The sequence below is a fragment of the Corythoichthys intestinalis genome, chromosome 3 (genome assembly GCF_030265065.1).
Source record: "Corythoichthys intestinalis isolate RoL2023-P3 chromosome 3, ASM3026506v1, whole genome shotgun sequence".
Lineage (NCBI taxonomy): Eukaryota > Metazoa > Chordata > Actinopteri > Syngnathiformes > Syngnathidae > Corythoichthys > Corythoichthys intestinalis.
The window spans coordinates 15176111-15239920 of NC_080397.1; the positions used below are offsets into that span (position 1 = coordinate 15176111).

General features: G+C 39.6%; 3 protein-coding genes across 5 annotated transcripts; 2 read left to right on the top strand and 1 right to left on the bottom strand.

The window, feature by feature from the left end:
* Nucleotides 1-8814: 8814 nt before the first annotated feature.
* Nucleotides 8815-24319, top strand: si:dkey-172m14.1 (uncharacterized protein LOC567451 homolog). Its single transcript, XM_057832932.1, has 6 exons — nucleotides 8815-9189; nucleotides 11316-11373; nucleotides 11462-11609; nucleotides 15055-15151; nucleotides 15427-15683; nucleotides 17337-24319. Exons 1-6 carry the CDS (start codon nucleotides 8934-8936, stop codon nucleotides 17874-17876), a joined length of 1356 nt encoding a protein of 451 aa, XP_057688915.1. The 5' UTR covers nucleotides 8815-8933; the 3' UTR covers nucleotides 17877-24319.
* Nucleotides 24320-29302: 4983 nt separating this feature from the next.
* si:dkey-245n4.2 (uncharacterized) lies at nucleotides 29303-40418 on the top strand. Of its 2 annotated transcripts, none has more exons than XM_057832255.1 (6): nucleotides 29303-29448; nucleotides 32201-32589; nucleotides 32659-32827; nucleotides 35487-35609; nucleotides 37613-37703; nucleotides 37808-40418. In XM_057832255.1, exons 1-6 carry the CDS (start codon nucleotides 29397-29399, stop codon nucleotides 38004-38006), a joined length of 1023 nt encoding a protein of 340 aa, XP_057688238.1. In that variant the 5' UTR covers nucleotides 29303-29396; the 3' UTR covers nucleotides 38007-40418. The 2 variants fall into 2 exon arrangements, with proteins under 2 accessions (XP_057688238.1, XP_057688240.1); XM_057832257.1 differs by having other exon boundaries at nucleotides 32662-32827; nucleotides 37808-40417.
* Nucleotides 40419-44993: 4575 nt separating this feature from the next.
* aqp3a (aquaporin 3a) lies at nucleotides 44994-52644 on the bottom strand. 2 transcript variants are annotated; one of them, XM_057833008.1, is made up of 6 exons: nucleotides 52355-52644; nucleotides 47409-47535; nucleotides 47191-47328; nucleotides 46162-46277; nucleotides 45862-46079; nucleotides 44994-45778 (listed from the first exon to the last, which is right to left on the bottom strand). In XM_057833008.1, exons 1-6 carry the CDS (start codon nucleotides 52460-52462, stop codon nucleotides 45574-45576), a joined length of 912 nt encoding a protein of 303 aa, XP_057688991.1. In that variant the 5' UTR covers nucleotides 52463-52644; the 3' UTR covers nucleotides 44994-45573. The 2 variants fall into 2 exon arrangements, with proteins under 2 accessions (XP_057688991.1, XP_057688992.1); XM_057833009.1 differs by lacking the exon at nucleotides 52355-52644 and adding an exon at nucleotides 49075-49247.
* Between the last annotated feature and the right edge of the window lie 11166 nt (nucleotides 52645-63810).

Consider the following 63810-nt stretch of genomic DNA (forward strand, 5'->3'; position numbering starts at 1 on the left):
GAGATCAATAGCTAATTTCTTGGCATTGATTACCCCTTGGACATTTAACATTCACTCTGCGGCCAGGATGTGTGTTCCACGTGCTAAGATCCCAATTGGCTCTGGCAAGTATTAAAATTATCGATTCTGACAGAGGACTAAAAATGTCAGATGTTCATTAATCTTAATAAAGACTACACTTGACCACAACGCCAGCTTTTCCCCTATTACGGGGATACAACAAGGAGCACATACACATACACTACCTTTACTCAGACTAATAAGCTTCAGCCGTGAACTGTGATTTAAGTCTTCACCATAATGGGAGTCATGGAAGAAGAACAAGTCTCTTTATTGCACCTTGTGCAACGCTAAATGGGCTTCACACTATATATCGACTGTCCTATAGTATAGTTTACAATGAATAACAAATCGTTGATTAGTCTGTGTTAAATATGTCGTCGATAGTCAAAGCCACTACCGGGAGTATAGGAATGCAAGGCAGGTCCTTAAGACTAAGCATGTGCAGGAATCTTTCGTTTCTGTCTTTTAAATGCTCTAAGTATTCAGAAATCATTTTCCCGTGCCTTATTGTTACTATTTTGAGGCACATGACTACTACCTGGGTTAAATATTCCCAAATAGCTTCATTCTAATGTTGCTGGTATGCTTACCTGGTTGCCATGGCTCCTTTCATTACTTCTCTTGCAGTAGTGCTGACCACATTGGCAGGGTTTCATCCTCCATGACAACTTCTGTTGGTGGTGCACCATGGCAAATAAACATCAAGTTGAGGTTTTCTGAGTTGTGGTTAAGAAAGAAGAATGAAGGGAAAGAGCTCCATGCCTCTGCAAACAAATAGTATAATGATGACTACTGCTTTGTACTGCACTCAACCAGCAAGCCGGCCAGAACACACAAGGGGAATCTTGGCTTTTGTTTTTTGGGCTATCGTTATTATTACATTGATAGATTCTAGATGTATTCAATTTAAGAAAGTAAACAAACATGTACAGTAAGCTTGCAGCAGTGGCGGAACAAATGGACCCCCCAAGTGGACTGTCCAATGGGGGAGGGTGGGTTGCTAATGGGCAATTCTTCATGGGCCCCTCCACACTTTAGCAGGCCCCTCAAGACGATCATTCGGAGTGTGTTTGTATGTGGGAAGGGGTCCCATTTTTTTGCGGGCCACTCTAGACAAACGGTCAAGCGGCTGACAGAGATAATTTAACACTTAAACACTGTATTACAGCTCCGCACATCATCTTACCTTTCTGTTTGAACCTGCCCTCACCCAACCACGCCCACTTTACGCCCACAAACCGCGTCCCTTAGAGCAGGGGTCCCCAACCTTTTTTGCACCAAGGACCAGTGTTATTTGGGTCTTTTTTTTCACTGACCGGTGTTCTGACAAATTTTGCAACCCATCAAAAATTGCAACGATGCGGTTCTGCGCATGCACATAGCCGCAAAATGCGCATATGCAGCGATTCCAAAGTAAACACAACAAACTTTCTTGAGAGAAAGGAATATTAACTTACGTTTGATCATGGAAGGACTTTAGAAAAGTTCTCCTCAGATACATCCTGCCATGTAAGCTGCACACAACAACTGCACACCGCGCTCACCATTAACGACTTCGCCTTGTCGTTAAACATTAATTAAGAAGCCCGCTTCACAAAGATACGATGTTGGAAATTGTAGCAAGGTTTTCAATGCTCTTGTCGCGATGTCAGGATATACCAGAATGACTTTAATCCAGAACCTCGGTAGAGTTGTTGTCTCAAATGTACGGTCGCCGTCATTTGCGATCTCTCTGTATATTCACAAACGGGTCACGAATCCACTCCTTCGCAGTTCGTGGGTCTTCGAGGTTGTAGGCTCGTCAGGTGCCCTTTTCGCCGCAAAAATATCCTTTTCGCCGTAAAAATATCTCCAAAGACGTCTGTTTTCCAGTTATCTTCGCTCGTGTAGGGGCTAATTATTTCCGGGAACAAATGTGCTGCGCCCGCGGCCTAGTAATACGCTATTATCGAGGACATGCGCACATAGATATATTATATACACAAACAAGATGTACTTCTAGCAGTCCAATCAATGTACTTCTATGACAACATTGTAATCTATCCCGTAGTATTATATCTAGAGTAGACAGTGGTGTGTTAAGCAGGGGCACAGGGTTAATTCGGCCAGAATGCGGTCGTTATTATGCGGCCTGGTAGCAAATGTGCCACGGACCGGTACCGGTCCGCGGCCCGGCAGATGGGGACCCCTGCCCTAAAGGCCCGGGTGTGGTCGCACCCTATCACCCCCCTAAGTTCAGCCCCTGATTATATGAATACAAGGTGGTCATAGTGAGCCCACCAAAGTCTTCCCATATAGAGCTATTCCAGTCATGTGGTGAAAAGTACATTTAGTTTTAATATCGTAAAAAGGTCGCAATGCACAATTTTTTCCAATATCGTTCAGCCCAAATATACAGTAGAATCAGTATACATACAGGGGGAAAATAAATAATGATTAATAATTTGGATGGTTGACTAGTGCTTACATCAAAAGAAAAAAAAATTCATCTAAAAAAATTGGAATTTTTGGGAAGTTATTTTTCAGAGAAGATAGAAACAAACGATATGTGACGTTTTAACAATACGTTGAAATGAGCTACTGAAATTGAAACTTTATAGGCCAAGTGACTAATTTTGATAATTAAATAAATAATTGGATGGGCTCCAGCACAAATAATTGGATGGGCTCCAGCACTTTCACGACCCTCGTGAAGACGAAGCGGCATGGAAAATGAATTAATAATAAACCTGGCCAAGCCCCAACAGTCACCACCAAAAAAACAAAAAAAAGTCAGTGGCATTTTTTCAATATGCTTCTGCAATGTTACAACATTTATTTCCAGCCAGGGTTGCATTCATTTTTCCATCAAGACTATGCATTGATGATGGTAGAGTCGGACCGCTGCGCAATTCTTTTTCCAGCACATCCCAAAGATTCTCAATGGGTTTAGAGATTTGACTCTGGAGCAATGAAAGAAGGTCTGATGAGTCCAGATTTACCCAGTTCCAGCGTGATCAGCACATCAGGGTAAGAAGAGAGGCGGATGAAATGATGCATTCATCGTGTCTAATTCCTACTGTACATGCCTGTGGGGGCAGTGTTATGATCTGGGGTTGCTGCAGTTGGTCAGGTCTAGGTTCAGCAACAGTATGTGCTCAAAGAACAAGGTCAGTGGATTTTTTTTTTCCTTCCCTCACAGTACTGGCATACGACAAGATGACAGCATACGACAAGATGACAATGTCAGGATTCATCGGGCATAAATAAGGAAAGACTGGTTGAGGGGAGCATGCAACATCATTTTCTCAAATGGACTGGCTAGACCTTAACCCCATTGAGAATCTTTGGGGTGTTCTGCAGAAGGCTTTGCATAGCGGTCCAAATCTACCATCATCAATGCAAGATCTTGATGAAAAATGAATGCAACACTGGATGGAATTAAATCCCGTGACATTGCAGAAGCTTATCGAAACAGCGAATGTGTGTCGTAATCAAAGCTAACGAGTGTATGACCTTTTTTTGTATACAGTGTATCTGTGTGCCATGTCTTAATTAGCTATAGGTTTTTTATGAATCATTTTATATACTTTTTAATGAATGCATACATTTTTAATTAACTGTTAATAAAAACGAAATTAATAATTAAAAATGAAAAAAAAACTGAAATACACTTTAGTTATGGCTCCCATTAACACTCTTAAATTGATATTTTTCCTCCCCCATATTTAACACATCACCTGTCATTGACAGCGATGGACGTCCAATTTTATAAAACTGGGAGGACTAGCTGTGAAAGCCCATCTTTCGATGTCATTGACAACTATGGACGTCCTGCCGATTTTGATAGGAAAAGAGAGCGATCATTCGCTGTTAGCCTCTCTCAGTCAAAATGGATTGGGCGTCTAGCGCCGTCCGTCAACGCCACCAGTGAGTTCAATGAGTGCCCTATAAAGGATTAAACTCGGTACTGTTATTTCAAATCTCTATATCAATCTACGAGTTGTAAATCAATGCAGCTCCATGAAAAAAAAAAACTAGAAAATGATGTGCTAGTTGTTGGTACTCAAAATCAAGGGCTCAATCATAAACTGGCCCACAAGCCATTTCAACTAAACAATAAATAGATTTTTGAAATAGTTTATCGTTTACTTACTGGCAACAACTCGGTTAGTGGTAATGAACTTTGACGGTCAAACATACTCCCGTCGTGCCAAAGCAAACAGTAGCAACAGCAACAGGTCGCTGGGACAAACATTTTTTACCTTGGTTAAAGCCGGTTGTGCCGAAAAATGTCCCCCCTGACGGAAACGCTTATTTATAACGCTTTATTGAGGTGAAAATCAAATGTTTTCATGGACGCATTACAGTAATGGATTTACGACTGTTAAATCAGTTTTAAATAAACAGATTACGGAAAATACTAGTACTGTATTTTAGTAATAAATCGTGGACTGGGTCACATAACCATCTTTGAACAGAAATGTATTAGTCTACAGGTTTTCCCGACCATATCCCAATGACAATCACACAGATATGACATTTTTTAGCTCAAGCAGAGTAAAATAATACATATTCACAGTTCAAGAAAATCGTTTCCATGTCCATCGATTGGTAAGAAAAATTGTTCGTACGAGTGACGTGTGGTTGCTCAATAATAGAATAAATAAATAAAATAAAATAAATAAAATAAGATAAATGCTCAATAAAGCGTTATATATAAGCGTTCCCGTCAGGGGGGGACCTTTCACGTGGGGCAGCTATTTTTCGGCGGGGGGGAAATTTTTCGGCACAACACCGGGTAGCAAGGTAGCAATTGTGCTTTACGGATGCATTGCCGCCATCTATTGACCGCAAATATAACTCCAGGTTTCAAAATGACGTGCACTGAGTTCAGTGTCCAGGGTGTCAAACTACTATATTTCCACCCAAAAAATTTAAAAGTCATCTTTTTCAGCATTATTTGCTTGAATTCTACAATTCTCACAGACACAAGATGTCTATTTTAATTTCATTTACGCCATTAACTATTGTGATCCAAATAAGGATGAGTGATAGTGGATTCTGAATGTTTTAAGCTATATCACAATCTTTTTTTTTTTTCAATTATATTTTCAGTACATATTTTTTTCTGTGTTAAATTTATATATTTGTGAAAAAAAAAAAACATACATGTAAATAGTATAAATACCCTTATTCTGTGGCCAGACCAATCAAAACTTACCGAAAAAAAAAAAAAATAACACTAATGCCGCGACCCTCGTGAGGAAAAGCGGCATGGAAAATGAATGAATGAATGTTATGAAAACTATTGTACAATTTTTAAGTACATTTTGAAAACAATGGCGCTGCAATGAAATCCATTTTGAAATCCAATGAGTATGCAATAACAGTGTCTATATGGGATTGAGTGGCGGGGACATGGACATTTTCTGCTTAAAAACATATATTAAGTTCCAAACATATGTAAATAATATCTAAATATGAAAGATAAATATGCAAAAACCATTTATATTATTTATAATTATACCAGTCAGTAGAATAGAACGGATTCCAAAATCATATCTACAGGCATATGCCTATAGTCAATATGGCTAGGCGAGGTACTATGAGGCATCATCATAGCCGCTTCATATTTCATATACTGTACAAGTAATATAAAATGTACACGATAACCTAGCACAGGGGTGGCCAGCCCTGGTCCTCGAGAGCCGCAATCCAGCTTGTTTTCCATGTCTCCCTCCTTTAACACACCTGACTCAAATGATAGCTCATCAGCAAGCTCTGCAGTTGCCTGATAACAATCCTGATCATTTGATTTAGGTGTGTTGGAGGAGGGAGACATGGAAAACAACCTGGATTGCGGCTCTCGGGGACCAGGGTTGGCCACCCCTGATCAAGCAGGTAAAAATGACATATATATGTCATTTTCAACATTCATTATGACTTTTGTCAAAAGTCCCCATTATTCAAATCATCCATAAGTGACCATAATTAACCTCAATGTCCTTGAAATTAGCATTGGTGGCTGTGTCGCCGAAATGGTGCCAAAATCCGAACAGAGAAAAAAAACGTAATGCACAAAAAACGTACAGATTTTGAACGTACGACTTACACATTTAAAAATCAGTGCTCACTTGTACAAGTTACGCTGAAACCGTACAACTTGACAGGTATGGTGTGTGTGTGTGTGGGGAGGGGGCTCAAGTCATCAGCCAATCAAACGTGCGTTGGGGGGTCGGGGGTGGACTGGCACGTTCAGCACATTGAAGTGAAAAGGGGTCAATGAAAGTCTGAACACAATGAAAGTACTGTACTCCCTCCACAGATTTTCTATGGGGTGGAGAACTGGAGACTGGCTAGGCCACTCCAGGACCTTGAAATACGAAGCCACTCCTTTGTTGCCCTGGCTGTGTGTTTGGGATCATTGTCATACTGAAAGACCCACCCACGTCTCATCTTCAATGCCCTTGCTGATGGAAGGAGATTTTCACTCAAAATCTCTCGATACATGGCCCCATTCATTCTTTCCTTTACACAGATCAGTCGTAATGGTCCCTTTGCAGAAAAACAGCCCCAAAGCATGATGTTTCCACCCCCATGCTTCACAGTGGGTATGGTGTTCTTCAGATGCAATTCAGTTTTCTTTCTCCTTCAAACACGAGAACCTGTGTTTCTACCAAAAAGTTCTACTTTGGTTTCATCTGACTATAACACATTCTCCCAGTTCTCTTCTGGATCATCCAAATGCTCTCTAGTGAACCGCAGACGGGCTTGGACTTGTACTTTCTTCAGCAGGGGGACACGTCTGGCAGTGCAGGATTTGAGTCCCTGGCGGCGCATTGTGTTACTGATAGTAGCCTTTGTTACTGTGGTCCCAGCTCTCTGTAGGTCATTCACTTGGTCCCCCCGTGTGGTTCTGGGATTTTTGCTCACCGTTCTTGTTACAATTTTGACGCCACGGGGTGAGATCTTGCATGGAGCCCCAGATCGAGGGAGATTATCAGTGGTCTTGTATGTCTTCCATTTTCTAATAATTGCTCCCACAGTTTATTTCTTTACACCAGGCGTTTTACCTATTGCAGATTCAGTCTTCTCAGCCTGGTGCAGGTCTACAATTTTGTCTCTGGTGTCCTTCGACAGCTCTTTGGTCTTGGCCATAGTGGAGTTTGGAGTGTGATTGACTGAGGTTGTGGACAGGTGTCTTTTATAACAAGTGGAGCCTCGTTAGACCTTGTTAGACCTTGTTAGAAGAAGTTAGACCTCCTTGACAGCCAGAAGTCTTGCTTGTTTGTAGGTGACCAAATACTTATTTTCCACTCTAATTTGGAAATAAATTCTTTAAAAATCAAACAATGTGATTTTCTGGGGTTTTTTTTCATTCTGACATTCTGTCTCTCATGGTTGAGGTTTAACCATGTTGACAATTACAGGCCTCTCTAATCTTTTCAAGTAGGAGAGCTTGCACAATTGGTGGTTGACTAAATACTTATTTGCCCCACTGTATATTTACAGGTCTTTATTTAAAAAAACAAAAAAAAAAACAGTCAGGAAGCTGCAGCTAGTACAAAATGCTGTAGCCAGAGTCCTCACAAAAACAAGGAAACTGGACCACATTACACCGGGGCTGAAATCGTTACACTGGCTTCCAGTGAGTTAAAGGATAGAAGGATACTACTGCTCGTCTACAAAACACTTAACGGCCTTGGACCAAAATACATGTTTGATTTGTTAGATTCCTATGAAACATCGAGACTCCTAAGGTCGTCTGGAACCGGTCTCCTGTATGTTCCAAGAACAAGAACCAAGCAGGGTGAGGCAGCATTTAGTTATTATGCTCCTCACCTCTGGAACAAGTTACCTGAAGGTCTGAAGTATGCTCAAACTGTTAGCTCCTTTAAATCAGGGATAAAAACACTTTTGTTTAACACCGCATATCCATAACTGTCTATATATGTCAATCTATTTGCTTACTATTGCTCTTGTGCTTATCTCCATTGCTGATTTCAGTTATTAGCAGTAGTAGTAGTATTTGTTTTATTTTTTATTTATAATTTTTTCTAAATTCTATTCGTGATTAAATGCGATTTTTATGTATAATTTTATTTCCTATTCCGACTGTCTTTGTTTTTACGTTCTATTGATTTTATTGTTATTTTTATGATCTTAATGTGATGTAAAGCACTTTGAATTGCCTTGTGTTGAATTGTGCTATATAAATAAATTTGCCTTGCCTTGCCTTGCCTTGCCTTGCCTGGCCTGTGTGTGTGTGCATGCGTGGGCACGCGTATGTGTTAGAAGTAAAAACAGATTTTTTTTTTCATACCTGAATGCTACATAACCGTGATGCGCAGTATCTTATTTTGTTTATTCAATTGTTTGATTCTTTAATGCACATTGTTTTATTTTAATACTTTTAAACAAGTGCAGATTGGTCTGTATAAGCTCACAGTACTTCTAATAAATGAGTGTACATTTAAGTACATGGTATTTATTGTTTTTGTCAGTCAGTCAGTCAGTCACAGTCAGTCAGTCAGTTTGTTTGTTTTACCGTGGTATTGAAATGGTATCGACAATCGTGAAATGTCAGTGGTTTCGGCATTGACTACTAAGTTTCTGGTATCGTGACATCCCTCCTTGGTCGAATCACCTGCTGCGTTCACGTTCCATGTCAATCTCCTCTCTCAACGTGCGATGGCAGCAGAGACCGCTGCATGTGAAGAAAGTGGACCGTTGAACACACAGGGAGTGGCCAGAGTGTACTAAATAGCAATCGCCATGAGTCATGAGTGGAGGATCTGGCAAGAAACATAACAAACCCCTGATCGATCAGTCAATAGAGTGACTTTTCGTCATTTCCCTGAACTCGCGGGTTTCCCGTGCCTCTAACCATGCCCGCTATTCAAAGCTTAACGATGGTATACGACGCGCTGAATGAGGACAGGACGTTCTCCGAGGGGGACCCGCTCACTGGGAAAGTAACGCTGGCCTTGGAAAAGCCCACGGCCATCCAGAGCTTCTTCGTCAAAGTGAAGGGGGACGCTCAAGTGCGCTGGACGACGAGGAGTGGAAACCACAATCACACGCACTCGGCACGCCGCAGATACTTCAAACTCAAGCACTTTTTCTCCGAGGAAAGCGCCACCGGTAGGCAGTGTTTCATGACTCGTTATTGGTGCAAACCCCGAGTGGATTTCACGCCCCACATCCTTTGGTATGCTTACAATTATATATTTATAAAATGATGTGTTTCCAATAGCAAGTTTATTAAAGCTATTGAAAGTCATGGCTCTGTGGCGTCATAGGCGACATTTCCCCCCAGTCCTTGCCCACCACCCCAACATTGATTGACTTGAGCACTTTATTTTGTTTTTCCATTTTCTTATCTTCTTTTAGTCTTTTTTTTTTAAAGTGCAAATTGTGCAAGCTCACACTGCAAATACAAGTAAAACACATCCACATTGACATCATACACAAAACTGTTACAGACAATATAATTGTTATTATTATTATTATTATTACCACTACTATCATTAATGTTTTCCTTCTCTTCTTGTATTTCTTTTGTAACTACTCGAAATAAAAATCAATCAACCAATTAATGTACAGGGTGACTCCAAAAAACGGGAACTTTTTAAAAATCCAACAAGTGTGATGGAAGAAAAATATTTCATTCACAGTAATTGAAACCTTAAAACATGCCATGTAAGAAACAATGATGGAATTTTCTTTTTAAAATGATACAAGGCTCACGATAACGATGATCTAATGATATGGCAATACAACAATTATCGATACATGGGTCAGGAAATAATTCTAGGATATCCTACAAAACAACTAATAAACAGAAAACCAAGTTATTTTCATCCTTCTGCTGTGAATTGGAATGAGTTTATCACTAGACGTCCAATTCATTTGAACTTGGGAGGACAGCATCGTTGCCATCCCTCCCGCAGTCAATGCCAGGCAATGAGTTCATTCCTGGTGCATTTCACGTCATTTCCTGTTGATTTTCGGTCACTTACTGTTCTTTTTGGGGCATTTACACGTCATTTCCTGGTGAGGTCATCGGCTATCCCCTTGTCCACCATCTACAACTCACGGTGCTTAGGAAGGATAATCATAAAAGACTATACACACCCAAGCTTCCATCTCTTCCACCTGTTGCCCTCTGGCAGGCGCTACAGGGCCATACCAGCCAAAACAAACAGAGTGAGAGACCATTTCTTTCCAAGAGCTGTCACTATACTCAATCCAAGTTTGTACATTAATGTCACTGTCATTGCACTGCTAATGCCACAACATTGTCACATTCATCTCACTAAGTAATCTGCTCTCAGACATCTGTCTCGATCTGGTTACTGCATAATCTGAGTAGCGTACAGTATATGCAACATTTACACAGACACATTGTAGCATTTTTGCACTGTTACATCAATATCCTACATCATATCAGGTTAGCCGTCTGCCTCCATATATAAGTACTGTAAATTGTCATATATGTACTGTTGTGCTCTGGTATATTACCACTACTTGCTAATAGTCAGTGGTCACTTATTGATTACTGCATTCCCAATTTGTGTACAATCTGTGTACCTGTGTTTTTTTCATTAGCCTTATTGTCCTACATTTGCTTTTGTTTTATGTTGTGCATGTTATGGCATAACTTTAAATCTCGTACACTGTACAATGACAATAAAGGCTTTCTATTCTATTCTATTCTATTCTATTCTATTCTATTCTATTCTATTCTATTCATTCGTAAATGTCTTGGGCAGGCACATGAGTGTAAATTACCAAACTCAGGAAAATGCAAAGTCAATTCTTTACAGAATGGTGCGATATTTGGCGATATTTCAAAGTCTGTGATGAGTTGATTCAAGCCCCTTAGATGGATTTAATTCAATATCGATATCATGAAAATATTGAACACAATCAGTTACATTATTTTACCAAAAGCAGTTAAAAAAAAATACATGGAAATTTTGACAATTATTGACACTTGTAACATAGAGAAACTTGAAGCAGCCTGACGCACACCATTCCCTTTTTCATGTTGCCACCGGTCATCTCCGTGGCTCTTTGTAACTGTGACAAATCCATAAAGTTGAATACATTCATTGTTGTATTTGTGAGGCCTGCTTCAATTATTGCCACTATTCAAAGAAATGGACAAAATTCTTGCTGCACACAAAAACCACTGGTTATGAAATGAAAGAATGGTGTTGCTCCCATTTTTCGAATTTGTAAAAAAATATTATTTTCCTTTGCAGAGACTGTACTTCCCCAAGGTGTCCATGTGTATAACTTCAGCTTTACCTTACCGTCAGTGTAAGTAACATCAATTAATTGTGCTGTTTGGAGGAGTCATTGAATGTATAGTAGCTTACTTTCTGTATCTGCTTGTTCTCCATTACAGGAGCATGCCTTCAAGCTTCAGGGGCACCTATGGAAAGATTGTCTACATGCTTGAAGCCAAGTTGTCTAGAAGTTGGAAAGTGGACAAGACTGTTGAAAGAGTGATCGTTTTTCACTCAAAGTCCTTCCCAAATCTGCAATCTCTGATGGTTTGTAAAATCTATCCATATATTTTGTCTGCTGCTGATATTGACTGGGTACAGAAGTGACCGGGTGCATGTTTGTAATATTTAGACATAATTAAAACTGAAATATCCAACCTATAGAACTCCACTGTGCAATAGACACAAGAAAACTATCATTTGACAGAGTGCGAGCACATTTTTAGGGTTTTGGCAATTCGCCAAATGTGTGGGGTGAAAAGAGGGGGGTCTTGCATATACAGTGGGGCAAATAAGTATTTAGTCAACCACCATTTGTGCAAGTTCTCCCACTTGAAAAGATTAGAGAGGCCTGTAATTGTCAACATGGGTAAACCTTAACCACGAGAGACAGAATGTAGAAAAAAAAAACAGAAAATCACATTGTTTGATTTTTAAAGAATTTATTTCCAACTTAGAGTAGAAAATAAGTATTTGGTCACCTACAAACAAGCAAGATTTCTGGCTGTCAAAGAGGTCTAACGTTTTCTAACGAGGCTCCACTCGTTACCTGTATTAATGGCACCTGTTTTAACTCATTATCGGTATAAAAGACACCTGTCCACAACCTAAGTCAGTCACACTCCAAACTCCACTATGGCCAAGACCAAAGAGCTGTCAAAGGACACCAGAGACAAAATTGTAGACATGCACCAGGCTGGGCAGACTGAATCTGCAATAGGTAAAACGCTTGGTGTAAAGAAATCCACTGTGGGAGCAATTATTACAAAATGGAAGACGTACAAGATCACTGATAATCTCCCTCAATCTGGGGCTCCATGCAAGATCTCACCCTGTGGCGTCAAAATTATAACAAGAACGGTGAGCAAAAATCCCAGAACCACACGGGGGACCTAGTGAATGACCTACAGAGAGCTGGGACCACAGTAACACAGTGCACCGCCAGGGACTCAAATCCTGCACTGCCAGACGTGTCCCCCTGCTGAAGTAAGTACATGTCCAGGCCCGTCTGTGGTTCGCTAGAGAGCATTTGGATGATCCAGTAAGAAGATTGGGAGAATGTGTTATGGTAAGATGAAACCAAAATAGAAGTTTTTGGTAGAAACACAGGTTGTCGTGTTTGGAGGAGAAAGAATACTGAATTGCATCCAAAGAACACCATACCCACTGTGAAGCATGGGGGTGGAAACACCATGCTTTGGGGCTGTTTTTCTGCAAAGGGACCAGGAAGACTGATCTGTGTAAAGGAATGAATGAATGGGGCCATGTATCGAGAAATTTTGAGTGAAAATCTCCTTTCATCAGCAAGGGCATTGAAGATGAGACGTGGCTGGGTCTTTCAGCATGACAATGATCCCAAACACACAGCCAGGGCAACAAAGGAGTGGCTTCGTCAGAAGCATTTCAAGGTCCTGGAGTGGCCTAGCCAGTCTCCAGATCTCAACCGTATAGAAAATCTGTGGAGGGAGTTGAAAGTCAGTGTTGCCCAAAATACCAGCAACAGTGTGTGAAAAGCTTGTGAAGAGTTACAGAAAAAGTTTGGCCTTCGTTATACTTATCATACTTATTATTGCTTATTTTCCACCATGATTTGCAAATATATATATTTTTTTCAATCAAACAATGTTTTCCACATTCTGTCTCTCATGGTTGAGGTTTACCCATGTTGACAATTACAGGCCTCTCTAATATTTTCAAGTAGGAGAACTTGCCCAATTAGTGGTTGACTAAATACTTATTTGTCCCACTGTATATCAATAGAAAGCAAAAGGTGGAGTCTGCGGCGAAAATAACTGCCATCTTTCATCAGGGGACTTCCTTGACAGGCTGTATTGTAGTGGACGTAATGTGAGTGGTTTTCTCCACTAAAATACTCCTTAACTCAAAAAATTATCAAGCCATTTACAAACTGTTTGGTTTATAATGAACTGCATGAACTGGCTATGATTCATGCTGGATGTTGAAGAAATGTAATTTACTGCATCTGTGATATTTATGAAAAACTAAGTCGTTTGAAAATTGTGTGGAAATTGAGCAATTTATATGTATATAAAATAAATAATAATAAATAAATAATTTTAAAAATGTCTACATTTCAAATTATTTTTAATTGAATATCTGATATCTCGTGATTTTAGCGCTTTATTTGGAAAAAGAATTACATTTGCCTGAAGTAAATTCTACTTAGCTAACATCCAGGCTAAAATCCACGCTTTCGAGTCATGTTGAGGGCGGCGCTCTATGTCAAATACTTCATTTTTTACGGTGTTTTAAAACGCCACGTGATTGAACAGGCTTGCCTGATCTTCGAACGGCAAGTTTGCATCTGATTGGTGTAATGGAGTATGTGATTATTATTGTGACGTCTCATCGGTGAAATTGGTAGAGCTACTCCTGGCATCGCTGGCAAAAAAAAAAAAAAAAATCTAATATGAAGTATAAAGAGGAAAAATGTAAAGACTCTTGTGTAGCCTAAAGTAAAGCGGAGTAAGACTAGTGTTTTTTCTTCACAAATCTACTCAAGTAAAAGTTAAAACTATGATTTAGAAAAAATACTCATAGAAGTACGTTTTTCTCAAAATGTTACTCAAGTAAATGTAACGGAGTACATGTAACGCGTTACTAACTTACGACCCACCTCTGGTTGTGTCTGGCAAACCGCTTTATTCACAGCTTTGATGACAAATGCGGTTCATTCTACCATAAGACATCATTGCTTATAAAGACGCTGAAGAAAAACAGCACGCTTACCTTAAAATATGGCTATCTTTAAATCAGGCGTCTCCAGAGGAGTTTGTTTGAGCTGATTCGCTGTCCTTCCGGTCAACCATGAACACAACTATTTTTTTTACTATAACTCCCAGTCATCCATCATTCGATGACTTTTCAATCATATTTCCCGGTCAATGTAAAAAACAATTAATAGTCAACATTAATTAATCAACTGTCAAACAGTGTTAACCCAACCATGCTTGACACGCCATAGAACAACGTTGTTTCAACGTCACTGTCAGGTGTCATCGGTATTTGCAATGTTGATTCAACATTGTTTATTGTCGAAAAATTCAACGTCAACCATACTGTTGACTGATTTTGATGGAAAAATCAACGTTTATTTAACGTCAGTCTGCTATCTGGGAGGTTACTTCCTGTTGATTTTGAGTCATTCCTATTCAATTGGGAACATTCTTGAGTTGCTTCCTTTTCAGTAACCCAAATCAACAGGAAGTGACTCGTGAATGCCCCAAAATCAACAGGAAGTGACCCGTAAATGCCACCCTCCCAGTCCTTTCCTTACCTCTGTTTACTAATAATTCATCTTGCTGTTGGATATTATATTAATTATTGGTTGCTGGGCTTCAGTACAAAACGACTTTCTGTCAAGCTAATCAAAACTTGTGTTTTAGTGTAAGTTGCATCTGAGCTTTTGTGATCGTGTCCTCATCAATCCATCTTCACATCTTTATAAAAGTTTTCTATACTTCTTTTCTAGTTACGGCAAGTTGCTGTAAAAGACAAAGAGTTGGGGATTTTCTCAAGTGGAAAAGTGCACATGGAAGTCACTGTTGATAGGACAGCGTACGCCCCAGGTTCGTAATGTATTCATTTTTATTTATTTACTTATTTATTGTTTCATTGATATACAGAGAGTCCTCAAGTTACAAACGAATTTCACGTAAGTCGGATTTCATCGTTAAAGTCCAATTTTACGTCAAAATACTTAGAGAAGTCTTAGTTCGAGAACATCGTACCCCAAGGACTCCCTGTATTTTATTACAAGCACAAAAAAGTACACATCACTACATTACACATTGCTATCTTTATTGACATAAATCACAATTCCACTTTTTTGTTGCTACATCAGGAGAAACCGCCATGGTTGTTGCCAAAATCAACAACAACTCATCCAGTGACATGATTCCCAAAGTGCGTTTATCCCAGGTGATTGTATACACTGCCAGCAGTAGTACCAAACATGAAAACGGCACTATCAGCAAACTCGTCGGACATAATATTAGACCCCACTCAGAGGAGGAGGTCAGGTGGGAAGTGAAAATTCCCACCAATATGCAGCCAGCCATCAAAAACTGCGAAATCATCTCAGTGGACTATTACTTAAAGGTATTGTGAACGTGTCTGCTTTACCTATGTTTTTTTTGTGTAATCCTACACTCAACTCAATCTAAGAAATACCGTATTGGCCCGAATATAAGACGGTCCTGATTATAAGACGATCCCCTCTTTTTCAAGACTCAAGTTTGAAAAAAGACTTTTTGAATACCAAATTAATTTTTATGCAGAAAATAATTACAGTACATCTGAAACAAATGATTATAACAATATATTTGATAGAAAAAGCATGTTATTTTGCCTCATTCAAATCTTAATATCTGAACATTTAGATATGGAAACTAAAGTGCAATCACATTTGAAATGAATGGCGTCTGGGTTTTGAAATGTAAATAAACCAATCTATTGTGATAAAACAACAAAATTGCAATAACTGCATTAACCATCAAAGTGAAGTCTAACTGTAACTGTAGTCTTGAAACAAATCTGAATAAGGAAAAACATTGCAATAAAATAATGCAAACTGGTTAAACTTGAGAGTAGCTGAGATCTGTCATGACCAGTGTTGTTAATAACGGCGTTACAATATAACGGCGTTACTAACGGCGTTATTTTTTTCAGTAGTGGGTAATCTAATTAATTACTTTTCTCATCTTGGCAACGCCGTTACCGTAACTGAGGCGGGAAAGGCGTGCGCTACTATGCGTTACTAAGTTGGTTGAATAAAAAAGTCAGAGAGACAGACTCGCGGAGACGAGAGAGCACAGCAGGAGTGGGGAAGACGCCGTTGCAAACGCGTTGCTAGGTGACTCCAATAATACCTGACTGTAGCCTACAAACTACGCCCACATGATACGGTAGATATCACATATTATAGAACTAGATGCAAATGATAGACACGGCTGCATTGGCAACATGTTTTAAGGACTACATGCATTAGTAAACAGCGGCCATCTTAAAGCAGTAGACCTCTCAGGAAGGCTCTGTTGTAGAGATCCTTCCTAGCGAACCTCCTTTTTTTTTCATCTAAAATGGTCCTAAATCGGCAAAATCTTGACTTCAATCTATCTTTAAATTATGAAACCGTTTTAAAACTTACACATGTTGAAAGTAGACAGAAGGGAACTAATGCAATAGCGGGAGCAATTTTAACAACTTTAACGGTTGATTCACAACTTTAAATGACTTCCACACATAGCAAAGGTTACTATCTAGTTATCGCAATACCCTTGTGTCTTGTTAAGTGGAGGGTAAAGAATTGGGCTAGGGCCAGTTGTCCCAAAAACCCTTTAAACTTCACATTGTGTGACCTTTTTTTTTTTTTTTTTTTTTTTTTTTTTTTTTTTTTGAGAAAAAAAAAATAAAACATGAAAATTATCACTAGTTACTTTGCCAAGTAACTAATTACTCTTAAATTCAGGTAACTGAGTTACTAACGCAATTACTTTTTGGGAGAAGTAATGTGTAACTGTAATTAATTACTTTTTTAAAGTAAAATTAACAACATTGGTCATGACAAAACATCGCTTCAATGATATCTGGTGCCATCTAGCGTCGTAAATGGGTATCCCGCAAATTTAAGACGACCGCCACTTTTTCAGTCTTATTTCAATGCAAAGAACACCTTCTTATATTCGGGCCAATACGGTAAATTAATATTCGGAAGTTCTGAATGTTAATTAGCGAGTCACTTTTTTTTTCCAGGTATATCTGGACATCAGTTTTGCCTTTGACCCTGAAGTGACGTTCCCAGTTATCATCATACCACGGAACCTCGCCTCTGTTGGTCAGCCTGCCGTTTCTGGGATTGGCTGGGGCCAACAAAACAGTGACTTCCACGCCGGCGCAGCCAGTGCCCCTTTTTATCCCCCTTCGCCAAACAGATACCAAGGTGCCCAAGCGTATTCAGTACCCCCACCAACTTATCCGGCAAGCTTTGCTGGACCACCGGTCGCGAATCCCGGTCCATGGGGTGATTATGCAGGAACTGCTCCTTATGGTTCTCCATCTTCACAACCATCGCCATCTCATGTTCCTTACCCTCCACCAAATCCATCAACATTTCCACTACAGCCGTCTGCCCCGTTGGCCTATCCAAGCGCACCAGCAACACACACAACTCCATCTGCTCCACCTTCTTACATGAGCGCCACTAACTTTCTGTCTCAATCTGATGAACCTCCTCCAGCCTATTCACTTATTTTCCCATCGTCTACAAACGAAGGGTCAAGTGAAGCCAAATAACACCAATTTCAAATCAACATTGGGACGATAAATGGATAGTACTTATTAAAGATGCACCGATACTGATACTAGCATCGGCAGGGGGCGCCAATCCGGCCCGAAATGGTGGTATCGGTATCGGCGAGTACCAACAAAGACGGCGCCGATACCATTTACCGGTCCATTATTATAACATTTGACCGCAGCCTTTTTTTTTCTCCTGGCGCTCACTACACTCTGTCTCTGTGTTGTGTGATGACACGTGAACACCAAGCAGCTATCGCTATTGGCCTGCTCCAGACCAATGAGAACGGGCCAATAGCCACTCCCGACCAATGACAAGGCCGCTTGGCAGCGCCGACATGGCGGCGGTCGGGAAATATTTCAAAATAGAAATCCCGTCAATTAAAATCAATGCTGCATGCAAGATTTGCGGCCTGAAAGTTTCGAGATGTGGAGTTAAATCGGCCAGTTTCAATACCTCGAACCTGATAAAACATTTGAAGACGAAACGTGAACGAACACAACGAGTTTGAGCCTGCAAGAGCAGGACTGCTATCCAGAGGAAGGGCGCTGGACCGGTGCAACAATCTCTGGTCAGTTCACTACGTCAACTTTACTTTGTCTTTTACTTAAAGAAATGCTGCAGTAATTTGGGAACTGTTTCCAAAGTAGGATTGCCACCTTTCAGAAATAGAAATAAGGGACCCCCCCCCCCGAAAAAAGGAGGCTAATAGAGAGACGGGATGCTGTGGTCAATTATTATTACTTACAATTGTTAGCGTCCGCAAATGCGGAAACAAGGTTGGACCTCGAAGCAGACAACAAGCAGGGGATACGTACAAGGGTTTAATGATTGCAAACAAAAAATAACACGCGATCGCGGGATAGTAGAAATAACAAAAGGAGTCCGTGACAGCAGGTCAACGGAGCTCAATACTACAAACTCGAAGGCTAACTAAGACGATAGGCAGCGAGCCAAAAAGCCAAAATAAAAACATTTAAATACCTGCACAGGGTAGAGGTTACAAACGAGTGCAGCACACTAACAGAAAAAACCCAATGCAGGGGCGTAACAAGCAAATGTAGCGAGACTATAGTGCGAGATGTCAAATGGTGATCAGCAAAGCAAATATCTCGGCAGCCTTCTCTGAGCTCACCCGTGCTTAAATGCTGCGTTGATGAGCCTGCATTGGATTCAGGTGCGACATCAGGAACGCCCCACTAACAGCCCAGCAACAACACACAATCTAACCAGCAGCAGAATATGACAATAATTTCATGAAAGTTGCATTGTTTGGCCTTTGAGAGGTTTAAAAAAGTTTACTCAGTTCATTCATTCATTCATTCATTTTCCATGCCGCTTTTCCTCACGAGGGTCGCGGAGGTGCTGGAGCCTATCCCAGCCAACTACGGGCAGTAGGCAGGGGACACCCTGAACTGGTTGCCAGCCAATCGCAGGGCACAAGGAGACATACAACCATTCACGCACACACTCATACCTACGGACAAATTAGAGTGTTCAATCAGCCTACCATGCATGTTTTTGGGATGTGGGAGGAAACCGGAGTTCCCGGAGGAAACCCACGCAGGCACGGGGAGAACATGTAAACTCCACACAGGAAGGCCGAAGCCCGGGATTGAACCCTTGATCTCAGAACTGTGAGGCAGATGTGCTAGCCACTAAGCCACCGTGCCGCCCTTACTCAGTTCATTCAGAGTTTATTATTATTAACTTATTTTTACTTTCTTACTGTTGGGCTAGTATCATACTTTGTACTAGTCTTTTTCCTGTTTTACAAAGGTAAGCAACAGCCTGACAAAGCCTTGATGGCAATGAGTTCACATCCAGTTATGTAGCTCTTTGGGGAAAAAAAAAAAAAATATATATATATATATATATATAAACGGGGTGGTATCTGTATGGTATCGGTATCGGCCGATACTACACAGCCAGGTATCGGTATCGGGGCCAAAAAATGGTATCGGTGCAACACTAGTACTTATATAGCGCAATGGCGAGACAAATGTGAACAGGGCCCGGGTGCGATGCTACTTTCACAGGCCCCACAATACCATTGTTCTTTTCGTCAACAATGACGTTAACGAAATTTATATTTCGCCGACAAACAATTTTTTCATGACGATGAACTAAAAACGTGGCTTTCGAGACTAGAACATAACGAGAGAAATGCCAGTTTTCGTCTGATGAGACGACAACGACACGAAAATGCGACAGTTTCTGTCATATATTCAAAATGCGTGACATTTTCATATTGTACGTGGAGTACATACGTCAGCTTACATCATAGCAGTGTTTGAGTCATGTGCAGAGGTGGGTAGAGTAGCAAAAAGTTTTACTTATGTGAGAGTAGTGTTACTACTAAAAAAATTTAGTAAAGTAAAAGTATTCATGTGCCCTGTGATTGGCTGGCAACCAGTTCAGGGTGTCCCCTGCCTACTGCCCATAGTTCGCTGGGATAGGCTCCAGCACCTCCGCGACCCTCGTGAGGAAGAAGCGGCATGGAAAATGAATGAATGAATGAAAAGTATTCATACAAAAACTTACTCAAGTACAAGTAAAAAAAAAAAAACTATCACTGAAGAGTAATGAGTAACATTGTGAGTAACTGCTTACAATGTCAGATTTTTTTTTAATAATGGTATATTTCACACCAGAACAACACTTGAAACATCACCAAAACATGAGCGTCCTCTAGTGGAGAAAAACATTGTTACCTCTGATTAGTGTAATGAAGCCATGTGGTTTTTGTTGCGATGTGTCATTGGTGAAACTGAGACAGCCACTGTTGGCATCTCTGGCAAAAATGAAGTCAATATGTAGAATTAAGAGCAAAAATGTAACGACTCCTAGTGCTTCTTCACAAATCTACTCAAATAAAAGTCAAAAGTATTGCGTGTTAAAACTACTCGAAGAAGTTCATTTTTCTCAAAAGTTTACTCAAGTAAATGTAACGGAGTAATGTAACGTGTTACTACCCACCTCTGGTCGTGTCACTCATGTGAGGTGTGCTGTGCCTGTCACCTACTCTCCTCACTGGAGTTTCGGATGTGTTTCAAGCTAGGCTGTGCTCCATCTTGCTTGTTTGGAAACATGGTAAGATTTGCTTTCTTAACTTGGCAAGAGAGAGTATACAATGTTGCTTTTGCCTTTAAAGGTCTGCTGAATGTAACTTGTCACATTAGCATTAGCATTAACTTAAGTGTGGCGAGCATCCTCTTAAATGCTCGGGGAACTTTTTTTTTTTTTTTTCTTACATACAGTTCGTGGCTTCGAGGTGGGTTTAATTGAACATAATGTTCTGTTTTTCCTGCTGACTGTATTATCATCATTACTACTATACAGTGGTATGAAAAAGTATCTGAATCTTTTGGAATTTATCACATTTCTGCATAAAATCACCATCAAATGTGATCTGATCTTTGTCAAAATCACAGATGTAAAAACAGTGTCTGCTTTAACTAAAACCACCCAAACATTTATAGGTTTTCATATTTTAATGAGGATAACATGCAAACAATGACAGAAGGGGGACAAATAAGTAAGTGAACCCTCTGTCTAAGGACACTTAAACAGCAATTAAAACCAATTTTACCCAATCAATTTAAGTCAGGTGTGTGCCCAATCACTGATGAGTGGTTTAAAGATGCCCTGCCCACTATAAAACACACACCTGGTAAGAATTGTCTTGATGAGAAGCATTGTCTGATGTGCATCTTTGCTCGGTCAAAAAACCTGTCTGAAGACCTGCGATCAAGGATTGTTGATTTGTATAAAGCTAGGAAAGGATACAAAACCATCTCTAAAAGTCTGGATCTTCATCAGTCGACAGTCAGAGAAATTGTCTACAAATGGAGAGAGTTTGGCACTGGTGGGGGGGCTGTTGTATAAAAAAATATTGTTGCAAGTTTAATGTTCGCAAAAAGGCACTTGGACACAGTACACAGTAGTTTTGGCAAAATATTTTGTGGACTGATGAAACCAAAGTTACATTTTTGGGGGAGTAACACATAACGTCATGTGTAGAAAAAAAAAAATGGAACAGCTCACCAACATCAACACCTCATCCCCACTGTGAAGCATGGTGGAGGGAGCATCATGATTTGGGGCTGTTTTGCTGCCTCATGGCCTGGACAACTTGCAATCATTAATGGAAGAATGAATTCAAAAGTTTATCAGGATGTTTTGTAGGAAAACCTGAGGCCGTCTGTCAGACAGTTGAAGCTACAAAGAGGGGATGCTGCAACAAGACAATGATCCCAAACACAGAAGTAAATCAACTTCTGAATGGTTTCAGAAGAACAAAATACACGTTCTGGAGTGGCCAACTCAAAGTCCAGACTTGAACCCCATTGAGATGCTGTGGTATGACCTAAAGACAGCGATTCATGCCAGACATCCCAGGAATCTTACTGAACTACAGCAGTTTTGTAGAGAAGAATGGGCCAAGATTAGTCCTGATTGATGTGCCAGACTGATCTGCAGCTACAGGAAGTGTCTGGTTAAAATTATTGCAGCCAAGGGGGGGCACAAAATGTTAAATGTGGTTATTCACTTACTTATTTTTCCCCCTTCTGTCATTGTTTGCATACTATACTCATTAAAATATGAAAACCTATAAATGTTTGGGTGGTTTTATTTAAAGCAGACACTGTTTTTTCTTATGTGTGATTTTGAAAAAGATCAGATCACATTTGATGGTGATTTTATGCAGAAATTCCAAAAGGTTCAGATACTTTTTCATACCACTGTATGTGTTCGTCTGTCTGTGTTCATTCGAAATTGTTGGAAATCTTTATTTATTTTTGGACTAAAACTCACATTTTACAGACGAAAACATTTCTGAGTAACTGTCGACAAAAAACTAGACAGAATTTGTATGAGATTTCATCGACTAAAACTAGACGATGACAAACACATTTTTGAAATGGCTAAAATATGACTAAGACTAAGGTATTTTCGTCCAAAACGCTAAGACAAAAATTGAAAGGGCTGCCAAAAACAACACTACTCAAGACGATCGTCCAGTGTGTATGTGTGTGTGGGGTGGAAGTGGATATTTTTTTTGCAGGCCAATCCAGACAACCGGCCAAGCAGCTAGCAGAGATATTTTAACTCTTAAACACTATATTACAGCTCCGCTCATCATCTTATTTTCTGTTTGACCCTCCCCTCACCCAACCACGCCCACTTAATGCCCGCAAACCCCTTAATAAGTTCCGCTCCTGATATAGCTTATTTAACTGCATGTTTTTACAGTGCCCAAAGTGCTTTACATTAGCTCAAAAAGCAGCATGTAAGTCATTAACATTGAAATATTTAAAATTATATAGACTTTTTATGCATGTCATTTTTTAGTTTGAAATATGAAGTGAAGTGATATAAAAAGTGTTGTAAACTGTTTCTTTGCACCTTTTTGAAATTGCCATGTTAAAAAAAACTCGTTGCCTTATGCAGTTTTAATGCATTTTGTTCTGCCCTACGTGCACAGTTGAGCCTGTTCTACAAATTTTGGAAAATATCTGCTTCGGCGAAATGGCTAAATTGTACTTGCTGTGGTGACATGGATTGGAAAGATTTTAGGTCTTGTTGGCTCAAGTATTAAAGATATTTGATGTTAAAGTTTGAGTACTGAGATGCATTGGTTTCATTGTATAATATCAGTTTTATAAGTTGCTTCATTTGACATGAGATGGCTATATCAGTGTGTGCCATGAAATGTGTCTACATGAACGCATTATGTCCACTTCCAAAATACACTGAAAACAGCATATTATGTCAAATCAAAGCTCTTAGTAGATGATTATATTCTGAACTATTTTTTAAGTAAATGTTTTTACCCAAAAACAACTGGGGGTGTGAACCTCTGGGTACCTCACGATGCAAGGATCATGATAACAACAAGAATACAACAATTACTGATACATGGGTCAGGAAATCATTCTAGGATATTCTACAAAACATCCCATAAGCAGAAAAACAAGCTGTTTTCATCCTTCTGCTGTGAATTGGAATGAGTTTATCACTAGTAGATGTGAACAAATGCTCGTTCGCTACCACCCTCCAACTTCAAACGCATTGAACGTCTATGGCGGTCAATGGCAGAGAATGAGTTAATTTTCAGGGATTTTAGGGCATTTGCTGGTCCGTTATATCATTTGTTGGTCCCTTTCGATCATATGTGGAGATTAAGGGTACCCCCCTTCCCCCCGGTGGCCGAAAATGTAATTGACTCTCCAATATATGAATTTAAAATTAAGCCTTTGCTGGTAAAAAAAAAAAAAAATCTATAAAAGTTGTAAAGCAAAAAAACAAAAATGAATGAAACTACTCCAGAAACTATTTTTATATTGCCTCAAAATTATTTTTCTAACAGATCGTGTGACTATCACCTCAGAGACGGTCATTTCCTATGCTTAAAAAAAAAAAAAAAAACACAAAACATCTGATACCAAAAAAAATGCTTTTTTTTCAACTTTTTATGTTCGTAGCTGGAAAATTCAGTCAAAAAGGATGCAGCGTGTGCTTCTCCACTAGGTAACACAGAAAAACGCGCGCGCTCACGCACGCACACACACACAGCTGTGCCTGTATGTACGAGCATGGGCTAAGCTACTATCTGAGCATATATCTTCTAAGTTAATTTTACTGCTGACACTGTGTTTCAGGGTCATCAACATTTTTGCCCCACCTGCCACAGAAGTCAGATTCCGCCTATGCTTTCAATTCCTCTTGTTGGACAATTATGGGTCACTTCCTGTTGATTTTGGGTTACTGAACAGGAGGGAATGAATAGGCAGCGACTCAAATTCAACAGTAAGTGACTTGTAAATGCCTTCAAATCAACAGAAAATGAGCTGTAAATGTGCCGAAAATCGGAAAGACTGGCTGCGAATACTCTGGCCCCTCCTAGTCAAAGTGAATTTGCATTCGCTGCCATCCCTCTCACCACAAACAGTTTTGATGTCTATGGCTGTCAGTGGCAGCTGATGCCAGGCAATGGAATCTTCATTATGGCATTTTCAGTCACATCCTTTTACTTTTTAGGGGTTTCAGAATCAGCACCTTCCATACTTAATTTCTCATTAAAAAAAAAAAAAAGTTTGAAAGCTACTGGAGAACTGGTCTTGAAAGTCCGTAAAAAGTGTTTGAATTTGCCCATGAAAAAGGTGTACGAACATTGAATTTTGCATTGTGCAAGATACCTTTAAATCTTGATTTGTAACAAATAACCAGTTACATTTTACAAGGTTTAGCAACCTAAAATTGGTCCATACGAACAAGTGTTTGCACCAATGTGAGATTTTTTGTTGATATTACCATATGTATGACATTTCAATGAAAAGTTGCTTTTTCTTTACATTTTGGAAAATTTATAAGGAAAACAATCATGTGTAAAATAAGCCATGTACAGTATTGAATAAAATACGTATTATAACTCTTAGGCTTCTATTTGTTTCAACACTTAGTTGTTAAAGGGTAAACTTTGTATTTAAAGTGTCTTATTTTTTACTGGGCATTTCGATAGAGGAAAAACATCATGTGACTCATCGGCCTCCAGAGCTGTCCCATATCTCACCGTAATGAGTGGGCTATCCTATTCAGCTTGGAACAATGTTTTCTTCCATTAACAGATTTATGCCCACTAAAACTATTTGCTACAGTTGGTCATTTGCATGTGCACTGATTAGATCACTGTGGTGAGAAATAAGAGAAGTCAGATGTGGGGAAAACACCTATTATGTAAAGTATGTGTGGAATAAAGAAGCAAAGCAAACCAAATGAACTTTCAGTCCGTTCTGCAATTCTAAAAGTACTTTTAAAAATTGACACTTGCACAAAGTATCCCACAATAAAGAAAACTATCGAGCATTATTATTTAGGACTTCTTTAGTTAACCTTTTTACTTATTATGAGCAATTTTATGTGGATAAGCAAGCTATTTTCATCCTTTTGCTGTGAACTGGAATTTGTTTCACGTGGTGACGTCCAATCCGTTCGTTCGTTCCACCCTCCCACTTCAAACGGATTAGATCTCTATGGCCGTCAGTGGCAGCTAATGTCAGGCAATGAGTTCATTTTGGGGTATTTCATGTCATTTCCTATAGATTTTCAGACACTTCCTTTTCCTTTTGGAGCATTTGTGGATCATTTCCTGTTGATTTTGGGGCATTTACAGGTCACCATCTGTTGATTTTGGGTACTGAAAAGGAAGTGACTCAAGAATGTCCCCAAAAGATTATGAAGTGACTCCAAATCCGCAGGACGTAACCTGTAAATGCCAACAAAAAACTGGCTGTGAATGCTCTGGTTTCTGTGCCAATGATGGCACTAGACATCCAGTCCAGTCAAAACGAATTGGATGAGCTAACGTAGACACTTATTGAAATGGAAGATTTTGGTAGCAACCTGTTGGCCCCTTTTCCTTTTAAGACAGTGGCACCTTTGTTTGAATAGGAAGTAATTCAAAATCAACTGAAAAAAAACTGTAAATGCCCTAAAATGAACAGAAAGCTGCTATCCCTCCCACTTCAAACAGATTGGACATCTTCGGTTTTTAATGGCAACCGCTGAGTTTAATGTTGGACATTTCAGGTCATTTGCTGTTGATTTTCAGTCATTTCCTGTTGATTTTAGGGCATTTACAGGTCACCTCCTGTTGATTTTGGATCACTGAAAAGGAAGTGACTCAAAATCAACAGGAAGTAACCTGTAAATGCCCTAAAATCAACAGGGAGTGACCTGTAAATAGGGCTGCCAACTCCCTGACAAGAAAAAATAAGGGACCGCTCATTGGCAGAGCGGCCAGCCGACCAGCCCAGTTACTATCACAGTTTTGCTCTTTTTTTAAGTGAAAAGTTTTTTTTTTTTTTTTTTTTTAATTATTTGACTCAAACCTGTTTTAATGAGGTTTTTTTGTTTGTTTGTTTGTTTTTTATAAATACATTTTACACTTTATAGCATGCAAAAGATTTTAACATGCCCACTTGCCCAGGGTATCTCAGCACCACATTATCTATCTAAAATTACATTATAACCTATGAAATTAGAATCTTACGCCAGTTAATACACAAAAAGAAATAAATTCCGACTTGAAAAATACTTAGACAGAAGTGAAAAGTCAAGACGCCCTGTCCCAAGAGTATGAGTGCCCTCTCGTGTCTAGTCCGCACACATGCGCAGATAAAGATATTTCCTACCATGAAATCAAAACGAGCATATCTCCGGTTTTCTGTGGTATATGCCAAATAAAAACTGGGAGAGAGTTTGAAGTCATCATTTTTACGTGATCTATGTGAGAAAGTTTTGTTTTTTTACAGCCCTTTAAAGACGTTAGGTGATTGATCACGCTGGCTTGATCACAGAACTTGTGAAGGTTATTATATAAAGCAGAACATTTTGTGCAGTCATAAAAGTGCAGACATAAAAAAAAAAATAATAATAATACGTCACTTCTATGCTGCAATTTTTTTTGGATCGTCCGTAGTCATAAGCGGATTTTAAGGGGGACCAGGCCCCCCCTGGTGGCCGAAAAGTGTCATTGCATGTAATTGACTTTCCTGTGTATATAAAAGTTGTCAAGCAATAAAACTGCAACAAAAATGAATGAAATGAGCAAAAATACATATATTTTTTTTTTATAATGGGTCAAAATTATTTTTCAAACAGATCATGTGACTAGCAACTTAGACGGTCATTTGCTTTGCATATAATTTTCACACACAAAAAAAAAAATAGGGGAGGGCAATTTTATTTTTAAAATGATTATTTTCTTTGATTGAAAATATTATTTTGATTGAAGCAACTTTTGGGGGGATTGAATGATTTAGACACAAAAGTCCTACCCATAATATGGCCCAAACACCAAAAGGATTGCTTCGGTCAAAGAAAGCTTTTTCAATGAAAAATGAAGTGTTGAAATGCAAATTTTTCAATCTCAAACATTTTTCACATTCAAAACCTTTTTCTATATTTGAAAGTTTTCTTTTTGAAAACATTTTTTTTTTCTTATTTATTACTTATTTTTTGATTGAATAATAAAGAAAAAAATGTCCTAGCAAAATTTGGCCCAAACACAAATCAACATTACTTCAATTAAAAAAGTTGCGTCAATCAAAAAAAAAAAAAAAAAAAAAATCAATCACAGAAAAATAGCTCACACATGCATTTTTTAAAAAAATTGTTTAAAATGTATTTTTGCATTCAAACACATTTTTTTGATTGAAGTGACTTTTTTTGTGTCTTTAGAAAATAAAGACACAAATCTACCTCCATGCGGCTCTGCCCAGGGGATAAAATTTTTGACATGGGTAACTGCATTGGCACGACACCGGCGTACCATATTCAATGGATGACGATCTTGGCGAAAAGTATAGCTGTCCTAAGCAGCCTGATTTAGAATTCCCCTCAAGATTGATGTGAAACAAAAAAACGCTCATTGTCAACTTATTATTATAAATATTCTTCTAAGTTAATTTTATTGCTGACACTGCGTTTCGGGGTCATCAACATGCTATGCCCCCCCAGCCCGAACTTATTATTATAAATATTCTTCTAAGTTAATTTTATTGCTGACACTGCGTTTCGGGGTCATCAACATGTTGTGCCCCCCCCCCCAGCCCCAAAGTCAAACCCCGCCTATGTACATAGTGCTGTGTTGTCTTCGGTTATCATCATGAAAAGCAACAGTACCTCCACCAATGAGATGAGCGGAATTTTTTACTGTCATTGTGATACCCATATGTTCATTGGTGACAAAGCAGGAGAGTCAGGGGAATACGTTTGCCTGGCTGCATATTCTTAAAAAGCACCCTACCAATATTAGTTTGTTCTACAAGTTAGACACTTTTTTCGAGTTTCTTGATGTTACGGGACAAAGAGCGTCCCTTAATTGTAACCTCAATACGGGACGCGTATTTTTGTTTTTAAATATGGGATCGATTTTCAAGGAATGGTTGGCAACCCTACCAGTAAATGCCCACAAAAGATTGGCTGTCAATGCTCTGGTTTCAGCCAATGAGCTAACATAGACACTATTCTGATAGAAGATTTTGTTAGCATTCTGATGTTTTATTTATTTATTTTTATTTTATTTTTTTCAAACAGTGATACCTTTTTGAAACGATATATCGATTCTTGGTGGGAGCATTTTGATAACCTTATGGGCTACATAGAGACCTTTCCGATAAATTGTCAAACCCCTAGAAATAACCATTTCCATTTCAGTTAACACCAATTTTCACCTAGGTTGCTTGCTTTTAACATCTGAAACAGCAGAAGATTTCAAAATATGAAATAGCAGAGGTTTGTGCCAACTGTACAGTTTTTATGGAAAGCGATGCGGGAAGTTATGGCAGTCCCTAGGATTTGAGGAAAGGAATGCAATCCCGCCGCCTCCCCCACTCTGCTTCCATTCATCCACTCACTGCAGTAATTCATGCAAGAGCAGAGAGAGGCAGCATGAAGTCCACTTTTGCAGCCACTTGCACTTGTTCTGGCTCACTGGAGTACTTGCAGCCATGGGGAGAAGTCTGAAGTTTGTTTACCTCCTTCTTCCCTTTATTTTCACTGGTGAGACACTAAAGTACTTGTTTATTTTCTAACTTAAACTGTTTATTTTACCGTAGCTGAACTGTTGACAGCTTTTTAAATTGTTGCATGGTTTTTTGCTTTTAGGTGTTCTGAGAAACGATGAAACGGTTGTCTCAAATGTATTTGTTTCACACCACCTCTTACTTGGCTTTCCTGTTGACTAAACAAAGATTGTTTGCGGAAAGGTTTTGTAAGATAAGCTTGAGCATGACTCCACCCAGAAATATGTCTGTATGAAATCAGGCGGGAAATTTAACAAGAGCAAAAGTGTATGGAGAGTAGATAGTGCTAAAAGAAGTGAAGTTGTGTTCAATGAAGATGTGCCAAAACTCGTGCACTTATAATTGGTGATTACGTTTTCAACCCATAGGGGAAAAGAATCACTTGCAAACAAAAGAAAAATACTTGCAGAAAAAATTACGACACTGTAAAATAGGATAAGTTGACTGTACTTAAAATAAAAATACAAACTTGCTGCCTTAGAAAATACAATTTATGTTACTTGCATTAATAAGAATGCAAATTACTTAATTATTTCAAGATTTTAGGGCTCAAATTACCTTAATAATTGATTATGATGAATTAAAATATAATAAATTTACAGTAACGTTTTTGAGTTTGCAGTACTCAAAATAAATTAGATTACAGTAATTTATTTATTGTGAGCTTCCAGTGATACCTTAGTTAGCTTTTGTGCTACTCATCCATCATATGAAGGTGAACTTTTTTTTTATTTTTTATTTTTTTAACCTGTAATAATTATCAAATATAAACAGCACATGCTAATTTAATTACTAACACATTTTCAAAAAGTAATTACCCGAACCCAAAATAAATTAAGGCCCTAACCCCAAATAAATGAATCAATGGATTCACTCAAAGGGAATTAAACAATTCAATTAAACAATTAAAAATGCTCAACAATGCATTTAGGACACAAGATACATTGACTCTTGACACGCTGCTGAAAGTTATGTTAATGCTTGGTGTTAAATGAACAATCAGTTGTATAACCTTATATAGGATAACCAGAGCTCTCATCAACACTTTCACTTACTTTAAGTCTATTTGGTAAGTAAATAATGACAAGGACTGGCTTTTGATTTTAACATTTGCTGTTCTTGTGCCCCATACACTGCACGACTCCAAGAAACAACACACTTTGTCGAGGAGAATACACATGAGAAAGCAACAGGAATCATTACTCTCAGTCGTGGTTGCCACAGCTACCCATCATCCATTGCGGCGGAACAGAGAAATAACGGATGCTATATTTCTTACTCTTTTATAAACTGTCACGTTGCCGGGATGTGTTGCCTAACAGGCAATGCGATTGTTTATACCATACCATACCATCATCTTCCGCTTGCTCCGAGGTCGGGTCGCGGGGGCATCAGTTTTAGCAGGGAAGCCGAGACTTCCCTCTCCCCAGCCACTTCAACCAGCTCCTCCGGCGGGATCCCAAGGCGTTCCAAGGCAAAGCCGATAGACATAGTCTCTCCAGCGTGTCCTGGGTCTTCCCCGGAGCCTCCCGCCAGTGGGACATGCCCGAAATACCTCTCCAGGAACGTGTCCAGGAGGCATCCTAACCAGATGTCCGAGGCACCTCAACTGGCTCCCCTCAACACGGAGGAGTAGCAGCTCGACGCCGAGTCCGTCCCGGATGGCCGAGCTTCTCACCCTATCTCTATAGGGAGAGCCCGGACACCCTGCGTGAAAACTCATTTCGGCCGCTTGTATCCGGGATCTTGTTCTTTCGGTCATGACCCACAGCTCGTGACCATAGGTGAGGGTAGGAACGTAGATCGACTGGTAAAATGAGAGCTTTGCCTTTTAGCTCAGCTCCTTCTTCAACACTACGGACCGGTGCAGAGTCTGTATTACTGCAGACGCTGCACCCATCCGGGGCCCCCCTCTGGAGCCAGGCCTGGAGGTGGGGCTCGACGGCAAGCGTCTGGTGGCCGGGCCTGTCCCCATGGGGCCCGGCTGGGCACAGCCCGAAAAGGCAACGTGGGTTCCCCTTCCCATGGGCTCACCACCTGTGGGAGGGGCCAAAGGGGTCGGGTGCGGCGAGTGTTGGGCGGCAGCCAAAAGCGGGGCCATGGTGGTCCGACCCCCAGCTGCAGAAGCTAACTCTGGGGACATGAAATGCGATTGTTTATAAAAGAGTAAAGTATTTACCTGCCAAATCGATGTGAAGTAAGACTAATGTCACCTAATCGCCTATTGTTTCCACCTGTCCTCCTCTTGTGTGCGTCCCTCTTGTCTTGTGCCAAAGTGTTTTCCCACCCATGTCTGTCTTGTTTCTTAGTTTTCACAGTCATCTTGGTTTTTTCCTCCATTTGGAACACTTTGTGCTTGATATTTTTTTTTATGCAAGAGGAAGAACCTTTGTTTTTCTGAATAATGTTTTTGCCTAACCTCCACAGCTGAGTCTGCCTCGTCACCTTGGCCTGACATAGAGTGTGAATTTTTAGAACTAAACATATTCAAATTTTATGATATGTTGTGTTTTTTGTTTTTTCTTTCCCCAAAAAATTCCACTGAACTGTTGTGGTTCAAAAGTACGGTATTAACTACTACATAATTGATGTGGAGGACGAGTACTAGTATTTTCTATTGAGTGTCCAAATGTTGCGTTATAATGCCCTCAGTTTTTACACACTTAAAAAGTACTTTGTATTCATGCCTGTAATATTGAGCATCGATTAAATCTTTCTCTTTTGTGCAGAAGTGTCTGGTTTCAAGATCCGAAACAAGCTGCTCGGTACGTGCCTACAAGCACAGGATGGTTCCCAAGGAGGGAGGGTGTCACTTAGACAATGCGACCCACACTCAGTTTTACAAGAATGGTTGTGGCTGCCTGAGAGCCGGGCACTAGGCAATCAATACACTGGGGAGTGTCTGACTGCTCCTGAAGCGCAATTTGAGGGTGTCTACCTGCAACCCTGCCACGTTCAAAATGATGATGGTTTGCAAACATCACAAGTAGACAGTGATGCAGGCAGCCAGCAATGGTCTTGTTCTAAGAAAGGCCACCTGACTTGGCTCAGCAAGGGGTTGCACCTCAGTGCAACACAAGAATCCACTCTGGTCTTCCTATCACGGGAACATAAACAAGTAAGAGTGTACTCCTTTTCTTTTTTTATGTATTTTGTTTTTTGTGCAATCTTTTGTTGCCCTTACAAGCAGGGTAGCAGATGGAGAACACTGGACAACCAAACACTGTGTGATGGGAGAGACAGCAAACAACATCAGCATCACCACCATGACCACCAATCCCACGACCCTCCGGGTAAATCAATGGAACCGATCTTAATGGAACCAAGCGCCATCTCTGATATGGACAGACAAGCACGTAAGAAGAGTCTTTCTAAAAATGAGGGAAACTTTTCTCTATGCTAAATTACGAAGAGTTACTACGGAAGAGTATTGCTGCCAAAAAAAAAAAAAAAGTTGAGTATCATGTTTTCATATGATATTTATCACGTTTTTTCATGGTATCCCATTTTTACATAATAATTATCACCTTTTTACATGATAGTATCACGTTTCACATGATACTGTAATTATCACATTTTTACTTGATAGCTATCATGTTTTTACATGATAGTTATCAAGTTTTTACATGATAGTTATCACAATTTTACATGATAACATCATGTGTTTACATGATAATTATCACATTTTAACATGATAATAAAAAAAAAATACTAATCATTTTGAGAAAACAACAACAAAACTTGGAAATCCAATCTAAACACTAATTTAAAATTATTGACTTAGATGGAAAAAATGCAAAACTAAATTAAATAAAACTCTAATGAAAAATACAAGACTATTATCACCTTGCTATTCACCCTTGTTAAAAACTGCCATTGACGTCGATAGACGTCCAGTCCATTTCGATTTGAGGTCCACAGAATTCTATCGCCATCAATGGCACTGAAACATGGTCATTTTACTGCCTGGCTTCCTGGAATCCATCATACTGCATTTTCCACGTGTTAAACAAGGACAAAGGGAGTGGCCTAATGTTTTTCTGTCAATAAAAAAGACAACAACAAAAAACTAATAAACAATGTAAAGCTCAAGTAGATGCTCCGTATCACAAAGCAAGTGCCACAACTCCCGTCTGCACACAGCATTGGTAATCAACTCAGTGAAATCTAATCTAATAGTACTTGAGTGGGGGTTGGGTTGGGTGACGGTTGATGTGACAGGACACGTGTTTGGTGCAGATGACCTCACTGCGGAGCTATTATTAGAAAATATGAAGAAATTCAACATCATGACGTTGGTGTCATAAACAATCACTAATCACTTATAGACTTATTCACGTTCTCATTTTATGGGAATCCAAATTTTACATAAATATATAAATATGTACCTAGTCCTTCTCAAAAAATTAGCATATTGTGATAAAGTTCATTATTTTCTGTAATGTACTGATAAACATTAGACTTTCATACATTTTAGATTCATTACACACAACTGAAGTAGTTCAAGCCTTTTATTGTTTTAATAATTATTATTTTGGCAAAAAAGTCAAGAAAACCCAAAAATCCCTCTCTCAAAAAATTAGCATATTTCATCCGACAAAAAAAAGGGTTTTTTAATACAAAAAAAGTCAACCTTCAATTAATTATATCAGCTATGCACTCAATACTTAGTCGGGAATCCTTTTGCAGAAATGACTGCTTCAATGCGGCGTGGCATGGAGGCAATCAGCCTGTGGCACTGCTGAGATGTTATGGAGAACAGAATGCTTCGATAGCGGCCTTAAGCTCATCCACAGTGTTGGGTCTGGTGTCTCTCAACTTCCTCTTCACAATATCCCACAGATTCTCTATGGGGTTCAGGTCAGGGGAGTTGGCAGGCCAATTGAGCACAGTAATGCCATGGTCAGTAAACCATTTACCTGTGGTTTCGGCACTGTGACCAGGTGCCAGGTCGGGTTGAAAAATGAAATCTTCATCTCAATAAAGCTTTTCAGCAGATGGACATGCTCCAAAATCTCCTGATAGCTAGCTGCATTGACCTTAGATAAAACACAGTAGACCAACACCATCAGCTGACATGGCACCCCAGACCATCACTGACTGTGGGTACTTGACACTGGACTTCAGGTATTTTGGCATTTCCTTCTCCCCAGTTTTCCTCCAAACTTTGGCACCTTGATTTCTGAATTACATGCAAAATTTGCTTTCATCTGAAAAAAGTACTTTGGACCACTGAGCAACAGTTCAGTGCTTCTTCTCTGTAGCCCAGGTCAGGCGCTTCTGCCGCTGTTTCAGGTTCAAAAGTGGCTTGACCTGGGGAATGCAGCACCTGTAGCCCATTTCCAGCACACGGTGGCTCTGGATGTTTCTACTCCAGACTCAGTCCACTGTTTCTGCTGGTCCCCCAAGGTCTGGAATGGGCCCTTTTCCACAATCTTTCTCAGGGTGCGGTCACCTCTTCTGGTTGTGCAGTGTTTCCTGCCACACATTTTCCTTCCCACTGAGGTGCCTTGATACAACACTCTGGGAACAGCCTATTTGCTCAGAAGTTTCTTTATGTGTCTTAGCCTCTTGCTTGAGGGTGTCAATGATGGCCTTCTGGACAGCAGTCAGGTCGGCAGTCTTGCCAATGATTGCGGTTTTGAGTAATGGACCAGGCTGGGAGTTTTTAAAAGCCTCAGGAATCTTTCGCAGGGGTTTTGAGCTAATTCGTTGATTCAGATGATTAGGTTAGTAGCTTCTTTAGAGTACCTATTCATGATATGCTAATTTTTTTGGGATAGGGATTTTTGGTTTTTCTAGACTTTTTTGCCAAAATCATCAATATTAAAACAATAAAAGGCTTGAACTACTTCAGTTGTGTGTAATGAATCTAAAATATATGAAAGTCTAATGTTTATCAGTACATTACAGAAACTAATTAACTTTATCACAATATCCTATTTTTTTTAGAAGGACGTATATATGGATATATGACTTGATGTACGCTGTATTTGTTTTCCCCCATCTTGACAGTTGAAGCTACATTTAGTGATGCCGTCACAGAAGAATTTCCAGTGAAGGATGTGTCTGATGTTTTATTCCCAAGTACAAAGTCCCCCCAGGATCCTACTATGGTTTTCTTCACAATGGACTATGGTACAATCATGTATAAATCTTGGGACTCATCAATGAACGGTAGTTAAATGTAATTTTTGTGTTTCACCGCTAAGTGGGGCTGGAGCAAAGAGAAACGACTGAATATTTAATGGCTTGTGCGTTTATGAATGGATCAGTTCATAGAATCGTTTAAAATATGTGTTAGTTAGGTATCATTTTATTTATTTACCTTTGCTGATTCAGTATATTGAACTCATTTTACAGTTATATGATTAGAATTACTTTTTATTACAGTGGTCAAAAAAGAAATGTTGCATTGATGCAAATACTTGTTGTGTCTTATGTACAGTATTTTTATTTTATTTTAGGGTGCTGAATCCAAATCTGACCTTATGTTTTTTCTAAAAGCTCCAGTTAGAAAAAAAAAAAACATGTTTTTTTTTTTTTTCTTTTTTTTTTCTTCTTGCAAATCAAGATAAAATTTTTGGGTGCAATGAAAAACTGACACTTAAAAGATAGCTGACTGCAGACACAAGAGAATAACTACAATGTAACGTGCTGTACTGCACGTAGCACTTCAATATTTTAAAATATGACAATATGAAAATATAAAATTTGACAAGGTAATGTTGACATCCTTTCAGAAAATGTATTTAACCATGAAAAGGAAAGTTATACTGGTGAAAATATACGAAGAATCAATATAAAATACAAATAATTTAAGACTGTCCAAAATACCGATTGCATGAAACAGTGGTGGAACAAATGGGAGGGATAATATTGACAGCGCCAACTTCGTAATAATACACACTCAGCAGGAAAACAGTCAATTATTTTTAATTAATTGTACGCACCTGGACGCCAAGAACTATATATAAAAAAAGTTGTCCGAAAGTTTAAGAGGACTGATGCTAACGCAAACGTGAACGCTATGCTAACGCTATGAGTTACATTTAGGGTGTGACGATCACTCAGCACAGATGTTTAAAGGCTGATGCAACATTGCATAGTCTCTTTTGCTAAAATTGTGTTTCAAAACAAGATAGCCTGGAGAGAACACTGGTGAGTTGGGGGGGGGGGGGGGGGGCAGCACGTCACATGGCATGAGTGACACAACCAGACACTTCTACGATGCAGGATAACTACACATAAAATGTTACACATTGTGTGACAGAAAATTATGGCGCATTTTCATCTCGTTCTAATCTCATCAGACTAAAACTGGCATTTTTTTTTTTGTTATTTTTTAGTCTCCCAAGACATGTTTTTAGGTTGTTATGGTCTCGTCATGAAGCAATTATTCGTCGACGAAATATTTTCGTTATCATCATCATTGATTAAAGTAATCACTTTTGTTGCCAGGGGTTTAGATATTAATGGCTATATTTTGAGTTATTTTGAGGGGAAAATAAATTAACTCTATTATATAAGCTGCACACAGACTACTTTTCATTGTGTCAAAGTGTCATTTTGTCAGTGTTGTCCCATGAAAAGATACACTTAAATATCTGCAGAAATGCGAGGGGTGTACTCAATTTTGTGATGCACTGTATTTTAACATTAAAACACTACATAAATACACACTGTTTTACCCAGCCCGGGTGCTGCCGCACACCCGCTCCCCCAAGCTCCCCACCATGAAAACTAAAGAATGTAGGAGAAAAAATCCAGACAGATTTGAAATCGGCAACAATGAAGTGCATAGAATCAGATTTTAAAAAGAAAAAAAAAAACTGGAATGAAATGAAAAAACATTTTTGGTCAGTCTGATGACAGCAACATACAAATATGACTCTAGTAAGTGACTGTAAAAAATAATTAATATGACTAATGAAGCTTTTGCACTGAAATTCATTTGATTGGGCAGAGCAGTTGAATTTAGTACTACGAGTCGCGCCAAGTACTTTTTTTTTTGCTTTTAGGAATTCCTTGTTGTAAAAAGACGAGAATGCAGTACCTAATGAAAGTCTTAAAACAGTCCCAGTTTAGAAAACATAATGAACGGTTGCATTCAAGTAATTACTCCTTCTATACCTTTACAGGCATGGGCTGGAAAATAACCATGCTGGTTTTAAGCTCTTTGGCTCTCGTCCTTGGAACCATCATTCTTATTTTCAACGTTTACTCCAATAGGTGAGTGTACACACATAGGATACATATGAAGAACAATGTGTTTAGAGGTCGTATTGAGGTCAACAAGCTCATACCCTCTTAAATTTCCTGTGTGGGTGAGCCAGAAGGAAGAAGGTGGTGTGTGTTTTGAAGTCGTACACTCCAAGACAAGATCAGGGCATTCCGGGGTCCCCCGTGCCCAGTGAGAGAGCCCCACTAACGGAGCATGCCATGCGCCAGCCACTCTCCTCACCTACAATGCAGCGAGGAGAAATTCTGATTGAGTGGAAAGATGGCACTGTGACACCACTGTATGAGGCCTAAAGCTTGTATTTTTAGAACACACTGTTACGTATGTTTGTGGAAGGAAACAAAGATAACACTGGATAGAGGGTTCCCTATATTGTATTCCTATTAGAAAACAGTGGTCATACATGTAGAGACAAGATAACATTATTTTTAATTGACTGTTAATGACGGCGATAGACGGCAATCATTCGGTGGCAGCCCCTCCCAGTCAAAATGGAATAGACTTCTAAAGCAGTTGACTGCAGCCAGAAATTATTAAGCTTTTAATATAGTTTGCTGTTTTGACCACTTTAGTACTCAGATTTTGGGGATAACACACTCAGAACTAAACATGATGAATAGAATGTGGGTGGGAATCTCTGGGTACCTGTCGATACGTTACGATACGATATAAGGCTCACGATATTGATGATTTCACAATATGGCGATACAACAATTAAAGAAAAATCATTCTCGGATATTCTACAAAACAATTAATAAATAGAAAATCAAGTTATTTATGTCCTTCTGCTATGAATTGGAATGAGTTTATCATTTGTAGACATCCAATATGTTTGAAGTGGGAGAGGGGCAGACTTCCCACTTCAAACAGATTATATGTCAGTGGCATTTTGGGGCATTTCGCATCATTTCCTGTTGATTTTTGATGACTTACTTTTGTTCTTGGGTCATTTACATATCACTTCTTTTTGTTTTTGGATGACTGAAGAGACTCAAGAATGTCCCCAAATGAATGGAAAATTACTCCAAAACAACAGGAAGTAACCTGTCAATGCCCTAAACTGAACAGGAAGTAACCTGTAAATGCATGCAAAAGACTGGCTGTGAATGCTCTGGTTTCGGTGCTATTGACAGCACTAGACCTCCAATCCAGTCAAAATGAATTGGATTTCTAGTGCCGTCAAATGCAACCAGTGAGGTAATTTGGACACTATCCTAATGGAAGATTTTGGCAGCAACCTGTTGTTTCCCTTTTTTTTCTCTCTCTCTCTTTTTTAAACAGTGAAACCTTTTTCAAACGATCTGTCGATTATTGGTGCGAGCATATTGAAAGCCTTTTGGGCTTCAACGTATCGCGATATATCATCTTTCCGTTACCTTGTTGTCACACCCCTATAATAGAACGCACTTCGAAGACACATTATCTGTAACATCAGTGTCCAAAGCGCTTTAAAGTGGCTCAAAACCTTTGATCACGCTCTGCACTATGTCCATGTTGAACATGAATTCCACAATATACAGTATATGGAGAAGGGAGTCACTTTTAACTTGTTACTTGCTTTCACAAAGACAAAAACAAATCTTGATTAAAACCACTGACTTTGTATGATTTTTTTGCATAAATCAAAGATTGACATTTTATGGTTTGCACATGGTTTCCAGTCCTTTTACAAAAATCTTATGTGTCAATGTCTAGGTAAAACATACTGTATGTCCTGCATTGTAAGAAATAATAATAGAATAAAAATACAATACAATAAAGTTGGTTAAACTTCATATTTAAAGTTATCACTGTAAACACAAGACTAATTAAATTTTAATTCATTCAAGAACTGTCATTTTCCGACTTACAAAAGTGTACAAGGAAATATTTACTTATAGAAGCCACACTCGAATATAAAGTGCAGGCGTCCTGATTATATTATGAGATACTATTTACACCTAAATGCAGCTCATTTGAGACTCATCAAACTAACAAGTCACATGAGAGAACTGAAGAATTTAAATTGTCACCGTAAAATCTTAAATTCACAGGACTATTATATGTATACATATTCATACATACAGTGAAGAAAATAAGTATTTGAACACCCTATTTTGCAAGTTCTCCCACTCAGAAATCACGTATAGTCTAAAATGTTCATCATAGGTGCACGTCCACTGTGAGAGAGATCATCTAAAAGAAAAATCCAGAGATCACAATGCATGAATTTTTTTTTTTTTTTTTACAATTTATTTGTGTGATACAGCTGCAAAAAAGTATTTGAACCACTGTCTATCAGCTAGAATTCCTGTCAGTCCGCCTATTAAAAGTCCACTTCATGTATTATCCTGAATCAGATGCACTTGTTTGAGGTTGATAGCAGCACAAAGACACCTGTCCACCCCATACAATCAGTAAGACTCAAACTTGTAACATGATCAAGACCAAACAGCTGTCCAAAGACACGACACAAAATTGTTCACCTCCACAAGGCTGGAAAGGGCTATGGAGAAATTGTCAAGCAGCTTGGTGAAAAAAGGTCCACAGTTGGAGCATTTATTAGAAAATGGAAGAAGCTAAACATGACGGTCAACCTCAATTGGAGTGGAGCCCAGTGTAAGATATCACATCGTGGGGTCTCAATGATCCTAAGAAAGGTGAGGAATCAGCCCAGAACTACATGACAGGATTTGTTCAATGACCTGAAAAGAGATACATACATATATACTGTACATATATGTGGACCCAAGCCTGAAAGAAGAGACCATACCGCACGGTATGTCTGATGTTTTTATTTATTTATTTATTTATTTTTTATGTATATACAGGTAGTCCCCGGGTTAAGACGTATTTGACTTTATGACACTGGAATCTCGTCAGCCATTTTTTCAAAAGTCATGTAAAAGTGTCTCATCCGCCATTTCGTTGCCATTTTTTACTTTATTTTATTAATTTGACGCATCATACAAGTTTTTAACGGTTATTTTGAGATTTAGGGGGTATTTAGGGGTACTAGAGGGTCATTCAGACCAATGCGGAAATTTGGGTTATGTTGCCAGCGTAGGAACGGAACTCGTTCATAACCCGGGGACTACCTGTACATACATACATACATACATACATACACGAATACAACACACACGTATATACATATATACAGTGGGGAGAAAAAGTATTTGATACACTGCCAATGGGTTTTCCCATTAGCAGTGTATCAAATACTTGTTCTCCCCACTGTATATATATATATATATATTAGTGTTGTCAAATGTATTGTGTTAACGGGCGGTAATTAATTTTTTAATTAATCACATTTAAATATTTGATGCATTTAACGCATGCACGGATTGACCCACTCATGCATCGCCTCAAACAGATTACAATTATGCCGTTTTTGCACATTGAGAGCTAAAAGGCAGAGAAATGCGAGTGGACACAGGCGTTCACTGGACCGTGCCTTTTATTGGCATAAGCTTTGATAACTCTTTCACTCTTTCACAAACAATAATTGTGGCGAGCGATGTGGGGAAGAATGACAGGCGATGATCTATTTCTTAACACGCTTTATTGAACACAACACAGAACATATAACATTTGCAGCCACCACTGACAGTCATGGTTGCCCAACTTCCCATCATGCATTTGGGTCGGACTGTTAAGTCGGTACAGTATACAGTATGTAGTGAAAGCACAACAAAAATAATATTCTTATCTCTCAAAAAAATAATGTTCACAAAAAGATAAGCGCTCAATGTAAAGAGAACTGGCATTCCCAATCAAAATAGCTATGCAAAATACACATAAAACTTACTCAGACTTTGCCTTGGCTAAATCTCTAAATAATTTAAAACTCGCCATTGACACCTTGTGGTGTATTTCAATCACAACCTTACGTGGTTAAAGACAGTGTGGAAGAACGGCAGGGAGCCCACATGACGTCCCGCTCGGCGACGTCAACAATGGCGAGCTATTAGTTTATTTTTTTCATTGAAAATTTTATTAAAACGAAAACATTAAGAGGGGTTTTAATATAAAATTACTACTATAACTTGTACTCACATTTATCTTTTAAGAACTATAAGTCTTTCTATCCGTGGATCCCTTTAACATAAAGAATGTTAATAATGTTAATGCCATCTTGTTGATTTATTGTCATAATAAACAAATACAGTACTTATGTACAGTATGTTGAATGTATATATCCGTCTTGTGTCTTATATTTCCATATATATATATGGAACTTCAAGTCACCTGAGAGTCTAAATACTCAGGTGACTTGAAGTTCCACTCTGAGACACCCAATTTGGCAGAATTTCAAAATTGTTCTACATGCATGTGTGATCCATCATTGGGAAGAAAAATTTTGAACAGGAGGGCATTTAAAAAAAAAAAAATTAAACAGCAAAACCCTTGCCTGGCGACCGTCCGGCGGATCAAATTCCGAGGGCGGAGCAAGCCACAGCAAACAGACAGCGGAGTGGACCAATCAGCAACGGGCAGATGTGACGTTGTTAAAGCGACAAGTAATTAGCGTGAGCGGAGAATGGAGACGGTTATTCAGCATGGCCAGCGCGAGCCATGTTGACTTGTCAATGACTTGAGTCATGTGTTTTTGTTCATTTAAAACTGGTTTGGAACATATTCTCGGCTCTCCCGTTCGCCATCTGTGTTGTTGTAGAGATGACTTTCGGCGCGCAAGAGTGACGTTACTCGTTAAGAACACGTCACGCAAATAAACGAATCTGATTGGACGGTTGATTTTATACTTGTTCGAGAGGCCGTTAATGGGCTGGGTCCCAGACTATTTCTCACAGTGTTTGAAAAATACAGGGAGAATATTCTGGCGATGCCAGGCAAGCAAAACCCTAACTGGAATTGAGAGCACGCGAGAGCATAATTGAAGACGGCATGATTATAACGAGCTATTATCGCGTACTTACCTCTTTTCGATCCCAAAACTCCAGGTAGCATGTATCAGCGAGTGTCAAGACACAGCTGTGAATGGCCACAGCTGGATTTTGGGGGGATTTTATGGGTGAAACATGGTAATATAACAAGGGTCGCGATGCAGAAATCGCAGACATCAAGTAGTAATTGAGATTTTTTATATATTTACCTTTTTAAATGTTTTTTTTTTTTTTTTAACAATTTTTCTTTGTTTGGATCGAATATTTATCATCTACAATATTGGAGAAAATGCGACAGTAATGAAAAAAATACAATTAAGCGATAATTATTAGGTAGATATCACAGTGACTTTTTTACAGACGCCAATTTTTTCATTGTGACGTAATTTGTTTAAAAGTTTAAAATATGCGAGAACAATTTTTTTAAGTCGTTTTTTTTTTTTTAACTACATATTAGACATCAATTAATGATTCTAAGCTAAAAATGACAGACATTTCTAATAATAAATATGATTACTTACCTTTTTATGGCTAGGTTGAAACAAAAGCGGCTGCGCAGCATCTGTAAACAGTGGTTTTCAGGGTAAAACAGACAAATTAAAAATAGTTTGCTTATTGCGCCACGAATCTGCTATGGCACGATATCGACATATTGTTCTATCAAACGCAACAGTTCTTTTTGCTTAAAATACAGCAATTTATTTTAAAGAGGGTTGCAAGAGCAGAAACTGCTTTTTCAGCCTTGTCTGTGTTTCCGCCATATACTGTATATATATATATATATATAATTTATTTAACAATGTAGTATAGAAAAAATAGTAAGTAGGCTATAGCAGGTTTGAAATAAAAGTGTTTTCCATATTGTTTCAATGCAGTCATTGGGCTAGCTTAGCATGATTTTTCTGAAAAGCACAACATTAGCCTTGAGCATGGAAAATTCCCAGCAAGTACCTTATTGAGTGTGTTTTTGTCCAGTTTCGGGGGTCGGGTGAGGGAACTCGCTGCTGGTAGTATTTAATTGGACTCCATTTCGACAACAATCGTGTGTCTTTGAAAGACAAAGCAACCTTGTTTTTGTATTTGTTCAACTGAATACAGAGTTTCATTAAAATGAATTATTGTTTCCAGGGGTCTCTCCCTAGCTGGTAGTGTTAAAACTAATGAGAGGGAGCCAAATGAAATTAAGTTGGTAAAAACAAAACGTGGCACCTCAAGTCGTCTGCAAATCACATCCGTAATCAAGGAAAACATGCTATTTTTCTCATGCTTTGCATCATTTAGCGTTAATCTTATTGCCATCCCTTTAGCATTTTTTACACTCTTTTTTTTTTTGTGTTTAGTCCATTGATGGTTCTTCCTGTCATGCAATCATCTCTCGTAATCTGAAGCTTTTCATAAAAGACAAGGGTGGATTGTAACAATTTGTTAGTGATGGAGTATGAAGAATGAAGAATCCCACTTGTCCCATGTCTGTCATTTCCTCCCCTGATACTTATTGAAACCCAGCCAAGAGTAAATGTTTGGGCAAAGGCTTTGAAATGAACAACCTGGCCCAGGGGGTGTAATACAAAAATCTGGGCTCCATAGCAGCTTTAAAAAAAAATGGAATATACTTGGTATGTAAGCAGCTATATTGAGGGAATTATACAGTTTAGACATGAAAGCATTCTGTGTTCGAAAGCAAGCATGTATGTTTAGTGCAGCAGACCTACATTTCCTCCTTTCATTGACATATACAGCTCATGGCATATGAGCATTGATGGGTCATGCAAAATTTGGAGGACTTTTTGGGCTCGATTGGCGCTGGGCGATATGACGGTTTACTCTATAGTAAATTATGTATCGTGTTAGATTCTTATTGCTATGATCATCACTGTTATGTTATCACGATGACCTCACAATTTGGCAATACAATTATCAAGAAATCCTTCGTGGATATTCTACAAAACAACAAATAAACAGAAAAATAAGCTATTTTCATCCTTCTGCTGTGAATGAGTATCGCTAGTAGACACCCAATCCATTTGAACTGGGAGGGAGCGTTCATTCGCTGCCACCCTTCCCACTTCATACGAATTGGACATGTATGGAAGTAAGGGGCAGCCAATACGTTCGGAGACTTGATTTCTGGCACTCTAGTTTCTTTCCCTACCGAGCAGCGAGTGTCGCTGAGCCACTTCACCGTCATGAAGCACTAACAGGATACTTTTTGAGCTTACCCTCATTGAAACATCAGTATCCGCCACTGATAGCAGCAGTGCTAGCCACTCATGGTCCATATGGATTGGATATTTATCACAGTTAATGACTAGAACAATTATTATAAACGGTAACGTGATCCGTAAATGGATAAAAACAACATTTATTGTTTCAATACAAAAGAATCAGCCATTCACCTACATACAAAACACAAAGAAGCTCATATTCCAGTCCAGCACCATAACGAGTCCCACAAGGTGCAGCTGTGTATCAAAAACATGGTGCGATTGATAACTATACTTGTGAAAGAGGTGGGGGGATACACTGTAACATCAGGAAACCCCGCAGCCATAGTAAACATTGTGATATAATCGTGAAATAAAAAAATAAACTTATAAAAATGTCACATTTCAAAGCTTGACTTCAAATTTAATTGAAATTGTCTGGACTGACAGAAACTAAGTGGGGTAGCCTACCTACCAAGTGCTTGTTTGGACATTTAAATTGTAAATCTGTTCATAAAAAGTATTCAAAACTACATTGGTACAAAGTATAAAATACTGTTAAAGACCAGGGACATAATAGCAACAAGAATATTTGTGTTACAGCATGTTTCTCTCTTACTACTACAAATGTAATGAAAATCAACACAAAGAAAGAAAATTAGCTTCATTTCAAGATCACACTAATCAGGCAGTTAAACTGCGGTGAAAGTGGATCAAATCCGGCTTGGATTTTGTTGTGTGTCAATCAACAAAATGCACTGAGCAGCTCAGTGCACTTGTTTGGTAGCCTCTTTGGACTTGTCATTGGCGGCGACGTCAGTGAGTCGCAAGTTTTCCTCCTGTTCAGCGATTCTCCGGTCACGCACTTCTCCTTCCTCGTGGAAGCCAACCATCATTTGGTAAATGATCACACCGATGATGGCGCCGAGGAAGGGGGCGAAAACAGGTACAAGGAACCAACCATTTCTAGCACTGGAAAGTACAATTCCCATGGATTTTGAGCACCAAAAAAACTAAGGAAAATGATTGTAATTAAATGGAAACTATGTCCTTACGTGAATACTTCGATTCCCCACCCAGCCATGGCAGTAAAAATACGAGGTCCAAGATCTCTGGCAGGATTGACAGCGTAGCCTGAGTTGAAGCCCATAGAAAGCCCAATGACCAGAACCACAAAGCCCACAGTGAAAGCTTCCAATCCTTGCGGGATGGGATTATTGTAGGGATCGACAATGGCCAGGATGCAAACGATCAGTGCTGCTGTGCCAATAATCTACAAATGAAAGGGACAGTCAGAAACTATGAGTTCAAGGAATTTGAATGCATTTTAACACAATGTTTGCCGAAAATCTTGCCTGATCAAAAAAGCCATTGACGATGGTGAGATGTTTTCCAGGATAGGTGGCAAATATTCCTGCTGTAGCACGTGGCCCAGTGACATTGAATGCACCAGGATGGTCCCACAAGGCATCTGGGTTAAGTACATTTGTTCATAGATAAGCCACACTGGACTATAAGCCGCAGCTGTCCGCTCCGTGTTATGGTATATTTATACCAAAAGATTTTAACCAGTAACAGCGGCATCATATGACTTTCAGAAGACCAAATGAACCGCCAAGAAGCTTTAAACTAATTGGCTGCAAAGTTTCATTGCTTCAAGAAGCCTCATTTGGCCATCACTGCTCTCTTGGGGGAGACAGTCGACCTCTTCTGTCAACTGCTGTAAACACTGTTGTTGTCCAACATGCCTCCTAGGATGCATTGCAGCGCTACTGACGTAAATAAAATTTAAAAATCACATTCTGTGCTAATTATTTATTCAGTTACGGTTACAGTTGTTTCATTAATTGCTAGTTATGATATTTGGTAACACTTTATTTCAAAGTGGTGCCATAAGACTCATTAGACAATCATAATTATGAAATTGCACCGTAATGAGCATTAATGAATGCTTATAACAGATGTCATTTTGTGTTATCCGGCAAATTATCTCACTTTTGAATGGATGTAAAAGATCCGAGCTGGACATAAATGGAGTTAGTACCATAATTTGCTGGATGACTCTTAATGACATCTGTCATAAGCATTCAGTAATGCCCATGATGGTGTCTTTTCATAATTATGACTGTCTTATGACAGTCTTATGACGGCCCTGTCAAATAAAGTGTTACCAAATATCAGAAAAAGCAATTAATGAAACAATTGGAACAGTAACTGAATGATTAATTAGCACAGAACATAAATTTTGATCGTTATTTAGATCTGTAGCGCTACAATGCATGCTTGAAGGAATGTGTTGCCTATTAGCCCAAATATATCAACAAATAAGCCACACTTAACTATAAGCCGCATAGTCCGAAAATTACAGTAGACGGAATTCTTACCATAGTACATGCTAAAAATAATAGCTGCACCCAAGAAACCACCGATTGTTTGAAACAGGAAGTACATGGGAAACTTTCTCCAGCGTTCTCTCCCAAGCAGGCACAGGGCAAACGTTACTGCAGGGTTCAGATGTCCTCCTATGATGTGCACATACACATACATGGTGAAAAACAGTGCTACATCTAATACAGAACATTTAAGAAACAGCATAACTTACCTGATACTTGGCCACAGACTAGGATTCCCAAGGTGGCGGCAAAACCAAAGGCAAAGTTGACGGTCAGAAACAAACCATGAGAGCCACTACTCAACACTAATTGGGCCACTGCACCGCAGCCAAACATCTGCAAATAAATTGACATTATGACATACGCGGTGCTACAAAATGCTTCTGTAATTATTTTACAGGAACACATAAGAGGGAGCGCATTCAGTAACTCATTTTAGCCTCCGAACACTTGCTATTTGTCTACTAAAGAGTTCATTTACAGATTATATTTGCTGTGGAATCCCTAAATGGTGTCACCACAACTTACTGTGTGAGCTGTTCCTTCCCTACACTTCTGCCCATTGCCTAAGGTCATCTTACCAGCTGCTTCTGAGGTACCAAAGTCTAAGCGGAAGCTCAGAGGGGGATGGAGCCTTCTCTGTTGCTGGTCCAAAACTATGAAATTGCCTCCCGGTTCACATTAGACAAGCACCTTGACTACTCATGCTTTTTTTAAGTGTCTGATTCGCTTGTATTACTACTATGAAATTCCAGCATATTTCTGGAAACTCAATCTCTTCACGAGGACAAGTCTGCAACAGGTCCTATTTCCATTTTTCCTACCACTAATCAAAGACCTATCAACATCCTGCAATGGACAGTAGGTGTCTTCAGAGTTTGGACTGCATGTTATGATAATTTAGGGGGTTTGTAATTTTGTAGTTTGTCATCCTTTCAAGGTCAAGCCAAGGTATAATGGCCTTTATCAGACAATCGAAAGAAAGAAAAGCCTATTCAAAAACATTATAGAAGCTCCATTGTATTCATGCTATCATGTCAATGCAGCCAACCAAAAATTTCATGAATGCTAGTTTGGTAGCATATCTTGTTCAGATTGTTGTCTCAAAATCTACTTCCTGCCAAGGAGGATACTTAACTCTGGTGTTCCTTTTTTTTTTTTTTTTTTTTTTTTTAAACGCACATTAAAAAAAACATCTTGGAGTAAGATTTGATAACAGGCTCAACTTTGAAAAGCAGATAAGTTCTATTGTAAGAGCAAGGTTTTTTCCAGCTCCACCTCTTGACCAAAGTGAAGCCTTTTCTTAGTCGCCAAGACCTTGAAAAAGCGATTCATGCCTTTATTAGCTCAAGTCTGGACTACTGCAATGCATTTTATGTTGGTCTTTACAAGTCCTCTATTTCAGGTGTATAACTTGTTCAGAATGCTGCTGCTCGATTTTTAACCGGTACATCCAGACGTGAACATATTACTTAAACAGTGGGGTGATCAATCTTTTGTGGTTGTTGCTCCCAGGTAGTGAAATAGCCTGCCCTCTGAAATCTGCACCATCACCAATCTAGGTCTTTTTAACACACGTTTACACGAAAACAATCTTATGCAATCACGCAAAAGTGGCCTTTTGTCGTCAATTCTCCGTTTACACAACCATTATGTGTGGGGAAAACTGCATGCGCATGGAAGCGCAAAAGTGCATAAAACCTCCAATTCGCCGATGTAGTATGCATTCCCAATGTGTAGGTGGCAGCATCACCAAAACTTGATTCTTGAGTGACAGTGTAATCGTTCTACTTGTTACATGTGCAGAAAGGAAGACACAAGGAGACATGCGTGTTGCTCACGAAAGTCTATCAAGAAAGCACAAGAATGCATTACTTCTGTGTCCTAACTTCCTCAGCTGACGGAGCGTATCAACGCTTTCAACAACAGGGGAGTCCCAAAGCCTTCCCTTCTGCTGTTTCGTCTTTCGTTGAGGAGATTATTGAATAATGTTGAACGCAGTTAGGCCGTGTACGAGTTGCTACTTATTTTCACACACTGCCCGACTGTCCGTGTGGACTGACATCATCAGGATCTTTACCCCCTTTGCTGACCAATATATTGGTTCTGGAGTATGGATGTCTGTTGTGACCCAAAACTCACTTTTGTGTTGTCAACAGTTCAGACGATGACCACCTGGGGGAGCGTTTAAGATTTCCACTCTGGAAGGTGTTTTCAGCCCCACAAAACGCTGTTGCCGTGTAAACGATAACGCTCTCTGGGAACATTTTTGCATTTTCACCTTTGTTGTGAAACGGCCCCTAGGCTTTTTTAAATCAAGGTTAAAGACCCAATTTTATAGACTAGTTTTTTCTCCTGGCTAGTGTAGCCAGTTTTTTTTTAGGGTTTTAATGTGTTTCATGCGTGTCCGGATTTAATTTGTTTTCTATTCTTGTAATGACTTCAAGCGCGATGCATTGTTTTTTTTTTTTTGTCATCTTGAACTGTATGTGGTACTTTGCTGCCTTTTATTTATCATGTACTATATTTTTGCTTTGTTGTAAAGCACTTTGAGGACCTCTCCGGTTTTGTAAAGGGCAATATAAATAGATCTGACTTGATTTTGATTTTAAAAAAAAAAAAAAAAAGCCCAGAACTTTGTGTACTAATTGCACACAGTAGTGGCCATTGCTCTAAGTCTGCCAGGGAAGCTCACCTTCCCCTAAAATGTCAAAAAAATATGTGATCAAATGTATACTGGTGTGTGTACATGTCATTGACTAATATGCAGCATGCTCAACTTTAGTTCAGAATTAGCAATCTTATCACTGGTTGCGATGTGGCCTTCTTTTCATTCATTCGCTTCGCAGTCCTTTAAACAGTGTGGAAGCTGTGAGTCTCCAGAGTTGAGCGTGCATTGTTCCATTTATGCGAAATGAGACGAGTCATTGGCTAAACGCTGGGTTTATCCCGCCCATTGGGCGCTGTGCATCTCTAAAGGTCTATGGGCAGTGGACGGGGCTCTGCTTCTCTGCATGATGATTGGATGATCTGTCTGAGGCTCAAACCCTTTTTAATTGACAGTGAAATGAGCAAATCAGTGATCTTGTCAGACTAACATCCACAGGAGGCATTTTTCCAATTTTCATTCTGTTGTTCTGAGTTGAACCAGAGACTTTCGTGATCATCCTAGCGACACTTGCTTTGTTAAAACCGACTGGTGAAAAATTGAGCTTCTATTTCTGGTGTTTTTTTTGTTTTTTTTTAATTGTAGCTGATTGTATTTGAAGACTTGACTTCTGGCATTCATTTTCTTTCCCCACTGAGCAGCAGGTGCTGCTGTGCCCCTCCACCAAAACACTCACAGGCGGAAACACATTGAGCTTCCCCTCACTGAAAGACCAGCATCCGCTACTGGCACATAGCGTGTATTTTTAATGGTGTAGAAACATGTCACCTAGATTTCTGGACTTTGCAATAAAACTACAGGAAAACTCCAAAGGATCCAGACTTGTGGCACCTGGAGTTTATCATCTAAACAACCTTTAAAACCTTTAATGGTTAAAACACTTCTATTTTGGGGGGTGGGGGGTTCCACTGCTTTGATGAGCTACACAAGTTCCATAAATTATTCCACTGCGTGTGCAATATTCAAACTTTTTTTTTCAGAATGTGGTTAGCTCAGAGCATGCCAACTAAAGTTAAACTAGCTGATTCAGCAGGTTGTGCAGCAGCAGGCCTATAGACAGCCTTCTGCACTCTGGGGAAACTTATAAAAACAACAAACAACACACAATGAGTATACCAAAATAAACATCTGGAAGTGTTTTTTTTTTTTTTTTTTTTTTTTAAGAGTAGTTCAAGTTAAAATTAAAACAAAAATATCGCTGTGATACGTCATCATGGGTTTATGAGACAATCAGGCAGAAAAATAGTGACAAACTGGTTATTCTGAGGTAAAGATTTTTTTTTTTTTTTTTAACTATAAAGAGTGCTCACACCTACAGCGTCCACGCCCTCACTTTGTCCCCGATTAGGTGGTTTGCTTTGTCACTAGCAGAAAATCCAGAGCGAGAACATGAAGTAACACTTGGAATTCAAATTATATCACACATACAATTGTTCTGCCTCCACTCCTCGTTCCTGCATTGATGCGTCATCATTCAATGTGCTTAACTCTTGTCTTTGTACTGTAGAAAAATATTTTAAATTATTGAAATGCATTTAAAAACTTGACTGTAATGTTTCTTTATTAGCATTTAACTCTTTCAGTGGCGTTGGCGACGTTAGACATCTAATCTGCTGTGAATTTGAATGAGCTTTTCACCAGTAAATGTCCAATCCATTTGAAGTGGGAGGGTTATCAGCGAATAAATGAATGTTCATTCGATGCCACCCTCCCAGTTCCAGTGGACTGGACGTCTATCGCTGTCAGTGGCAGTCAAGTAGTTAAAATGTTGAGTTCAGTTTACTTAAAATTTTGAGTTTTCGGCAATATTTTGACTTTGCACAGCCCAGTTCAAATGGATTTGACGTCTATTGCTGTCAGTGGCAGCCAATTAGTTAAATTTCATTGACTGAATATGTGTACCGGTAGATAGTCGACAGCACAGTTCACTCGTTAAAATATCCCTGCTAATTGCTTTTTAGAATCTTAATTTGGAGCTCTTCCCTTGCATTCTGTTACCAAGTTTATGTTGTGTATTGTTTATACATTTGATGTACTTTAGCCCATAATCTGTGCAAACCTTAAATATTTACATTGTTATAATACAAAGAACATTCGTGTTTGTATTGTGTGCTTGGCTTGCACCTATCTAACAGTTGACTTTGCAATATCACATTGCAAATAGTGCCACAAAAAAATTAAGTCAATGATTATACTGCAGTACAATGGCAAATTTACTTTCGAGGAGGGAAACCATGCAGATCAAACTTCCATGACTTTAGCACGTGATAAGATGTTTTTTTATTTCTTGCTTAGATTTTTTCCCCATCAATTTCACTTAAATGTTGCGTTCGTATTTGCTCGTTTTTTTTCCCTCTAATATAAACACAAAGAAGCACTGCAATATGTTGTGAATATTGCCACTGTGACAAGTTACTGTATTTTCCATCAAAGCATAAACAAAGTATTGATGTCTGCCTGCTTATAACCACATAGAGTATCACTTACCACAAGGATAAGGGTTCCCAGACATTCGGCCAGGGCCTGGCGAAGCAGTAGGTTGCGGATTTGGAAGGTCTTGGACAGTTTTTCCAAATAGATCTTTTGTCTGCCCATGTTGTCGCGTTAGCAGGCCACTATGAAGCAAGGAACAGGGTTCTTTCAGCTGACGTGAAGCTGGATGGACCAGACTGGTCTTATAAAGAAGAGCAATCTTGGACTGGGCCGCTGCCAATCCTGAGGGCAGCCCCACCTCCTGCCACACACGCCTACATGTGGCGCGTCACTATATGATTCACTGACAGGTTTACAGCGCATGCTTTCACTGGCATTAATTCCTATAGCTGACAGATTGATGTTAGGATATTGATGATCACATACTTTTGTATCCTATACTAAATCCCAGAGGGGGTAAAATTGTATATACTGTAAAATTTGAGCGGGTGCCCTAGTTTTCCATCTTTGCGTTCCTCCTGGATTGGTCTGACCTGTTCTTTTGTTTCCCTGTCTGAAACTTCATCAGTGCACATTATTCTTCCATGTCCTTTCTCTGGTTTCAATCGAGCTGTGAGAACACATCAGGTTTTAAGAGCGCTCTGTAGTTCGTGAATAGATCATATGTAGGGGTGGGGAAACTCTGGGTATCTCACGATACCATATGATTTGCGATACAAGGCTCACATTAATGATGATCTCACAACAATTATCAATACGTAGTTGAGGAAATCATTCTCAGGTCTACAAAGCAACTAATAAACGGAAACACAAGCTATTTTCATCCTTCTGTGAACTGGAATGGGTTTATCACATGTTGACGTCCAATCTGTCTGAGCTGGGAGGGTGGCAGCGAATGAACGATCCCTCCCACTTCAAACGGATTGGACGTCTATGGCTGTCAGTGGCAGCCAATACCAGGAAATGAGTTACTTTTACGGCATTTCACAGCAATTCCGGTTGATTTTTTTGGCAATGAAACAGAACAGACTCAAGAATGTCCCCAAATGATTTGGAGGGGACTCAAAATCAACACCAAACCTGTAAATGACCACAAAACCGGCTGTGACTGCTCTGGTTTTAGTGTCATTGACAGCGCTAGATGTCCAACCCAGTCAAAATGAATTGGATGTGTAGCACCGTCAATGGCAGACAGTGTGCTAACGTAGACACTATTCTATTGGAAGGTTTTTGTTTGATTTTGATATCTTTTTAAAACAGTGACCCCTTTTTAAAACGATATACCAATTCTTGGTTGGAACATATCGATAATATGAGATCTTTTACTCTTTGCAGTTTTGTTGTATTGGTTGTGCCCAACGCATTAAAGTGCTTATGACAGGATTAAAAAAAAAAAAAAAAAAAAAGCTTAAATAGCATTATTATGTGAAATAGAATCATATTTTGAGACAATTCGATTATATACAACAATTTGGCAAAGCGCAGATGACGAGAAATTAGGGTTTTAATCTGCCGTTTAGCCCTTGCCTGTCATAATAGCGCTCGAGCGTCCCCAGCTGGAGGATGACATCGGCAGGGTCACGATTTCATCTGATTTTAGAATTCAGCCCATTGAGGGGGAATAAGTCAGAACGAGGAAAATGTGACGAAGAGAGCAGCAAAATGTCATTGTTTCAATCTCTCTACTCCAATATTTTTACCACATATTCTTTTTATCTAAGTATTGTTCCCCAATTGCTAAAAAAATGACAGTCTTGTGTTAAATGGAATATGAAATATTAAAAAATGCATTTATTCAGTACAACATGGCCAAATTACTCCTTAATGGTAAAAACTAGAGCTGGGAATCTTTGGGCACCTAACGATTCGATTACGATTCAGAGGCTCCGATTCGATTATAAAACGATTATTGATGCACCCCACTCCTTTTTTTTTGTTTTTTTTTTGTTTTGTTTTGTACATTAGTTCCAAAATTGTTCAAAAATCCTCTCAGGCTAAACCAAACTACTATTTCACTATCAAGTTAACATATAGCAGTAAACAAATATACAAAAATAACAGTAAATAAAAACCTCCAGTCCCCATTCTATATCAGCAGCTTTAAACTACTTTCAATTAATTTAATGTTGTGAATCAACCGTTAAAGTTGTTAAAATTGCTCCTGTTATTCCATAATTTCTCTCTTGTCTACTTTCAACATGTAAAAGTTTTAAAACTATTTTAAAGATAGATTCAAGTCAATGTTTTACCGATTTAGGAGTATTTTAGATAAAAAGTTAATTAGGTTCGCTTGGAAGGTTCGCAACAACAGCCTTGCAGGGAAGTGTACTGCTTTAAGATGGCGGCCGTTACTAACGCCCGCATCTAGTTTTTTGTAGATGTGCTGGTAACGATATCGAAGCTATGTTGCATCTAGTCCTATATAATTGATATCTACCGTAACATAATGTGGCTTGTAGCAGCTTTTCGGCAGCAGTCAGGTATGTTGTTGTTTTTTTTTTTTATCTCGTGGCATGAGTTGAGCTAGAGCCGTGAGTTGAGCATTGGCGTTACCCGAGGGGCCGGGTAATGAGAAGCATGATGTTTAGCTACTCTCGCTCCGTCCCTAATTGCGTACCGAAGACCGCGCAGCGCGCTGAGTGTGTCGTACTTCTGCTTTACTTGGCATATTTCAATAATCGGAATTTGGATGTTTGTGAATCGTTCTCGAATCTTCCACGGCCGAATCGCGAATAATCTAAGAATCGGAAATTTTGCACACCTCTAGTAAAAACTGTTGACTTCTTGCACCTCCCGAACAATATTTTATGCCACCGGAGTTAGTCCGGCCTTTTTCATCTGCCCCAGCTTCGGAGAGCGTAAACCATCAGGAGGCGTGACAGCTAGTAGACATGCTAACCCGAACCGAGCGGTGATTCAAAGTCCTACTCTCACCTTTCGAGGCAAAAAAAAAATCACACAAAACTACCCCGGATCATGTCACACGGCAGCGGGGTTGTCGATTGTCTTCGCCGGCAAGCAAGTGACAGCTCGTCGTTCCCCTGCTGCGGGCAGGAGAGCTCGTTTGCCAGGGAAGCACCTGGAGAATGACCGCCAGACAAACCGGCCGACGTCGGAGGAGCACAACCCGAGGATAATGGTCTGTTGCCGGTGTTCTGCCAAATTTTGCCCCCAATAATATTTTGCCCCCAAAGCTGCTGTGGCTGCTCTCTTTTACGTTCAGTTGGACTCTCAATGTTATCCACCGGTGCAAAATAAACAAGTAACATCGTAAGTGTACATGTTCAACAAGAATATGGTGTAAATTAATGCCTAACGACATGGCAAAGACGTAAACAGTGAGAGAACGGCGTGCAGTTGTGTGCAGCGAACATGGCAGGATCATGTGTCTGAGGAGAACTTTTCTACATTTCCATCCATGATCAAACAAAAGTAAATATTCCTTTGTTTAAAGAACGTTTGTAGTGTTTACTTTGTAATCGCTGTATTCGCGGCCATTTTTAACATAAAGTTTCAATTTCTGATGGGGTGCAAAATTTGACAAAACAACGGGCACATGAAGAGGGCAATAAGCCGAGTATAGCGCTCTCCCGGCGGGCAAGCGAAGAGGACTGAGGGGGGTGTGCGACAAGCTGCCGGTCGTCCGCCAAGTGGCATTCTCGGTGGACAAGGTGCATTGTCAGTTGCAAAATGCAAGCCAACTCCGTATTAAAATGTGTGCCATGATCCCAGTATTTGACATAATACAAAACACAATGTTACCCACTTCCTTGTAAGTCCAATGGTCCCACAGTTGTCGGACTGTTTTCGGCCAATCTCGGGGTGAGCGGTGAGGGGTTTTGAAACCCAAAAAGGCTGACACGCCTCTCCCTGGTGCAGCAACAAAATCCTGCAGCACATTTGGCTAGGGTGATGCTAAAAGGAACAAATTATTCCGCAAAATCAGCTGAATCCGCAGTCCATCTGCATGCTATAAAGCAATGCTGTATTGTGAGACGCTGACCCAGTTGACGTCACATTCGCATTCGTCCTCAACTGGAGCCAGAAGTCACTCATATTCATGGCGCAGGATTAAAAACTCTTAAAAAAATAAAACGATCGCTTCCAAACACATCCAAGCGGTCCATTCAGGAGCATTAAATACCACGTGAAATATGAAATAAACATGCTTTTTGATGTCACAGGCACTTTAAATGGATTAGGAGGATAAATTGTGCAATTGTGCATAGAACGTACACTGAAATTAAAACATAATCTTCTCAAATGTTAGATATTAGGGGTGTAAGTGTGAATAGCGCTGCTTAACAGTAATTTATGAGCATGGTGACGTGCACCATTATTAAAAAGCCCAAGGGCCATATATGAATCACCTCAATCAAAGTTTACCTGCGTCAGGAATGTCGTTTGCGTCTGTCTAATTCAGACATTACCACAACAAGGACGAGAGAGCTGTGAAAATTCCCTCCCAGTTCGTAGAATGTTCTCTGAAATATAACACTGGATAGGAGAATGATATCAAGTAGTGTGGAAGAAGTTCTGCGCAGGTGCGAAACCTGGCCTTACCTCCATTAAGTCTTAGGTTCATTTGAGACTGAACAGAGGTGGGTGGAGTAGTCAAAAGAAAAAAATTGTACTGTTACCTAACTTTAGAACAAGGGTGCCCAAGTCCGGTCCTCGAGACCCCCTGTCAAGCTTGTTTTCCATGTCTCCCTCATTTAACACACCTATATCAAATGATCAGCCCATCAGCAAGCTCTGCAAAAGCCTGATAGTGATCCTGATTATTTGATTTAGGAGTGTTGGAGGAGGGGAGCATGAAAATCAAGCTGTATAGTGGCTCTCAAGGACCGGACTCGGGTATCCCTACTTTAAAATAATGAGACAAAGAGCCGAATTAAGGGTTAAATTAAAACATAGTCCAAATAATGGACCTAATATTCGGGGATATAATGTATTCAGTAACTAAAGTATTTATTTTCATTCATCTATCATCTTTTTTTTTGTTTTTTTTTTTGATAAAGAGTATGAACATCAAACAGAAAAAAAATACTTTAAAAATAATGACAATGAAATTGACAGCAACAGATGAAGTTCAAATGAATTGGACGTCTATCACCATCTATGGTTAAGATGCGCACGGACCGAATCTTGTGAAAAGCCACCCATCAAGGGTTCCAATCTGGCTCATTCATACTGTACATACAAAATCACACTTTTATTTTTTACATTGGTGCAATAAAAAGATGTATGCACGACTGCACTTGGCGCACTTTCATGTCCGCAGTTATATTCGTTCATTCGCCCACTCCCAGGCAAAATGGATTGAATGTCTAGTGCCGTCAATGGCAGCCAATGAGTTAACTAAGAAGTGACCCAAAAATGCCCCTATACCAACAGAAAGCAGACTGGAAATGTCCGAAAAATCAACAGGAAATGATCCAAAATTTACATTTTAAACTTAATCTTAAACTTAATCTTAAATTTACAAGGAGGTGATGCAAAATTAACTCATTATCTGGTATTGACAATGATAGATGTCCAATTCACTTATATTGGAAGGACTGGCTGTGAATGCTCATCTACCAGTAAATGAAGATTCATTCACCCCCTCCCAGTCAAAATGGATTAGACGTCAAGCGCCGTCAATGCCAGCCAGTGAGTTACCTTATTTGGGCAAAAATAAACTAGTCCAGCCAACATAAGATCTAATTGCTATAAATGTGGCCCGCGTATCAAAATTAGTTTGACACCCGTTGTAGACTGACGCATGGTCATTTTTAAGGAAACACAGCGGCATCACATATTTTTTTTTAAAATGTCTCTCGATTTTTATACAGGCAAAGTCTGAGCTATCCCAACAAAATAACTTGTTCTGAATAAGCAATGCATGACTTGAGTTACAATAGCACAAAATGTTCAAAAACTCATGAAGCTATTTTCTTGACTTGACAAAAACAAAGGTGAAACACAACTGGATCGGACAGAAGAAATAAGATGATTGGCAGACACAGCAGCTGCGTGGCACTAAGAAAAACATGTTAATAATGACACTGAAGGAGAAGGAAAAAATCATTAAAAGGTTTGCGGGTCGTTTTTTTTTTTTTTTTTTTTTTTTAAATATATATAGGGTGCCATTTGGATGCAACAGAGTGAAAACTAACAGCGGGGACATTTTGTGCTAAAATTAGCCGTCGGCCTAGCTTTGCTAGCATAATAGCTAATATGACTTTGGATACTTGATGAGAAATTTTACAAATAATTCTTTTGAAATGATTCAATTGTTATTATTTTATATTTTTTTATACAACATTAACAGAGTGGAAACGCTAAAATCAACAACACTGATCGTACTTCCTAAAACTGCAAAATCAGATTTTTACAAGAGGTAAAAAATAAAATTGCATACCAGTTGAATTTCCCGCCATTGCTGTTATCACCGAATAGTGATGTCATCAATTAACGGGAATTTTCTTAAAGGGACACTGACACAATTTAACGAGAAAAATAAGTAATATTTTGATTTAAAAACAACACATGATTACCGATAGTTATTGCAGGACAATAAAATCATAACAAATACTTTGGAAATTTTTTTCTACTGATATAAGTTATGTCCAAGGGCATAGGTTTGCATAGGGACGGTAGGGACATAAAACTAGCAACTTTTCAGGATGCTCAAATTGTCCGTACCATCTTTAAATCAACCTTATTTGTATTATATAATGACTTCAGTGATAGAGGTCATTTCGATTGTCTTCCCATATGTTGTAAGGATAAAATAGACTACTATTATTAAGTGAATTATTTTTATTATGTTCAGACTTATGTTTATCCCTTTCACTTGCTGAATGTGCCGGTCCATTTTTCCCCTCAAACGCACGTTTGATTAGCTGATGATTAGACCCCACACAAACACACACACACGCAACCAGAACAGAAATACATGTCAACATGCCACCTTCTCCGCCCCCATGAAAGACGAGGGACATTACAAGTTTTTTAGGGGACCAGCAGCAGCCACTAAAAGTGATGTAAAAAGATGTCAATGTTGTGGAGGTGGGGGAAACACCACTAATTTTCCTCAAGAAAGTCTGACCTGCATCGGACTTTGCATAACATTAAACTGTGTGAATTTGCTAACCTGCAAAAATACTGCCGTCAGGCCACCCTCTGCAAGGAGCGCCGAAGTCGAGCTAGCTGTCCCTCATTTGGATCATTGTTTGCATTATGTGCATTACGGTAGTGCAATGCGGTGGCTTTAGAGTGTAAATCCCTTTCTTGAAAATAACAGGGAGCTGTCCAAGAATAGGTCCACTGACATGAACATGAACTGACATAAAAATTTTAAAAAAATCTGTGAAATGAAATCACACATCAGAATTTCATGAGAGTACTTTGGTCCGAGTCTTGAGGTAGTCTAGTATGCCTCAGATGTAGACCTGTCCTTGGGTATATATTATATTATATAGAAAAAATATAGATTGAAGTTCAACATATAGACCCCATCGTCCTCTGAAAGCTGACTGTTTGCTGTTTGTTTTTTTCCAGGAATTATTTGGCTCGATGAGTACGAGAGGAAGTTTGAGAGTAAAAACAATGCCTGTGACCACAACTATTTGGAAAAGCACAATTGTCGAACAATACGTCTGCCTAGGTGTTGCTTGTTTTTGCTCTGAAAACAGTTTGAAGTGAATGATGCGCATATGGGACACGTGTCAACCAGATGTTTGTCTCTAGTTGGAGGGCACCAGATGTTTTTCATTGTCGTAAAAAAAAAAAAAAAAAAAAAAAAAAATCAAGTTGGCAAAGCAGAAAGTTCAGCAAAATAAACGTTAATGGCAAAATTTTTGTCCTGTCAGGACAGGATTGTGAAAGACAATCAGTTGTAGTTGCGAAAGAGACAATAAAATATGACAAACTGTGTGAAAGGGAAATCAGCTATAGTGACTAATGGCGGCAGACACCACATGTTTCAATTAGTAGTGGCTTCTCAATACCTTGACACATTTGCTTCCCGGTAAAAAACATCATTTCATCACTCTAGTCATAACCTTTAGTATGCAGTAACAAACTGCATATACTAGGGGTGTGATAATATATCGAAAAGCTGATATATCGTGATACTTTGTAGCCCAGAAGGTTCTCGATATTCTCCCACCAAAAATCAATAACTCGTTTTAAAAAGGTGTCACTGTTAAAAAAAAAAAAAGCAGAAACCAACAGACTGCTACCAAAATCTCCCATTAGAATAGTGTCTATGTTAGCACACTGGCTACCATGGACTGTGCTCGATATCAATTTATTTTGACTGGAATGGACATCTAGTGCCGTCAATGGCAGCCAGTGAAACGAGATCATTCACAGTCTTTTGTTGGCATTTTACAGGTCACTTTCCGTTCATTTTAGTGTATTTACAGGTTACTTCCTGTTGATTTTGAGTTGTCATTTGGGGACATTGTGATGTCACTTCCTTTACAGTAACCCAAAACCAACATGAAATGACATGTAAATGCCCTCAAATCAACAGTAAGAGACCGGAAATCAACAGGAAATTACCTGTAATGTCCCTGGCATTTGCTACCACATCCAGCCATAGACGTCCAATCTGTTTGAAGTGGGAGAACTGACGTGCAGAATTCATTTTGACTATGAGGGGTGAATGAATTTACGGTCATTCAAAACACTTGCATTCGCAGCCAATCTTTCCGATTTTCGGAGCATTTACAGGTCACTTTCTGATCAGTTTTGAGCATTTACAGATCACTTCCTGTTGAATTTGCGTCCCTGCCTATTCATTCACGGGTCACTTCCTGTTGATTTTGGGTCACTGAACAGGAAGTGACCCATAAGCCCTTTTCAGACATACGCTGAACTCTGGTTAAGTCCCGGTAGTTAAACGGGCAGCCATCGTCTAAAAGCAATTTCTCGGGTCGAATAACACGGACATTAACCGGGTCGGGTCGTCGTATAATGTCCGGGACTTAACCAGGTAGCACAATGTGTGAACAACAGAAAAACTCATTCTGATTCACAGCAGAATGAAAAGAGCTTGTATTTCTGTTATCGATAATTGTTGTATCATTATCATGAGCCTTGTATCGCAATTCGTGAGGTACCCAGAGATTCCCTCTCCTACTAATGGCAGCAAACACCAAAGGTTTCAATTAGTTGACGCATTTGCTTACCGGTAGAGAACATCATTTCAACACTCACTCAACTCATTACCTTTAGTATGCGGTAACAAACTGCATTGGTATCAATATACGCTATATTGCTTTATTGCTCAAGGCAAAAACAAAATGGTGCAATTCAACTTTCGTCACACAACTTTACAGCATTGTTTACTCGCAAACACGAAGCGTCCGTCTTGGAGTTTTCCACTTTCCCTATAATTACAGTGCTGCTGCAGTCAAAACACATTTTGCCCATCAGACAGCTGTACATGCTTTCACACCCCGTGACATCTCAGTGTGTCAGCGTGACGCCAAATGCTCCTTACATGCTGTTGAGCAACGAAATGATCAGCCCAAGCAGACAATCTGTCTGCTATTAATGCAAGAAATATGCCAAGCATCTGTCCTGCAATGTGAAATTTCCCATCACATGCAACTTAATTGTAGTAACTCTTATGATAAAAGTCAATGTTTTATCATTTTCGCTATTACTCATGTTTTTGAACACCAATCAGAGAAGGGACAGTTTTCAGAGTAGTAATAAAGCCACAAATCCAGGTCATGATCTTTCATTTGATAGCCACAGCTGTTACATCAAACCCTCTGCATCTAAAATTGTTTTGCCCTTTAACAAGCGCCTATGTACACCTTCACCTATTTTGTGTTTTCTATACAATCTGTCGGAACCGAACACAACATTTGAGAAACCATCTCTGCATTTCTTTACCCGAAGCAAGAGAAAGGTTCCATGACTTAATAGTCAAGGTGGAAACCTCTGGGTACCTCACGATACGATAACCTGAGGAGGGTAGAGTAGCCAAAAATTTTACTCAAGTAAGAGTAGCGTTACCTCATAATAACATTACCATAAGCGGATTTTAAGCGGGGGGGGGGGGGGGGGGGGGGGGGGGGGCTGGGGGCAGGCCCCTCCTGGTGGTTGAAAAGTGTCATTGCATGAAATTGACTTTCCTATATATATAAAAGTTGTAAAGCAATGAAACTGCAACACGAATGAAATGAACAAAGAAAAAAAAAAATAATGGATCAAAATTATTTTTCGAACAGATCATGTGACTAGCACCTTAGACTGTCATTTGCTTTGCATATAATTTTCAAAAAAAAAAAAAAATGGGAGGGCAATTTAATTTTTCAAATGATTTTTTTCTTTGAAAATATTTTTTTTGATTGAAACAACTTCATTTGGGATGACTCCGTGAGTCATCACCTTATCGTGGTGGAGGGGTTTGCGTGTCTCAATGATCCTAGGAGGTATGTTGTCTGGGGCTTTAAGCCCCTGGTAGGGTCAACCATGGCAAACAGATCCTAGGTGAGGGGTCAGACAAAGTATGGCTCAAAAAGACCCCTTATGATAAGCAACATAAATGAACTCCAGTTTCCCTTGCCCCGGACGCGGGTTACCGGGGCCCACCTCTGGAGCCAGGCCTGGAGGTGGGGCTTGAAGGCAAGCGTCTGGTGACCGGGCTGTCCCCATGGGGCCCAGCCGGGCTCAGCCCGAAAAGGCAACGTGGGTTCCCCTTCCCATTGGCTCACCACCTGTGGGGGGGGCCAAAGGGGTTGGGTGCGTAGGGAGTTGGGCGGCAGCCAACGGTGGGGGCCTTGGCGGTCCGACCCCCAGCTGCAGAAGCTAACTCTTGGGACATGGAATGTCACCTCTCTGGCAGGGAAGGAGCCTGAGCTGGTGTGTGAGGCAGAGAAGTTCCGACTAGATATAGTTGGACTCTCCTCCACACACAGCTTGGGTTCTGGTACCAATCCTCTCTTCCACTCAGGAGTTGCCCATGGTGAGAGGCACCGGGCAGGTGTGGGCATACTTATTGCCCCCCGGCTTGGCGCCTGTACGTTGGGGTTTACCCCGGTAGAGAGGGTAGCCTCCCTCCGCCTTCAGGTGGGGGGACGGGTTCTAACTGTTGTTTGTGCTTATGCACCAAACAGCAGCTCAGAATACCCACCCTTTTTGGAGTCCATGGAGGGTGTGCTAGAGAGCGCCTCCTCTGGGGACTCCCTCTTTCTCCTGGGGGACTTCAATGCTCACGTGGGCAATGACAGTGAGACCTGGAGGGGCGTGATTGGGAGGAACGGCCCCCCGATCGGAACCCGAGTGGTGTTCTGTTATTGGACTTCTGTGCTCCTCACGGTTTGTCTATAACAAACACCATGTTCAAACATAGGGGTGTCCATATGTGCACTTGGCACCAGGACACCCTAGGCTGCAGTTCAATGATCGACTTCGTAATCGTGTCATCGGACTTGGAGCCGCATGTTTTGGACACTCGGGTGAAGAGAGGGGCGGAGCTGTCAACTGATCACCACTTGGTG

What these genes read in the sequence shown, in the direction of transcription:
- si:dkey-172m14.1 (XM_057832932.1), top strand. Translation starts at nt 8,934, where the DNA reads ATGCCCGCTATTCAAAGCTTAACGATGGTATACGACGCGCTGAATGAG. An exon ending in CAAATCTGCAATCTCTGATG is followed by an intron (nt 11,610 to 15,054) that starts GTTTGTAAAATC and finishes CTTCTTTTCTAG; the next exon opens with TTACGGCAAGTTGCTGTAAA. An exon ending in TAGGACAGCGTACGCCCCAG is followed by an intron (nt 15,152 to 15,426) that starts GTTCGTAATGTA and finishes TTGCTACATCAG; the next exon opens with GAGAAACCGCCATGGTTGTT.
- si:dkey-245n4.2 (XM_057832255.1), top strand. Translation starts at nt 29,397, where the DNA reads ATGGGGAGAAGTCTGAAGTTTGTTTACCTCCTTCTTCCCTTTATTTTC. An exon ending in TCTTCCCTTTATTTTCACTG is followed by an intron (nt 29,449 to 32,200) that starts GTGAGACACTAA and finishes TCTTTTGTGCAG; the next exon opens with AAGTGTCTGGTTTCAAGATC. An exon ending in TTCAACGTTTACTCCAATAG is followed by an intron (nt 37,704 to 37,807) that starts GTGAGTGTACAC and finishes TGGGTGAGCCAG; the next exon opens with AAGGAAGAAGGTGGTGTGTG.
- aqp3a (XM_057833008.1), bottom strand. Translation starts at nt 52,462, where the DNA reads ATGGGCAGACAAAAGATCTATTTGGAAAAACTGTCCAAGACCTTCCAA. An exon ending in AGTCTGTGGCCAAGTATCAG is followed by an intron (nt 47,329 to 47,408) that starts GTAAGTTATGCT and finishes TGCACATCATAG; the next exon opens with GAGGACATCTGAACCCTGCA. An exon ending in TATTTTTAGCATGTACTATG is followed by an intron (nt 46,278 to 47,190) that starts GTAAGAATTCCG and finishes TACTTAACCCAG; the next exon opens with ATGCCTTGTGGGACCATCCT.